The 72,089-nt window shown below is 42.3% G+C and overlaps 2 protein-coding genes and 1 pseudogene across 2 annotated transcripts; 1 reads left to right on the forward strand and 2 right to left on the reverse strand.

Annotated features, from left to right (window-relative positions):
- The first annotated feature begins 7,124 nt into the window (after window positions 1-7,124).
- Window positions 7,125-8,587, forward strand: LOC135554951 (noggin-3-like). Its single transcript, XM_064987336.1, has one exon. The coding sequence runs from the start codon at window positions 7,579-7,581 to the stop codon at window positions 8,242-8,244; it is 666 nt and encodes a 221-aa protein (XP_064843408.1). The 5' UTR covers window positions 7,125-7,578; the 3' UTR covers window positions 8,245-8,587.
- Window positions 8,588-34,270: 25,683 nt separating this feature from the next.
- Window positions 34,271-40,872, reverse strand: LOC135555390 (chromobox protein homolog 2-like). The gene is given in 6 exon segments (XM_064987767.1): window positions 34,271-37,635; window positions 37,637-38,125; window positions 38,222-38,291; window positions 39,073-39,138; window positions 40,440-40,483; window positions 40,571-40,872. Coding segments are annotated over 6 exon segments (1,689 nt in total). The 5' UTR covers window positions 40,643-40,872; the 3' UTR covers window positions 34,271-36,687.
- Window positions 40,873-43,227: 2,355 nt separating this feature from the next.
- LOC135555226 (ectonucleotide pyrophosphatase/phosphodiesterase family member 7-like) lies at window positions 43,228-48,412 on the reverse strand (annotated as a pseudogene).
- Between the last annotated feature and the right edge of the window lie 23,677 nt (window positions 48,413-72,089).

Below are 72,089 nucleotides of genomic sequence, written 5' to 3' on the forward strand. Positions count from 1 at the left end.
GCTGGCTCAACGCCCGCAGTCCAACCCTCCTGGCTCGGCAGGTGAAAGAGGTCTGCTGTGTGCAGAGCTGACAGCCCCTCGCAATGCATAGAAACACTTGCTTCATTACCAAACGCCCCCCAGTGAAAGAGGGAGAGGTAGAGAAAGAGAGTTGCTGTACTAAACATGACTTTGAGAAGAGGAGAGAAAAAACTGTGTGCATCACTCATCTGCTCATGAGTCAATGAACACTGATGATGTCACAGGGAGCAGTGCAAGCCTCACACAAACTATACTGTATTACCGATTTTCGTTTAAACGACCTTATTTATTTGCACAAAGAAAATCAAGAGCTGATTATTTTTTCCATGTTGTGAACTGAAAAGTACCTCCCACAGAGAGAGAACAACCTTATTTCACAAACAAAACACTTAAAATACTTATTTAGTACAGAAATAGACATTGGACAATTACAGCTCATATTTTCTTACTACCTAGCGCCTCTCATGATATATTCAAAATGGAAATATGAAGCCTGGTATGGATCTTTTCAATTATACTCAGACATGTTTCAGCTTTGATGATCAACAGATTATCTGCTATAGCTATAAAGGACTTGTATATATTTTTATTTAACTAGGCAAGTCAGAACAAATTCTTATTTACAATGACGGCCTAGGAACAGTGGTTTAACTGCCTTGTTCAGGGGCAGAACCACAGATTTTTACCTTGTCAGCTCAGGAGTTTGATCTAGCAACCTTTCGGTTACTGGCCCAACGCTCTAACCACTAGGCTACCTGCCCCCCTGTAAGCTATCAGGGAGTGAATACATCCATGAAATGAATCCTAGCACTGCTGAAAAAGCACCACTATAAAGCAAAGAGAGGGATTCATTAATGTAAGGTCATCTTGATTTATGATGTGTGAATTTGGTGCTGAGAGTCTGAGACCAAGGGGGTGGGTGGCAAACACAGCACCCTGTGTTATAGGTTGAGACACCGGGATCCCCCTCGGCTGGCTCCCCATCCTGTCTCCAACTCTCCCAGCCTGTTAGTTCATAGAGGAGGCTCCGGCCCAGCCACTGCAGCTTTGTCCTGATGAACCGTGTAAATCCACCTTGATTACTACATTGGGATCACCACGCTGGCTTTGGCGGTGCTGAAAATCCGTCTTTGACGTGTGCTAAACATCCTGGTAGCCGCAGTGGATGCCCACCGTCTCTCTGTGCTGTTGTTCACGCTCCATTTCTGTGACATGGTGGATTGATGAACTGCTGAATCATCAATCAAAAGCCAAAGTATTTATTTTTCATATACTAAAGGGGCTGCTATCTGAGAGCTGACCACTGCCTTCGGGCTGCATCACAGCCCAGTGCACTTGCTGTGTAACTGGCTTGTTAGAACCATCAGTCCTCCTCCGTCTCAGCTGAGGACACTGCTATCCTGGATGACATATGAGTTCATGCTCACCTCCTGAGCTCAATGGAACCTTAAGCCCTCCACCATCCATGACGCTCTGATGTAATATGTTAGTTGTGAGGTACTGAGCTTGCTTTGGATTATAAGTAGGCCTACAATACTGTATTATCATTTTCTCAGGCCCGTGTCTTGGTCAAGGTTGCCAAACCTGAGCATTAGTTTGTTTATTTTATTGACCATTTCTGGAAATAATGACACAATTGCTTTTCATAATTTCTTAACGATTTCATTTACAGGCCCAAACTAACTGTGTAAAAGTACACGATTTGTTTTGAAACCCAAATAGACATTATGTTAAGTCATTTGTTTGAATAGCTAGTAAGGGCGGTTCGGAGATTGAAATAGCCCCGTGTTTATATTCTGGTTAATTACTCTGTTTGGATAAAATGCTATTGTCTATGAAAACTTTATGGGATGAAAAGAAATGAACACACACAACAGCCTCAACTCCACAACCTGTGGGAAAACAAGGCTACCTGTTAATTAAAGAGCCCGTTAAAGGGGAAGTTCACCCATCTGGCCTTATTTTCACTCTTTCTGTGCTTGTAGTTGATATTTTGTTTCTTTACAGTGAAAATTGGTTGTCACATTTTTCTGAGTCATCACTTGGCGTTGATTATAATGCAAAATGCAAATATGTCTAAAGCATATTACAAAACACTCTAAAACACTCGAAACCAACTCATGTTACATCAGAGTCCCATTTGGAATGATGTTTCTGCACTAAAAACATTCCATTGTGCCATAAATCCATATTTGCATGATGCTGTTTATAACAAGAACAAAAATATGGATTTATGGGACAGTGGAAAAAATAGCAAGAATTGAGTGTAGAGATATGATTCAGAATGGGATTGTGATGTAATAGGAGCTGGTGTGGAGTGTTTTAGAGCGTTTTCTAACATGCTTTAGACACATTTTCATGTAGACAATGGCAAGTGATGACTCGGGCAAAATGTGTCTACCAATTTTCTCTGTAATTAAACTAAATATACATATTTTTTAACGGTTCTGTGCCTTCAAAGAACAGTATTGTCCATGTATGGTAATGTATAACGACTACATATCTGGATATTTATGATAATAGATTCACAGAAATAGGATTGACATCTGTATGCTACATAAAACCTGTAGTTGTAAAGATCTGATCGAGACAAATGATTGGTGTTGTAAACTCTAACGGCTTTGCTCGAGCAGTAGAGTGGCCTTGTTTGACGTGAAAGAACACCATCCACAGTAAGGCTTAACATTGTGAAGAAAGATCTCACCTTGCTCTAGTGAAACCTAGCAATTTGTTGAGATAAAGCACATAGTAAGTGTGATTATTGTGATTGTGGGCTCTTGGATCGCAGGAGGAACATGGGAAAAGTGCTAAACAAACTACCAAATTGCACACCACCAGTGTGCCAGAGTAAACAAAATAGCACCCATTTCATGTCTGTGTTTACTCAGCAGCAATGTGGCCTCAATTAGCCTGGAGTGTGAAAATGGGATTGCGCGAGATAAACATTGTGAAAGGTGCTGTGTAGGAAGAGCGCCACGTGAAATGGACTGTTTTCTGAGACAATTTCATTTTATTGAAACCACACACTGTTTCCATCAGTTATGACAACTATCTGTGCCCCCCACCAGTGCCTCCAGAGTAGACTACACAATCCCCCCCCCCCCCACCGGTGGAGTGGGAGTGTCAAGAGATTGTATTGTCTAGTAGTGAGGTGCTCTGACTTCGACCACTTCTGTGTTGAGCATACTGATCATTCTTGCTGTGGGCCCTATTCAAGCAAACACAGGAAACAGTCATCAGTAAAAAAACAAAACACTGATCTAGTACTATCAGAATGCACATTTTGATTCATGTCCTACAAGAATAATACAGTTTACTCTGTGAAACAACAAGAAAATGCTTAAACTTTCTCATTGTACAGAGAATAACAGTTTTTTCTTGTCTTATGCTTTCAGTTCATCTTTGTTTTCAATAGTCAACTGAGGTAAAAGTGTAACTAATAATGCAGTACCTGGAAAACCTATGTCCATTATATTCATAACAAATCTCAATAACTTGATACAGTTGAAGTCAGAAGTTTACATACACTTCGGTTGGAGTCATTAAAACCTGTTTTTCAACCACTCAACACATTTCTTGTTAACAAACTATAGTTTTGGCAAGTCGGTTAGGACATCTACCTTGTGCATGACACAAGTAATTTTTCCAACAATTGTTTCCAGACAGATTATTTCACTTATAGTTCACTGTATCACAATACCAGTGGGTCAGAAGTTTACAAACACTAAGTTGACTGTGCCTTTAAACAGCTTGGAAAATTCCAGAAAATTATGTCTTTAGAAGCTTCTGATAGGCTAATTGACATCATTTGAGTCAATTGGAGGTGTACCTGTGGAAGTATTTCAAGGCCTACCTTCAAACTCAGTGCCTCTTTGCTTGACATCATGGGAAAATCAAAAGAAATCAGCCAAGACCTCAGAACATTTTTTGTAGACCTCCACAAGTCTGGTTCATCCTTGGGAGCAATTTCCAAACGCTTGAAGGTACCATGTTCATCTGTACAAACAATAGTACGCAAGTATAAACACCACGGGACCACGCAGCCGTCATACCGTTCAGGAAGGAGACGCGTTCTGTCTCCAAGAGATGAACGTACTTTGGTGCGAAAAGTGCAAATCAATCTCAGAACAACAGCAAAGGACCTTATGAAGATGCTGGAGGAAACCGGTTCAAAAGTATCTCTATCCACAGTAAAAACGAGTCCTTTATCGACATAACCTGAAAGGCCGCTCAGCAAGGAAGAAGCCACTGCTCCAAAACCACCATAAAAAAGACAGACTATGGTTTGCAACTGCACATAGGGACAAAGATTGTACCTTTTGGAGAAATGTCCTCTGGTCTGATGAAACAAACATATAATTGTTTGGCCATGATGACCATCGTTATGTTTGGAGGAAAAGGGGGAGGCTTGCAAGCCGAAGAACACCATCCCAACCGTGAAGCACGGGGGTGACAGCATCATGTTGTGGGGGTGCTTTGCTGCAGGAGGGACTGGTGCACTTCGCAAAATAGATGGCATCATAAGGATGAAAAATTATGTGGATATATTGAAACAACATATCAAGACATCAGTCAGGAACTTAAAGCTTGGTCACAAATGGGTCTTCCAAATGGACAATGACCCCAATCATACTTCCAAAGTTGTGACAAAATGGCTTAAGGACAACAAAGTCAAGGTATTGGAGTAGCCATCACAAAGCCCTGACCTCAATCCTATAGAACATTTGTGGGCAGAACTGAAAAACGTGTGCGAGCAAGGAGGCCTATAAACCTGATTCAGTTACACCAGCTCTGTCAGGAGGAATGGGCCAAAATTCACCCAACTTATTGTGGGAAACCTGTGGAAGGCTATCCGAAACGTTTGACCCAAGTTAAACTATTTAAAGGCAATGCTACCAAATACTAATTGAGTATATGTAAACTTCTGACCCACTGGGAATGTGATGAAAAAAATAAAAACTGAAATAAATCATTCTCTCTACTATTATTCTGACATTTCACATTCTTAAAATAAAGTGGTGATCCTAACTGACCTAAGACAGGGAATTTTTACTGGGATTAAATGTCAGGAATTGTGAAAAGCTGAGTTTAAATATATTTGGCTAGGTGTATGTAAACTTCCGACTTCAACTGTAGGAGAAAGTAATAATTTAATACAACCACAATAAAAGAAATGACACTGGAAAGTCTAGGTCCATTCTTAATCACTCTTAGTGTGTTTTTAATGGTTTAACTAAGCTGGCCTTCTCTTGGTGCCTATGTTTAAGGACTCCTGATTGTCGCAGCGGTCTAAGGCACTGCATCTCAGTGCTAGAGGTGTCACTACAGACCCTGGTTCAATTCCAAGCTGTATCATGAGTCCTATAGGGTGGCACACAATTGGCCCAGCGTTGTTAGGGTTTGGCCAGGGTAGGCCGTCATTGTAAATAGGAATTTGTCCTTTACTGACTTTCCTAGTTAAAAAAAATAAAAAAATAAGGTGCCTGCCAAGAGAGTGGTCTGGTTTGCCTCACTAAATGAGAAACCAGCAGGAACGGGTACAACGACCTATGCAGAACCTAAAGGTATTCATTTTGAATGCATATCCTTAAGCAAAAGTTGTTATTCCTTTGTACCTTTCAAGGACCAGACCCTGAAAATGATAATTATGTTGGCTGTTTTACTAGCTGAGGAAATTGACTTTGGTTTAGCCTACTTGAATAAAAACTCTTCAATTAAGCAGGCGTCTGTCTAAAGTATTCTGTCTTTTCAAGGTGAATATATAACTATCACAATTTTCCTGTGATAAAACAGTAGGAAGGGATTAGAAGAAACAAAAACAACTCACCATGAAATGAGGGCTGGCAATAAGTCCATAATGAAATGAGAACCATATTGAAATGTCACTTTGCTGGCTCTAATGCAGCTGTATTCTCCAATGAATTTCATGGCATAGATTAAAGTATTCCATAGATGTTACCACGTATCTAGACCATTGAATGTTATAATCATTGTAATATATTGCTTGTAGATGATTATGTATCTATTCATCAGTATTTACCTATTATCGCTGCATCATTTCAACACCGGTATTCAGATACATGGGGATTTGTCACAACAAGTTAAACCTTGTCAATGCCTTATTGCCAATGCCCAAGAATGCCTGAATAGTCCGATCAATTGTTGTTTCAAAAAATAAAAATAAGCGTGACCTTTTCCAGACTCTTCACCATAATTTGACCATAAACTAAATGAGTCGAGCGCAGAAGTGTGTGTGTGAATTAGCTCATTCAAAATGAAACAGAGATGCATTTATCTAAGTGAATGCTTTATGCCTGATGTAGCAGCCAGTCAGTTCTTCCATTAAATTATTTTCAAGGAATGATTCTCCAAGCATTTGAGGGTAGACAGGTTTGCAAATGGTGATACTTTCCATGGCTGCTGCTTAGTGAGAGTTGTTTATTTGGGAGTTATTTTGGCCTAGGTTTATTAAGATGTTCCCTGTGACATGGTTGCACACTGAAATATTGTCCCTGCCAACAAAGAGAACACTCTTCATTATAAAAATAAACAGTTGTTTGTTCAGTCATGTTCTTTATAAGATCTCTCCCTACGTTCTACTTGCTCACAACAATTCCAAATATTTGAAGCATTTTGTGTTGGTATTATTATTATTATTGAGTGTGTGTCATGAGTGTCATTTAAGGATGCTATTATATAGAGTATTTAACATGTTTTTCCTCATGACAAATACTAGCTCTATATCCTGTTGTTTTATAATCTAGTAAGCCTTTTTTTGTAAAATCCTCAGCAGTATTTGTACAGGGTAGCCAGTAGGCTAACCTCTCAAATGAATAGTAGCTGTTGGCCTATTGATAGAAATAGTAGTGGCTATGGCCTAAAAATTCAGTTCTAATTGTTGTTCACCGCTTCTAGCTAATTTCCCCCCTCTGTTATCAATGGAAAATTAGCAGAAGTAGTCAGATAAGCCGACAGAGGGCGATCAGAATCCAAATTGACGGACCCCTCCTCTCCCTAACCCATCCCCGCCTCTTGATTGAGGGAGGTGTCGGGGATCCCCTACAACAAACCCACATTCAGATGTAATTAATATATCCATCACAACCCGTGGAGGATATATCAGAGGGAGCAGGTTACTCTCTCAGCGTCCTGCAAAAGAAAACGAAACACCATGCCGATCCTCAGAGGGGAGGACTTGAAACTGGAATCACGCGTCAAAGCGCACAAGAATGAGAACCGCTGATGCCACTGATGCTGCCACAGAGCCATTTCATATAATATATTGAATTCGTGCGTAAAAGGGAAACACTGCCTATATCTATATTTGTTTTGCGAAAGAGACTATTCATCTTTACCATCTTCAATCAAGTATCGTTTGCTATGGAGTAAGCAGTCTGACTTTTAAGGACACCAACACTCAAGAAGTGAAGTTTGGCTGGATGTAACTCAAGCCGGTGCGCACTCCGCAAGAACCGGGCACAACTGTACGCAGCAAAGTAGACTAGGCCTACCTGTTTACCTGTATCCTCTAATACTGTCTTATAGTGCGTAACGGACATGGATCAATCACAGCATTTTGTAGCAATGTACTTGCTGATGTTGTCCCTCGGACTTATAATAGAAGAAGGGCTATGCCAGCATTATTACCTCCTCCGTCCTATCCCGAGTGACAGTTTACCACTTGTGGAATTAAAAGAGGACCCAGATCCTGTCTTTGACCCAAAAGAGAGGGACCTCAATGAAACCGAACTGAAAAGTGTATTGGGGGACTTTGATAGTCGCTTGATGTCTATTACACCACAGGATAAATACACTGGCAACGATGAGCTTGACGATGTGGACATTCAACAGAAGCCCAGTGGAGTGATGCCGAATGAAATCAAAGCAATGGATTTTGACGTACAGTTTGGCAAGAAGCACAAACCCAATAAAAAACTTAAACGGAGGCTGCAGCAGTGGCTGTGGTCATTCTCATTCTGTCCCGTCATGTATACATGGAACGACCTCGGCAGCAGATTTTGGCCACGTTATGTGAGAGTGGGAAACTGTCAAAGCAAAAGATCATGTTCGGTTCCAGAGGGGATGGTCTGCAAACCAGCAAACTCGACCCATTTTACGATATTGAGATGGCGGTGTATACAGAAGAAAGGGGGCCTCAAATGTACTTGGATACCAGTTCAATACCCGATGATAACCGAATGCAAATGCGCCTGCTCGAACTGAAATAACTGTTTTCAAGTATAAATTATAATGACTTTGTAATTTTGTATGCACTACCGAGTGTAGGAATGTATTTTATGTATATGAGGTGCCATTCAATTATGTAGGTTATTGTAAAAAGTCAGTATTACGTTTAACCAGAGTCTACCGTATTTGTCGAAAGTATTGGTTATACTTGTTGTATTTATATTGAAGATCAATCATAAATATGTTGTTTTCCATTATGGAAACTAATCTATCGACCTCAGATTTCATGTGGATTGTGGATTGGTAGCCTATTTCAACGATTTATCAAGTAAATTAAGAGAACTGCTATTTATTCTTTATATTCATATAATAAAATGTCCCTGAAATAATTAAATCTCTATTTTGTCTTAAAATATATGTATCTCCCCTATACCTATCAACTCAACACACCGTGAACCCTTTGATGGAGTAATGACACCTGTCACAATTAGGGTTTATAGCGTGCGCACTCACTCACTCTGAACCAAACTCTCAGGAGTCTCGCGTAGTTTGCGCAAGTAAGCAGACTCTCAGTAAAGCAGCGTGCACCGGTAATACATGGGTAACCTATGGGCGGCTCTCAGTAGATTACTTACGTACACAGTTATACACTTTCATAGAGCTGGGGCCACGACATACCTGTTAATTATATTTGTTAAAACTTGGGGTTCCCAGGAGTGGATACGGGCTGAGGATTGCCTGAATCATAATTGTTAAGCGTTTGTATTCATGCGTATATGCGCACAATTCACGCACACTATTGGATAAATGGAGGGAGTTTTGTTCTTTTTCTACAATCTTACTTTTTTGTATCATAGCAACTGAAACTAAAATATTCATGAGAACAAGTTTGGTGACCTTGGACAATCTATCAACGTCTCAAATTGAGTTGATATTTTCCCACATTTGTTTTATCAACCAGTGACCAGTCCTATAATTACCCTGCCATAGTAAAACCATCTGTCCTCCATCAAACAGTGATCAGCTTACGAACCCATTAGAAATGTACATGCTGATGAATTAACACCGATTTATTGATCCATAGTTTCAGCAGCTGTTGACAGTTCTCAGAGAGTCATCTCCAACACCCACCTCCTCATTAGAAACACAGCAGGAGTGAGCTCTTGAATGGAGCTGGAATTCCAGAGTAAGCAGAGGCCAATATTCCACCTGAAGTTGAACAAATATAAGTTATTTCTACCATCAAAACAATAGCTAATTAGGGATTGTTTCATTATGCAGACAATGCAGTCTAGCCTACTAGCCTATTCATAGCAATATACAGTATTTAGCTGGTAGACTATTTATATTACACATTAGAACTCAGACTCCACACTGTCGGGGCGATCCATCTCATCACTCATAGGCTTACCAGTGTTCACAGAAGGGGGGTTGCAATCATGAGGCCGCTTTGTCTCTGGCAGTCATCCGCCTGGTTTTCTAGAGAGGTGGAGGGCCAGCACTCTCACTAGAGGAACTGTCATTATTCTCGAGGGGAGGAAGAAGAGGAGGAGCCAGGCCTCTTTCATTGTCGGGCCCGACAGTGAGGTCTCTGTCGGGACTGGAAGGCTGCTTGTGCTAGCTGCTGCCATGGTGTTTCGTCAGTGGAGGATGAGGTGGTTGCTTTGCTGATGTGGTTATCATGGGTAATTTGGCACGAGCTTGTTCAGATAAAGATTTTTTGCATCTTTTTTGTGGACCACTTGGTCTTGCCTTATGTTTATCCATCTCGAACAACGTACTCACTGTCCATCCGAGTCCGACCTGATTCACCTACATTTTTTAAAACTTGATTGCCAATTAGGTGAGGAGGAAGGCGGGCTGCTGCCGGCGCCACTAAAAATAGCCTAATTAGATGCACAACAACTATATTGTCTGTCTGCCTCACCTACTACCATGTAGATTGGACAACACAAACACTTCACTTGCTACATTCGGAAATTTAAAAAGAGGGTTACTGTCAAAATTATTATTAAAAATGTTTTAAAATGTAGACATAGGTGCGCATGGGTCCCCATAGCTTGTGGGGGCAGTGGGGTTTCCTCTACACCAGTGCATATGTTATAGCAATCTGGTGCCCAATGGAACAGTCGATGACATGGCTTGCAACCATTGGTTAATGTGTTCAATGTCTGAGCAGGGGTACGCTACCATAATTTTTACCCAATTTCTGCTGGTCACTGAGGTTTACTTATGAGTGAATATAATCCATAATGTGGATATGCAGTGGCTTTGATTTTTAGGGTTCTCATATCTACACAATTTGGGCTGAATAAACATAGAGACAGAGCTCCAGATGCAGGATCATACACAGTATATCATCAATGAACAATGAAGAATTTGACTGACACTGACCCATTTGACTTTACCATGGAATGTAATCTCATATGGTTATAATGCCTATGACTGTCAAGTCTCAGTTTACAAGCTATGTAAAGTGACCTAATATGTAAACCTATTTCAGGTTTTGTGTGTCATTGTGGGGTATTTAAGTAGACGGCAGGATTACAGCGTCTACTCAGTAACAGTTGGCCTGGAAAAGTTGTTAAATATGAAGCAAAATTAATTTGACTTTTACTCAGAAAGTAGGTATCAAATATACTTATTTGTTCTATTATATTCCAACACTTTATAATTAATATGGATTTAATACTGAAAGGGTCAGTGTAAGACATTGTTGAGCAAGGTACACAGCAACAGAACAAAGCAAACAAATCAAGTCTACATAGCCTTTCAGTCTTTCTATTTTGCTACACATTTACAGATGTAGGATCTTAATGTGAGCCAGTCTCCTACAGTAGGAAAATAATCCTGCAGCAACAGGAAATGTGAATTATTATGTGGATTATAATTAAATAGTATTTTTATAGGGGTTGATACATTTTTTGTAATAGCAAAAATCAAGTCTGAAATTTCTAGGTGGAAATTACAAACTTTTAGAAGCCATTTTAAAACTAAAATACACTACAAGTTTGTATTTCCTGCCTTGCAGGAAATGCTCATGGACAAAAGAGTGATCAAATGAAGATCCTACATCTGTAATGAAAAGTGTAAAATATATATATATTTTTTTAAGACATATTTTTCTCCGAAAATATTTCCTCATTGTGTAATATAGACCATTTCCTTTTACAATGTAATTTCACTTTGATTGACTTGACCAACCACATGACATCACTTTGGGGTAAGATTTTTATATTCAACTGCATATCTTTTTCTTTCCTCTGGTTGTCTTAGAGCTGTAGGAAAGTGCTGACGCTGGTCAGAAGATTTGTGTGTGGAGTAATAAGTGTTGACAGAGCGGTTGGTGCCTGCTAATACCAGCTGCAGACCGGAGGATGCAGGGCAGCTAATGCCCCCTGTCACCATGAGCTGGCTTTTAGTGCTCCCTTCCTTAACACAGCATGCTGTGCCTCAAAAGACCCAGGCTCCATGGCCAGAGATCTCTGAAGTCTGAGATATACAACAATGTAATGCTTGTAGCCACCAGCAATCCATAAACTTAATGATATTTTTAGCTATGGGTTCTTTTTATTGCTTTTCTTTCTTTTTCTTTCCTTAATCAACTTCTTTGTTGTTGTTGCAAGGCTCAGGCAGACACATTTGAGCCAAAACTTGTGGCTGATTAAATTCCCCTAAAGGTTTCAGATAGTTGCCTAATCAAAGCAGCGTCCCCTAGATGCCAACCATAATACAATTATGATTAACAGACTAAGCTCGTTTATGCCTGATGTATAGGAAAACTGGATTGATCATTCATTGAGTGGCTCACTAATTGAGAAAAGATTACACTAACTTCTAAAATGAAGGTTGGCTGGTCCATAAATTATCATTTTGACATCAACATTTCTTATCTTTTTGATAGGTGTATAAGAGCAATAAGGTAAATTATGCTTTTGTTTTATTACTTTTCCAATAGGACTATGCTTTCAGTCAAATCATTTCCTTTTCCAACATGGGATGACATACATTCTTGGTTCAAATTTAAATGATCACTAACTCACAACAAATATATTTAATAATTGACACAAAGTTCAAAGCTTTGTTGATCTACACTTTGACCTTTTTTGAGGACATAAAATGAGTTGTATTGCTTTGATGTACATGCATGGGCAGCATATCATTCTCCTGTAATGAAAAATTCCAAGCCAAGATTCACTTTACATACAATACTATTACACCTATCAGATGAATGATGGAAGTTGGAGATCAGTTGTAAAGACTCAAATGTTGGCGAAGCCTGTGTTCCTTGACATCTTTCAGAACTCTTTGGAAGAAGGTGTTGGAGCTGGCATCAGAGATCATCAAAGGGTTTACACATCTCTGAAATGCTTTGGCCTTGATTCAAAATTACACCCGTTTATTCAACCGTCCATCACCTTCAAAGTAGCAGAGAGAGCTTTTTGAAATAGGATACCTGAAACATATGTTTCAGCTTATAAGAATGAAAGGCATCCATGTACATTTATTTAAACCTGTGGTCGCATGGTGATATGGTGGCAACTACTTTCTTTTGTCATCCATTTGGCCTTATATAATATGTCATAATTATGGAATGCATGTACAAAATGAATAATTCAGAACTTGTCATAGTTGTAAATGTATTATAGTCAGCCTAGGGCTTGGTCTACGTCCCTGACATCATTTAATAATACATTGTAGTCGTATCACTCTCAGCTCAGCGTATACTGTAGTCTATATTGTAGTCATATACTGGTTAAACCACACAGGACGATAAGTTTGTATTAAATACACTACCGTTCAAATGTTTGGGGTCACTTAGAAATGTCAAGATTTTCCATGAAAACATACATGAAATGAGTTGCAAAATGAATAGGAAATATAGTCAAGACGTTGACAAGGTTATAAATAATGATTTTTAATTGAAATAATAATTGTGTCCTTCAAACTTTTCTTTGTCAAAGAATCCTCCATTTGCAGAAATTACAGCCTTTCAGACCTTTGACATTCTAGTCTAGTAATTTGTTGAGGTAATCTGAAGAGATTTCACCTCATGCATCCTGAAGCACCTCCCACAAGTTGGATTGGCTTGATGGGCACTTCTTACGTACCATACGGTCAATCTGCTCCCACAACAGCTCAATAGGGTTGAGATCCAGTGACCGCTGGCCACTCCATTATAGACAGAATACCAGCTGACTGCTTCTTCCCTAAATAGTTATTGCATAGTTTGGAGCTGTGCTTTGGGTCATTATCCTGTTGAAGGAGGAAATTGGCTCCAATTACGTGCCGTCCACAGGGTATGGCATGGTGTTGAAAAATGGAGTGATAGCCTTCCTTCTTCAAGATCCCTTTTACCCTGTACAAATCTCCCACATTACCATCACCAAGGCACCTCCAGACCATCACATTGCCTCCACAATGCTTTGACAGATGGCGTCAAGCACTCCTCCAGCATCTTTTCATATTTTCTGCGTCTCACAAATGTTCTTCATTGTGATCCGAACATCTCAGTGTAGATTTTCTGTCGAAGGAGACTTTTTCGGACCAAAATGTCCACTGTGTTCTTTTGCCCAGCTTAATATCCATGTTTAATGAACAAAAACGTAACACGAATCAAAAACAAAGAACTGTAATGAAGGCCAAATCCCGAAACAACCTATACTTGTTTAAACTAACACAGAGACAGGAACAAGGACACTAAGGACAATCACTCAAACTAAACACTCTAATGAATATGGCTGCTCTAAATATGGTTCCCAATCAGAGACAACGATAATCACTGTTCTGACAGGCAGCCATAGACTAACAGTTTCTAGACATCCCACAAAACCCCAAGACAAAAACACACCAGAATAACCCATGTCACACCCTGGCCTGACCGAATAAATGAAGAATAAACATAATATATTTAAGAGGACAGTTTTATAGCGTGACAATCAGGGCTTAGTTTTCATCTGTCCATAACATTTTTTCCAATCTTCCTCTGTCCAATGTCTGTTTAAAATGATTTGCCCAGCTTAATATTTTATTTTTATTGTCCAATCTGAGGATATGGCTTTTTCTTTGTAACTCTGCCTAGAAGACCAGCATCCCGGAGTTATCATTTCACTGTTGACTTTAAGACTGGTGTTTTGATGTTACTTTTAATGAAGCTGCTTTTCTTTGAGGACTTGTTAGGTGTCTGTTTTCAAACTAGACACTTAATGTATCCTGTTGTCCTCTTGCTCAGTCTGTCAGTGTAGGACAACTCCTGTTTCTATTCTGGTTAGTGCCAGTTTGCACTGTTCTGTGATAGGAGTAGTACACCGTGTTGTACGAGATCTTCAGTTTCTTGGCAATTTTTCACACAGAATAGCCTTAATTTCTCAGAACAAGAATAGACTGATGAGTTTCAGAAGAAAGTACATTGTTTTTTACTTGTACATGCAATTAGTGAATAAAACATTAACACACATTAACTTAAAATGGTCTTTAATTGACTGCAATGGGCATTTGAATTTATGATAAGCTGCATTTTTCAGTGGAATGCTTTGAAAGGCTGACCTGTCCTGTCAAACATTTTATTTTTTCTGTAAAGGATGCCTTTTGGCCTTTGGCCTAGTTCACTGTACGCTCCCACACATCAGATAATTGGAGGCTTTTGAAATATCCTCTCTTGTTGCTTAGCCCTGTCTTGGTCACGGTGTTTGGATGAGACACGTGGACAGGTTGATGTTGATTTTTTAGCATTTTTTCTCTCTGAATGTCTTTGACTTGGTTTTGATGGTTCGTGGGGGTGATGTGGTGGATTTGATATCCCAAGCCCATTAATCCAAACCTCATCTGGTATGCAAGGTCAGCTCTACTTTGATGTGCTGGGAATAGCATAGTCAAGTCTGAGGCGAGAGGGCACTGCTCGTTTACGAAAGATCAGGAACCGTAGCAACCCTGACACATTTTGGCCTTTGTCCATCAACCACTGTGAAGACAAGGTTTGTTAAAGGGCCCCCTAGCCCTCCAGCTATTGAAAACATATACAGCAGCAACATTTCTGTGAACTTATGAATCAAATAGAAATTATTTTCCATTATCACAGTATAATCAGAGGAATGTATGGAGAATGAATGTTTTCCCCAAGGAGCCACTGCTGATTAGTATCAAACCTAAAACGTTCACTTTTGCGGAGCACCAAAGTTACCTCAACACATGCCAAACACATTCATGAAATGTAAACTTCAATTAGTTGTTTGTTTCCCTTCTAAGAATTCCATTCTCCAAATCTTGGTCTGCTGTATTATAAGCATGGGTTTCAGCACACTTTTTATATTCTCCACTGAATCACAACACATTTTTCACAATTTGAGTGATTAATTATAAGGTCATTTTTTGCCTTGGGTGCATTATATTGAAGTTACAATCAACCTCTTGAATACCAAGTGCTCAAATACTCTTTGCATGTTTTCTTTCAGAGAGCCTTGGAAGCAAAAAGGTGCTTAGAAACAACGTGTTTGTTATGTAAAATAAAACACAACAGCCCCCACTTTGCACCCAGCGCAGGAATTCACTGCAATTAACTCTTCAGCGTCGCATGTAAATATGAACGTCTGAGGCTCTGTGGGCAGGCCGGCGCTCACTCACACACAGGGATCCTGGGCCTTTGTTCTCCCGGGCCTTTGGCCAGCCGCCATGCTGCCTCAGTTGGCGGCACCTCGCTATAATTTTCTCACAATGGCTGGCGTGTGAGCCATCCATCATTCCTCTCCTGTGTCTCCCTGTTCCCCCTAACCATCCCCTCCGTGGCACGTCCCGAACCCCACCACATTCAAGTTTACCCACTCCTGTGTGCATGCCAAGTCTCTGCAGAAAGCTATCATTCTGCCAAGGCGCGTTACGAAGCCAACCGTCACTCTCAGGTTAATTTATTGATTTGCCACACTGTTGTATAGTGCATTGAGAGAGGCCTTGCTGACTTTGATCAGATATGAAAGTTGGACTGGATTTTCTTTGAGAATCAGGCAGGTCGGTCTTTGACTTTCAGGACACTGTTCTCATGTGGTTAAGATCAACCAGTCGTTGAAATAGGTCACATTACCTCAGAAAAGGCTTGATTCTCATGAATGATGACAGATAGTTCTGAAAAGAAGTTCATCATTTTATCTAAAGCTTTAATAAGCATACTCCCATTGATCTGTTCAATTGGTATGGCGAACTCATCAAATTTTTATGTACCATTACTTTCGTACCAAGTCAGATTTAAGACCAAATGGGTTTCTGGTTCAGTGAAAGAGAAGCCTGTGGGCTTCCTGCTTGACCAATGGACAGTGTTCAAGGTTTGCACTAATCCAATAGAAAATCTGCATGGCTTCCACTGTTGTCATACCAATCAGGGTCCTGTTTGTTACCTATTTCCAATTTGTAAGTCATTGTGACACTCGGGGCTTATTCATGCGTATAGAACTGCAAGATTATAAATCAGTGTGCATTGACTTAGCTGACATCATTATAAATGTCACTGCTGTCCTGGACTGAACTCTTTTAGAGTTCATTAACAATGGAGGGAGTTTGTCAGTCATGCCACTCATTTATATCCCATGTCAAGTTATAGATTCATGAGGGTTTCCGTGTATGATTAGATCATTGCACAAACAATTTGTCTGGTTTGCTTTAGCATAATAATAATGTTGTTAACAGTATCAAGAGCTCATTCAGGGCAGTAGACCAACTTCTGAAAGAGAAAAGTGAGAATACTTTGAAAAAAGGTGTTCTTTATTATCACAGTTATCGTTGCAGTAAATGCTTGAACAGGGGGAGAAGTAGAAGGCTTATAAAAAGAGAGGAGCAAGAGAAGCAGGAGCAGACGAGGGAGGGCTTTAGATTTATCACCCAGGCCTGGAGTGGAATGAAGCACCCCTCTCTCCGAACAGTGGGTTTTCACTTCAATCTAATTCAGTGTGAAGTGTTTAAGACAGCAGCGTGGCTTTGTGAGGTGGATGTGAAACCCAGGCAGGCTTTTCCCCATTAAGATGGAACAGTCCCAGTGTTCTGATCTATAGCTTCTCAGATTCAGCCCAGTAGTTTGTGCTATAGTTGAAAGTCGGTACTAGACTCAATGGTATTTCACTGGAAAATGGAATGTAAGATATCTTCTAATCAGTTGTACAATATGATAGAAGGATTGTTTTATTGTCGACTTCTATCCAGATGCATCTTTAGTCAGTCAGGGTGTTGTCCTGGTCAGGTCATCAGAAAGAAGTTAGGATTTCAGGATTTATCATGATTTCTGCATCATTAATGAGGCAATCTTACTCACTGCTCTTTCTTACTTCTCTGAAGTGCTCATTATTTTAATGCATATATGCCATCTAGTGGCCTACATCTAGTGGCATATATCAAAGCAGATGGTATTCCCACAGCTCCTCATCTCAGAATGCTCCTCATTTAAACCTGACATTCTGTATTTCAATGTGCATCCTTGAAACGTTCCTCTCCAATCATTCCCCTCTTAACTTTCTTCGCCAAATCATAAATTTTAACTTTCATACTCACACGTATCATTCTTTTTTACACATTACAAAGTTTTATTTTAAAATAACTACCCTTTTACCCATTGGCAACAGTAGATAATTGTGCAACAGTTCCACTTTTATAGGTGTATCGAAAGTTAGGATTTGGCGCTACGTTAAGGCACATTTTTTAAGAGACATGTTAAAATGCTTTAGTAGGCTATCACAACTGTGGGCCACATGACCAAGACTATAGTGTATTGAGGAAGTCATGTCATGTAGCAAAAACTAGTACTGAGTATAATGTGCCCTCATTTTAGTGAGTGATCTGTTTCTCTCTGATGGTAGACAGTGCAAAACCCTGTTAGCTCATTCCATCAGCCTCCCTAGTGAGGGCTCAGTGGGGCACATTAATTTAATGTTTCCAAGAGGCACACCTCACACTCCCCAACAATGTCTGCTTACTGGCCCAATCAACAGGACAGGATGTGTGTGTGTGTGGCAGTCATAGATCCCCTGCATGGCGTCGGAGACTTTCATTAGTCTGTCTTTAGTGTTGTGTTTGCTCCCAGGTTTAGGAACTCCAGACTGAGTGGCTTGTTTGGGGAGAGCTGAATGAGGTGAATCTCACACTATCAGGTCAGTATGCCGAGCGTATTTGTAGATTTACACCGGCCTCTTTATTAAGCTGGAATGTTAACTTTGAAGCCCAGTGTGTGTGTGTGTGTGCGTGTGCGTGCGTGCGTGCCTGTCTGTCCTGTCTGTCTGTCTGTCTGTCTGTCTGTCTGTCCCTCCCTCGTGCGTGCATGCGTGCACATTCCGGAGGGAAAATGATGAGCTGCATGAAAATGATTACACTGCAATATCAGCACTTCCTCCAGCCTCCTAGCTGCCTGCCTACCCACTGCCAAGACATGGATTGCTCTAACAAGTCTGTTAGAATGACAGCATGAGGCCAAATAAACTAATCAGGACCACAGATAAGGAGATAAAAATAGATAAAGGTTGTAAAACGCCAGTGTCTCCCCTCAGTGTGAGTTGATATCCAATTAGAACTGTGGATCTGGTAGAGAGCGTGCCAGTGATATTCTCATGATCCTTGCATAAGAAAAATGAGTGATAATGAGAATCAGTTGACTTGTGCCAGCAACACCATCCAAGCTGTCCAGAGTTTTCACACAGGACATCATCAAGCAGAGAATGTTTTCCCACTGGAAGGCAGGAGTAAACCCAGGGGGTAATAAAAGTGGGACAGCCCATGTCAGTCCTGTAAACGCAATCTGCAAAGTGTTAATTACAACCTGGCGCCTCTGTGAAGCTGTGTGTTCTCAGGTCCGCTGAGTCGTCACGTCCTGATCTCCTTTCCTAAACAACTTTGCACAAGCAATGGAAACAAAATTTTCTCCCTTTGGGGTTCGTGTTTGATCGACCAGCTTGAAGCAAATGTCAGAAGTTGTTTGTATTACCTTTCCTCCTCTAAAGTAATCCACACCATGATTGCTACACACAAGTCATCAAGATTGCCCTGAGACTGTAGCCTAGATGGACTAATGTCATAGGCCCCCCCCAAAAAATATAAATGCAAAGCCATTTTATTTCAGCTGTGTAAGAAAGCTGTTACTGTGGTCTGTTACTGATGAATTTTACACCTCCTGCCATCAGCTCAGGCTTCGACTCCATCAGAGCATGCTAAACAGTGTTCATGTGCTCATTAGGGCTTTGGTGGAATAATTTCCCTCTCTTTGGTCAAAGCGGCCACTGTTACTCCCCCCATAACAGTAACTCTTCCGCCTCTGTCTATTGAATTGTGACCGGAACATTATGTGGATAACTCTGGGAGACACTCCCCTTCCTCTGTTCTCCCTCCTGCACTGGAAAACAGACATCAGTGGGCCCTCCTTTTGATTTTGTTATTTTATAATGGCCTCCAAAGGTTGATGGATGGTTCCTCTACAGGTCTCCCTAAGGAGCGAGCCCTCTATCTACACATGAATCTACCGCTGTGAGACAGACACGCTTGTTTAGCCAGCACAAAGCCCAGTAAGCTGTTGTCTCTGAGAACAAGCTGGCCGTCTCTAGAGCCACTGGAGGCTGCGATGGCTGGAGCCAGAGTAATGACCTGTGAAATTCACCGATAGAGATGTCCTGTTGCACACAGGTCTGCCGGCACCAGCCCTTGTTCTTGGCGTGCCACTGATTTATCGGAGCGGGCCTCTCCCGGTGCCAGTGGGTTTGTGAGTTTTTATGTGCATTGGCCAAGGGATCCTCTTTTCAATGTTTTTTTCATGAACACATTTTGTACACAGGCTGCCCATGCAAGAAAGGTTTGGCAAAATCACTTGTTGCCCAGGATGAGAGTTCTTAACAAATATCAAGACAGAGTGAAATGTCCAGTCAAAAATCTCTTCAGTCCCTGTTATTGACAATGCTTCAACAAGACAGGTCTGGGTCTTCCTGGTATTTTTTTTAGCGGTATGAAACATGGTGAAAACATGGCATGTTATAAGGTTGCAGTGCAATATGCTGTGTTCTCAACTAATATCATATAAGTACCTGTTTGATGCAGTATGTAGACTTTAATGCCCTGACAGTCTATCAACGGTTGCTCTCCCTCTTAACCGAATTAGACTGGGACCTAAGAGTCAGAGATTTTCAGTTATACTTATACAAATGATGGGCAGATCTGAAAGACGAACACTACCCTGGCACCTTCTGTTTGCTTTCTGTATTTAATTAGATACAGCTGGACTAACCCTAACTCAGTTTGACAGTAGAGGGAGATCCCTGCCTGTGGGTGGTAGCAGCTCATGACCAACAAGGTCTTCCCTGTCATAACACAGTGGATTGTATGGACTGATTTCACTTCTTACATGGGCAGCCTGTGTACAAAATGTGGGACCAACCTGTTTGTCTGACTGTCTGCATATTCATATCATATCTTGTCTATTTATCTTGTCTATCAACCAGTCGATGTGTACATCCACCTTAATGGCTCTCTATTCATGTATCAATACATGATATCAGATAGCTGGGGAGTTGTCACAGCTGCCAGCTTGTTGCATTTTGTGGCTGTAGAATCCCAGTTTCAGGACAAGTCCTACTCTATACACTCTTAGAAAAAAGGGTTCCAGTAGGGTTCTTCAGCTGTCCCCATAGGATAACCTTTTTGGTTCCAATTAGAACCTTTTTGGTTCCAGTTAGAACTATTTTGGTTCCATGTAGAACCCTCTGGGGAAAGGGTTCTACATGGAACCCAATAGGGTTCTAATTGGAACCAAAAGGGGTTCTTCAAAGGGCTACCCTATGGGGACAGCCAAAGAACCCTTTAGGTACTAGATAGCACCTTTTTTCTAAGAGTGTACAGGTAGCTGACGCAGCAGTTGAAGAAGTGTTTATGGAACCAAGATGACATCAGATACTGAGACTAATCAATATGTTTTCTCTCTGCTTGCTTGCCCTTCAGGTGTCCATGAATGCAGGGGGGGTGGGTCATCTGGTGTAATAAAGTAAGCCTGGAGGAAAATGTGACAGATGTGGAGGCCTGTGCCAGTTAGAACAGCGAGAGTTGGACTGTCAGACATGTCGACTCCGGCGCAGTGATGGATGGCGAGTGAGGTAAGACGGATGACATCGTCTGTCTGAGGCCGTGTTGTCATAGTGGAGGACTGCCGCTTGTCTTGCCTCTCAATATCAGAGGGCAAACTGACGTTTGTTTACACTGCTTCAGCAGAGTGATTTAGAAACAGACCATAGGAGATGTGGGTGAAAAAGGTAGGCTTTGCTGGAGGGTTGTATCAGATTTCTAAACAGTCCTTTGAAATCGAGTCCCAACCATCGTTAAAGTTGGAGAGCAGTTTAAACACAACCAGCCCCTGGTTGTAATCCGAAAGTTTAGGGGAAACAAAACAAAAATACAAACATTATTGCCGACTATTTCATTACATTATTAGAATACTCTGTGTAAATGTATAAAATAGACAATGTGATCTAGTAGAGATAGCTGATCGCAGCTTTCTTCAACTAGTGTCACTGGAACAATAACCTGTAGTGGAAAAAAGTCCTCTTGAGACAAACCTGCCGTGGAGTCTCCAAAACAACACCAATTTGGGCAGAGTGTTATTGCCATGTAAGATGGATTGGAGTCTGGCTGCTTTTGCCGGGAGTTTGGGGGGGGGGGAGGGTAGGCTCCACATTTCCAGACCGGCCTGAAGTCAGGGGGGGGGGGGGGGATTACACTGTGTCACACTGTTCATACTGTTTATGCATACCAGGCCACTGTGAGTGCCTCTGTCGCTAAAGTGTTTACATTAATTTATTTTGGGAAAATTCCACAGTATCGGGATGGGGATCTCTATAAATTAAGGAATCTAGCACTTTGTAATGATAACTTCTGTCAGTTAGTCATTCTTTGTGACAGTGTTTTAAGAGTGTCTAAATATATGGGTGGTGAGAGAAAGGGGTGTCTTGTGTGTTGAAAGGTGGTAGGGATTGGGGGACTAGCTGAGGGCTGGAGGCATGTGAGATCGCCCAATGAGCAGTCTCCTTTTATTACATACAATGCTTAAAGGCCCAGTGCAGTCAAATATATGATTTTCTTGTGTTTTACATATATTTCCTCCACTCTTCTGGAAGTCTTTCCACTAGATGTTGGAACATTGCTGCGGGAACTTGCTTCCATTCAGCCACAAGAGCATTAGTGAGGTCGGGCACTGATCAAATCAAATCAAATTTATTTATATAGCCCTTCGTACATCAGCTGATATCTCAAAGTGCTGTACAGAAACCTAGCCTAAAACCCCAAACAGCAAGCAATGCAGGTGTAGAAGCACGGTGGCTAGGAAAACCTCCCTAGACAGGCCAAAACCTAAGAAGAAACCTAGAGAGGAACCAGGCTATGTGGGGTGGCCAGTCCTCTTCTGGCTGTGCCGGGTGGAGATTATAACAGAACATGGCCAAGATGTTCAAATGTTCATAAATGACCAGCATGGTCGAATAATAATAAAGCAGAACAGTTGAAACTGGAGCAGCAGCACGGCCAGGTGGACTGGGGACAGCAAGGAGTCATCATGTCAGGTAGTCCTGGGGCATGGTCCTAGGGCTCAGGTCCTCCGAGAGAGAGAAAGAAAGAGAGAAAGAGAGAATTAGAGAAAGCACACTTAAATTCACACAGGACACCCAATAAGACAGGAGAAGTACTCCAGATATAACAAACTGACCCTTGCCCCCTGACACATAAACTACTGCAGCATAAATACTGGAGGCTGAGACAGGAGGGGTCAGGAGACACTGTGGCCCCATACGAGGACACCCCCGGACAGGGCCAAACAGGAAGGATATAACCCCACCCACTTTGCCAAAGCACAGCCCCCACACCACTAGAGGGATATCTTCAACCACCAACTTACCATCCTGAGACAAGGCTGAGTATAGCCCACAAAGATCTCCGCCATGGCACAACCCAAGGGGGGGTGCCAACTCAGACAGGATGACCACATCAGTGAATCAACCCACTCAGGTGACGCACACCTTCCAGGGACGGCATGAGAGGGCCCCAGTAAGCCAGTGACTCAGCCCCTGTAATAGGGTTAGAGGCAGAGAATCCCAGTGGAAAGAGGGGAACCGGCCAGGCAGAGACAGCAAGAGCGGTTCGTTGCTCCAGAGCCTTTCCGTTCACCTTCCCACTCCTGGGCCAGACTACACTCAATCATATGAGCCACGGAAGAGATGAGTCTTCAGTAAAGACTTAAAGGTTGAGACCGAGTTTGCGTCTCTGACATGGGTAGGCAGACCGTTCCATAAAAATGGAGCTCTATAGGAGAGAGCCCTGCCTCCAGCTGTTTGCTTAGAAATTCTAGGGACAATTAGGAGGCCTGCGTCTTGTGACCGTAGCGTATGTGTAGGTATGTACGGCAGGACCAAATCAGAGAGATAGGTAGGAGCAAGCCCATGTAATGCTTTGTAGGTTCGCAGTAAAACCTTGAAATCAGCCCTTGCTTTGACATGAAGCCAGTGTAGGGAGGCTAGCACTGGAGTGATATGATAATTTTTTTTGGTTCTAGTCAAGATTCTAGCAGCCGTATTTAGCACTAACTGAAGTTTATTTAGTGCTTTATCCGGGTAGCCGGAAAGTAGAGCATTGCAGTAGTCTAACCTAGAAGTGACAAAAGCATGGATTAATTTTTCTGCATCATTTTTGGACAGAAAGTTTCTGATTTTTGCAATGTTATGTAGATGGAAAAAAGCTGTCCTTGAAACAGTCTTGATATGTTCTTCAAAAGAGAGATCAGGGTCCAGTGTAACGCCGAGGTCCTTCACAGTTTTATTTGAGACGACTGTACAACCATTAAGATTAATTGTCAGATTCAACAGAAGATCTCTTTGTTTCTTGGGACCTAGAACAAGCATCTCTGTTTTGTCCGAGTTTAAAAGTAGAAAGTTTGCAGCCATCCACTTCCTTATGTCTGAAACACATGCTTCTAGCAAGGGAAATTTTGGGGCTTCACCATGTTTCATTGAAATGTACAGCTGTGTGTCATCCGCATAGCAGTGAAAGTTAACATTATGTTTTCGAATGACATCCCCAAAAGGTAAAATATATAGTGAAAACAATAGTGGTCCTAAAACGGAACCTTGAGGAACACCGAAATTTACAGTTGATTTGTTAGAGGACAAACCATTCACAGAGACAAACTGATATCTTTCCGACAGATAAGATCTAAACCAGGCCAGAACTTGTCCGTGTAGACCAATTTGGGTTTCCAATCTCTCCAAAAGAATGTGGTGATCGATGGGATCAAAAGCAGCACTAAGGTCTAGGAGCACGAGGACAGATGCAGAGCCTCGGGGTCCGATGCCATTAAAATGTCCTTTACCACCTTCACAAGTGCAGTCTCAGTGCAATGATGGGGTCGAAAACCAGACTGAAGCATTTTGTATACATTGTTTGTCTTCAGGAAGGCACTGATGTTGGACGATTAGGCCTGGCTCGCAGTCGGCATTCCAATTCATCCTGAAGGTGTTCGATGGGGTTGAGGTCAGGGCTCTGTGAAGGTCAGTCACGTTCTTCCACACCGATCTCGACAAACCGTTTCTGTATGGACCTCACTTTGTACACGGGGGCATTGTCATGCTAAAACCGGAAAGGGCCTTCCCCAAACTGTTGCCATAAAGTTGGAAGAACAGAATCGTCTAGAATGTCATTGTATGCTGTAGCGTTAAGATCTCCCTTCACTGGAACTAAGAAGCCTAACCCGAACCATGAAAAACAGCCCCAGACCAATATTCCTCCTCCACCAAACTTTACTGTTTGCACTATGCATTCGGGCAGGTAACAATCTCCTGGCATCCGCCAAACCCAGATTTGTCCGTTCGACTGCCAGTTGATGAAGTGTCATCACTCCAGAGAACGCGTTTCCACTGCTCCAGAGTCCAATGGCGGTGAGCTTTACACCACTCCAGCCGACTCTTGGCATTGCGCATGGTGATCTTAGGCTTGTGTGCTGTTGTTCTGCCATGGAAACCCATTTCATGAAGTTCCAGACGAACAGTTCTTGTGCTGACATTGCTTCCAGAGGCAGTTTGGAACTTGGTAGTGAGTTTTGCAACCGAGGACAGATGATTTTTATGTACTACGCACTTCAGCACTCGGTGGTCACGTTCTGTGAGCTTGTGTGGCCTACCACTTCACAATAACAGCACGTACAGTTAACCGGGGCAGCTCTAGCAGGGCAGAAATTATGAACTGACTTGTTGGCAAGATGGCATCCTATGACGGTGCCACGATGAATGTCACTGAGCTCTTCAGTAAGGCCAGTCTACTGGCAATGTTTTTCCATGGAGATTTTATACACCTGTCAGCAACTGGTGTGGCTGAAATAGCCAAATCCACAAATTTGAACAGTTGTCCACATACGTTTATACAGTGCCTTGCGAAAGTATTCGGCCCCCTTGAACTTTTCGACCTTTTGCCACATTTCAGGCTTCAAACATAAAGATATAAAACTGTATTTTTTTGTGAAGAATCAACAACAAGTGGGACACAATCATGAAGTGGATGACATTTATTGGATATTTCAAACTTTTTTAACAAATCAAAAACTGAAAAATTGGGCGTGCAAAATTATTCAGCCCCTTTACTTTCAGTGCAGCAAACTCTCTCCAGAAGTTCAGTGAGGATCTCTGAATGATCCAATGTTGACCTAAATGACTAATGGTGATAAATACAATCCACCTGTGTGTAATCAAGTCTCTGTATAATTGCACCTGCACTGTGATAGTCTCAGAGGTCCGTTAAAAGCGCAGAGAGCATCATGAAGAACAAGGAACACACCAGGCAGGTCCGAGATACTGTTGTGAAGAAGTTTAAAGCCGGATTTGGATACAAAAATATTTCCCAAGCTTTAAACATCCCAAGGAGCACTGTGCAAGCAATAATATTGAAATGGAAGGAGTATCAGACCACTGCAAATCTACCAAGACCTGGCCGTCCCTCTAAACTTTCAGCTCATACAAGGAGAAGACTGATCAGAGATGCAGCCAAGAGGCCCATGATCACTCTGGATAAACTGCAGAGATCTACAGCTGAGGTGGGAGACTCTGTCCATAGGTCAACAATCAGTCGTATATTGCACAAATCTGGCCTTTATGGAAGAGTGGCAAGAAGAAAGCCATTTCTTAAAGATATCACCAAACATGTGGAAGAAGGTGCTCTGGTCAGATGAAACCAAAATTGAACTTTTTGGCAACAATGCAAAACGTTATGTTTGGTGTAAAAGCAACACAGCTCATCACCCTGACCACACATCCCCACTGTCAAACATGGTGGTGGCAGCATCATGGTTTGGGCCTGCTTTTCTTCAGCAGGGACAGGGAAGATGGTTAAAATTGATGGGAAGATGGATGGAGCCAAATACAGGACCATTCTGGAAGAAAACCTGATGGAGTCTGCAAAAGACCTGAGACTGGGACGGAGATTTGTCTTCCAACAAGACAATGATCCAAAACATAAAGCAAAATCTACAATGGAATGGTTCAGAAATAAACATATCCAGGTGTTAGAATGGCCAAGTCAAAGTCCAGACCTGAATCCAATCGAGAATCTGTGGAAAGAACTGAAAACTGCTGTTCACAAATGCTCTCCATCCAACCTCACTGAGCTCGAGCTGTTTTGCAAGGAGGAATGTGAAAAAATTTCAGTCTCTCGATGTGCAAAACTGATAGAGACATACCCCAAGCGACTTACAGCTGTAATCGCAGCAAAAGGTGGCGCTACAAAGTATTAACTTAAGGGGGCTGAATAATTTTGCACGCCCAATTTTTCAGCTTTTGTTTTGTTAAAAAAGTTTTAAATATCCAATAAATGGCGTTCCACTTCATGATTGTGTCCCACTTGTTGTTGATTCTTCACAAAAAAATACAGTTTTATATCTTTATGTTTGAAGCCTGAAATGTGGCAAAAGGTCGAAAAGTTCAAGGTGGCCGAATACTTTCGCAAGGCACTGTATATATAGTGTATAGTATTGTGAATATTATGATAATGCCCTTTTAGTGTAAGAGCTGTTGGAAAAGACCACCTGAAATGTCAGCCTGTTTTGGTGGGATGGAGGTTTGGACTGCCTGGTGTCATCACCAAGTGGTAAATTATTTAATAGACCAATAAGAAAGAGAGTTTCAAACCTAAATTACAGCTAGTTTTCAGTTGTCCCCTCCCTACTCAGACCACTACCAGAATGTCCTAGCAACATTCTTGCTTGAGAAATTGCTCTTTGCTAGGAAGCTAGTTTTTTTTTTTTGAAAAATGTAATTGAAAACAATCACAGTAAGTTACTTAATTGTTACCCAGAAATGATATAATATTGCAGTGGACCTTTAACATGGACCTTTTGACTAACGCACAAAGTCATCATAACGCACTCATAATAGATTTAAGCACAATGGGTTGGGAATATTTTTATAGATTTAGACACTAGTTTTAAAAGTGCTGCCAAACAAAACTATGAAGTATAGGGTGTAATCTTCTTGGCTAGGGAGGGCCAAAATAACAATCCCTACATTAGCCAGTCATACACTTGTATGCATGCATAGCAATGAGCACTGTATGTTACACCCTGAGCCCAATAGTCAAAGGGAACTGACCAGCATTGACCTTCGTAAGACTTAAAACCAAGTCATCTTTATGTAGCCACCATGATGTATGAGCCATGAAGCCGATGTGACTCCTGAAATACTGACTTATGTCACTGTGTTGTGTGAAAGGCCACTCTCCAGGAAGACACCTCCGTCTGACCTCCCCATCCATATCTGTAGTGGAACAGAGAACACAGAACACTTTGTTTATCAGTCACGGCTACAGGTCACATGCCACCTACTGGTCAAGTGTGACACTGTCCACTCAGGGTTAATAGACCTCGGCAGCCAGGAGACTGGGGTGACACTCCACTGGAGATGTGTAACATAACGTTACACTCCTGGCTTCATGGTAAAGGAGCTAATACTGCCTCAAGTGTCTGCTCCTCCCGAGAGAGTGACCCAGGGCCTTCAGTTTGAATTGAATTAGATAAGCCAATGGGACATGGCAAAATCCAAAATATGATATTTTAGTTTTGGGGCGGTGTTTTGCTTACATGTATGCTCATGAAATGATTCTGGCATACAAACAAGTTGTAGGAGAGCTTGTAAAGTTAAAACTGAATAAACAATGCCTTTTGTCTTTTGACATTTATGATTAAAGTCATTGGCTAGTGATTTTGAAGATGTTTTTTTCTTGTAGCATTTAGATGCAATCAGACAGTTTGATCATTTCTGGCCAAACACTAACTTGGTTTACTTCATCCTTTATACAATCAATAGCTGTATCAGGTTCTTTGTGATCTCAGTTGGGAATAAAGAGTTGTCTCAGTCCTGGCAACTGGAGAGGTAGTGGAGTCTGGTGTTTGGAAACTGTCAGAAATGTCTAAGTTAGAATCAATCCTGTCTTTGATAGGGAGCCAGTGCTATTGTAGGTGTGATATGGGTCCAGGATTGGGGATTTGGCTCAGATCTGAGCTGGAGCTCTGGGCTGAACCAACTTAAGTGTGTGCAGGGATCTGGAACTAATGACACATAATAGTGGCAACAGTTAGTTCTGTCAGCTTGTCACAAAGGTGTGTATCCGTTTTCCTTCATCAGGTTGGGTAAGGGGCTAACTCTGGCAATCGAAAAAGGATACCATCTTTATGTTCTTGATGTGACACTCAGATGAGAGAGTGGGGTCAAAGGTAACACCAAGGTTTCAGGCCTGGGGCCAGGGAGAGACCGTGACACCCTTAATCATGTTGAAATCACCCAGCTTTTCCAGCACACACTTTTTACCAGTGGTAGAAAAAGGTAATTGAGGTAATATGTCATACTTGAGTAAAAGTAAAGACACATTAATAGAAAATGACTCAAGTAGAATTGAAAGTCAACCAGTAAAATACCACTTCAGTAAAAGTCTAAAAGTATTTGGTTTTAAATATACTTAAGTATCAAAAGTAACTGTAATTGCTCAAATATACTTATGGATCAAAAGTATAAATAATTTCAAATTCCTTATATTAAGGAAACCAGAACACACTAAAGCATCTGTGTTTAGTGAGTCCGCCAGATCAGATGCAGTAGGGATAACCAGGGATTTTCTCTTTAAGTGCTTGAATTGGACCATTTTCCTGTTTTAAGCATTCAAAATGTAACAAGTACTTTTGGGTGTCAGGGAAAATAAATGGAGTAGAAAGTACATTATTTGTTTTTGGAATGTAGTGAATGAAGCAAATGTTGTCAAAAATATAAATAGTAAAGTAGATACCCCTAAAAACTACTTAAGTAGTACTTTAAAGTATTGGGTGGGCAGAGGACATAGAGATGCGATATCAACATACAGTACCAGTCAAATGTTTGGACACACCTACTCATTCAATGGGTTTTCTTTATTTTTACTATTTTCTACATTGTAGAATAATAGTGAAAACAACAAAACTATGAAATAAAACATATGGAATCATGTAGTAAGCAAAAAAGTGTTAAACAAATCAAATATATATTAGATTTAAGATTCTTTAAAGTCGCTACCCTTTGCCTTGATGACAGCTTTGCACACTCTTGGCATTCTCTCAACCAGCTTCACCTGGAATGCTTTTCCAACCGTCTTGAAGGAGTTCCCACATTTGCTGAGCACTTGTTTGCTGCTTTTCCTTCACTCTGCTGTCCATCTCATCACAAACCATCTTAATTGGGTTGAGGTCTGGTGATTGTAAAGGCCAGGTCATCTATTGCATCTCTCCATCACTCTTCTTCTTGGTCAAATAGCCCTTACACAGCCTTGAGGTGTGTTGGGTCATTGCCCTGTTGAAAAACAAATGATAGTCCCACTAAGCACAAACCAGATGGGATGGCGTATCGCTGCAGAATGCTGTGGTAGCCATGCTGGTTAAGTGTGCCTTGAATTCTAAATAAATCAAATCAAATGTTATTTGTCACATGCGCCGAATACAACAGGTAGACCTTACAGTGAAATGCTTACTTACAAGCCCTTAACTACTTGGCGCACCCATCCCGTTAGTGGGATCATTTTCTTCAACATCCGCTGAATTGCAGAGCGCCAAATTCAAATTAAATTACAAAAAATATTTCATTTTCATGAAATCACAAGTGCAATATAGTAAAACACAGCTTAGCTTGTTTATCCACCTGGCATGGCAGATAAAAAAAAAAGGGAAAAAAAGAAGCTTTACAGCAAAAGCTATCCAAGCGTTTATGTTAGGACATCCCTCTCAGCAGACAAAACATTACAAACAGCTAGCAGCAAAGTAGATTGGTCAGAAAAGCAATAAAATGAATCGCTTACCTTTGATGATCTTTGGATGTTTGCACTCGCGAGACTCCCAGTTACACAATAAATGTTCCTTTTTGTTCCATAAAGATTATTTGTATATCCAAAATACCTCCATTTGGTTGGCACGTTTTGTTCAGAAATCGACAGGCTCGAGCGGTCACGACGGGGCAGACGAAAATTCCAAATAGTATCTGTAAAGTTTGTAGAAACATGTCAAACGTTTTTTTTTATAATCAATCCTAAGGTTGTTTTTACAATAAATAATCGATAATATTTCAACCGGACTTTACCTTTTTCAATAGGAGAGAGAGAGAAAATGTCTGCTCCAAACTGTTGCGCATGCAAAACTCTGCTGGCACCCAGCCATCCACTGACGCGCTGTGATCATTCTCGCTCATTTTTCTGAATAAAAGCCTGAAACTATGTCTAAAGACTGTTCACACCATGTGGAAGCCATAGGGAAAGGAATCTGGTTGATATCCCTTTAAATGGAGAGAAGGCATGCAAATGGAACAGGGAGATTTGTTTCTCTTAGGCACTTCCTTGTTGGATTTTCCTCAGGTTTTTGCCTGCAATATCAGTTATTTTATACTCACAGACAATATTTTGACAGTTTTGAAGTGATTTCTATCCTAATCGGACAATTATATGCATATTCTAGATTCTGGGCCTGAGAAATAGGCAGTTTCATTTGGGTACGTTTTTCATCCAAACCTCAAAATACTGCCCCCTACAATCAACAGGTTTATCAACTTTGCAGTTTTAAGAAAATACAAAAACAAATAAAAGTAGGAGATAAGAATAACAAATAATTGAAAAGCAGCAGTAAATAACAATAGCGGGGCTAAGTACAGGGGGTACTGGTACAGAGTCAATGTGCGGGGGCACCGGTGTTGAGGTAATTGAGGTAATATGTACATGTAGGTAGAGTTATTAAAGTGAATATGCATAGATCACCAGCAAAGCACCCCCACACCATCACACCTCATCCTCCATGCTTCCCGGTGGGAACTACACATGAAGAGATCATCTACTCTGCATCTCACAAAGACACGGCGGTTGGATCCAAAAATCTCAAATGTGGACTCATCAGACCGGCAGTCTAATGACCATTGCTCATATTTCTTGGACCAAGCAAGTCTCTTCTTATTGTTGGTGTCCTTTAGTAGTGGTTTCTTTGCAGCAATTTGACCATGAAGGCCGGATTCATGCAGTCTCCTCTGAACAGTTGATGTTGAGACGTGTCTGTTAGTTGAACTCTGTGAGGCATTTATTTGGGCAGGAATTTCTAAGGCTGGTAACTCTAATGAACTTATCCTCTGCAGCAGAGGTAACTCTGGGTCTTCCTTTCCCGTGGCAGTCCTCATGAGAGCCAGTTTCATCATAGCGCTTTCAAAGTTCTTTAAATGTTCCACATTGACTGAACTTCATGTCTTAAAGTAATGATGGGCTGTTGTTTCTCTTTGCTTATTTGAGCTGTTTTTGCCATAATATGGACTTAGTCTTTTACTAAATAAGGCTATCTTCTGTCTTCCACCCCTACCTTGTCACAACACAACTGATTGGCTCAAACGCATTAAGAAGGAAAGATATTCCACAAATTAACTTTTAACAAGGCACACAAGTTAATTGAAATGCATTCCAGGTGACTACCTCATGAAGCTGGTTGAGAGAATACCAAGAGTGTGCAAAGCTGTCATCAAGGCAAAGGGTGACTACTCTTCAAAGGGGGAGACACTCTATACCCAAACTGTTACAGACCTATATCTATCCTACCCTGCCTTTCTAAGGTCTTCAAAAGCCAAATTAACAAACAGATCACCGACCATTTCGAATCCCACCGTACCTTCTCCGCTATGCAATCTGGCTTCCAAGCTGGTCATGAGTGCACCTCAGCCATTCTCAAGGTCCTAAACAATATCATATCCGCCAGCGATATAAGACAATACTGTGCAGCCCTATTCATCGACCTGGCCAAGGCTTTCGACTCTGTCAATCACCACATTCTTATCGGCAGATTCAACAGCCTTGGTTTCTCAAATGACTGCCTCGCCTGGTTCACCAACTACTTCTCAGACAGAGTTCAGTGTGTCAAATCGGAGGACCTGTTGTCCGGACCTCTGGCAGTCTCTATGGGGTACCACAGGGTTCAATTTGCGGGCCGACTCTTTTCTCTGTATACATCAATGATGTCGCTCTTGTTGCTGGTGATTCTCTGATACACCTCTACACAGACGACACCATTCTGTATAATTCTGGTCCTTCTTTGGACACTGTGTTAACAAACCTCCAGACGAGCTTCAATGCCATACAACTCGCCTTCCGTGGCCTCCAACTGCTCTTAAATAAAAGTAGAACTAAATGCATGCTCTTCAACCAATCGCTGCCCGCACCTGCCCGCCTGTCTAGCATCACTACTGTGGATGGTTCTGACAACTACAAATACCTAGGTGTCTGGTTAGACTGTAAACTCTCCTTCTAGACTCACATTAAGCATCTCCAATCCAAAATTACATCTAGAATCAGCTTCCTATTTCGCAACAAAGCATCCTTCACTCATGCTGCAAAACATACCCTCGTAAAAACTGACTATCCTACCGATCACTGACTTTGGTGATGTCACCAGTGTCACCGAAGAATCTCAAGTATAAAATATATTTTGATTTGTTTAACACTTTTTGTGTTACTACATGATTCCATGTGTGTTATTTCATAGTTTTGATGTCTTCACTATTATTCTACAGTGTAGAAAATTTAAAAAAAAATAAAAACCCTGGAATGTGTAGATGATTCCAAACTTTTAACTGGTACTGTAGATATGTGTTATTACAGTGGAAGTCAAAACCAAAGCCAAGGAGGATGTGACCAGGGTGAGCAGGCACAGAGGCGGAGGGGGCTGTAGATTAGAACACACTGTAGAATGAAGGGAAATTATATATTTCCAATTGGATCAATTAGGAGCTAAACCAGATAGTGATTTGATCTGTCAGAGTGAAAAATGTGAGTATGTGCTTTTCAAATGGAACAGCAAGTCTCACAACCCCGTGAGTGCGACCCCTCTTTACATTGGTGAACCCATCCATCTGTTACACCTACAGGGGGAGAAACATTGTATGCCATTCTGAATGGGCCGTGTTTGAAATGCAACAGCAGCATCTAGTGACTGAATGAATAACTACATTATATTCAGGGGGCTCCTGCAAAGAGTATTTTTGTAACACACACTCGCACGTACACGTACCTAATAATTTAATTCAGACTCCTATTGGCTATTTAAATTCAGCAGAATTTTTTATACTAAGGCAAATTCTTGTGATTATTGTGACTTTGCCATTGTAATTGTGTGTAAATTTGTATAGTCAAATTAATCTATGATCGTATGCTATCCATTTGTTTGTATGCTGTTCTTTGTATGACATTTTAATATTTGATTATTAACCAATGATATTAGGCCACTCCTGGCCATGATTACAGACACCTGTGTCCTTTGACACTATATAAACGAGTCATCACGCAGGGTTTGTGATTATACACTGATGAAGACAGCTTGGCTGTCGAAACGTTGGTATTAAATTTTTGCATCTGAGCTCCAAGAGTGTGCGGCTCTCTTTTATTTTTATTTTCATACTAAGGCAAATTAACAGAAAATGTATGCCTTGGGTTGGCTTTATGCGTTGAGGGTAAAGGGGCACCCCAACATGATCAGTGAAAACAGAAATGATTACCAGACTTATTAAGAAAGTACTATTTATTAAAAGTTCATATCACAACATGCACAATACAAAGATTGGTGACATTGTCCTATCCTGAAGACCTTGTTTAAATAAATAGTTTGAAGAATTACAGCCTTCAGTTGAAATGGTTAGTATATCAAAAGAAGATTACAAATGTGTAAAGATCACAGCCCAACAATTGTCTTTTCTTGTATGCATTCACTCCCTCGCGTCACAGTTTGAGAAATGGAGCGAGGAAAACATAAAACCTCTGTTACAGGAGTCCGTAGCCTCGCTCCAGCTAATGTCAAACGTGAGATACAACTGGATTGCTTTGATAATTGTAAGTACCCCATCCTCCCATAAATTGTCAAATGTCATTAACATTTAAGAAACCATGTGGATGAGGGTCATTTCTCACCTATCAAGGCACAATGCCTTGTCTTCCTTCAAGGCTTCTGATTAATCATGTCAGTAATGTTTGCATATGAACATATTTGAGAGAAAATTTTCCAAATCCAGGGTCCAGATAGCCTCAAATAGTGTTTATGGCATATAGAAACCATCAAGATAAACAGCTGAATACAAGCACTTAAAACAACCTAAGTGGTTTCTGGTCCTAGTCTAGTCAATTTGACCATAAATCTGTAAGTATTGTAAATCTAGTTGAATAACAACATGTCTGGACAATGCCTAGCTACTCTGATCTGTATGAGATCAAATCACACTCAAATGTTGTGTCTCTAGAATTCTCACTAAAAATATATCTTGTATTTGTTTAAACAATACACTACCACATAGATTACATCATGACACAACTGCACATTCAAACACGGTGCATCTGAGTGGCAAGATTTAAACAAGTAGAGAGCAATGATTACCACCTCTTGTGTATAATTAACAGATGCACTAGAATAACCATCCTTCTCTGCAAACCTGACACGTTAGCTCTCTTTGGGGTAACGCCTTTGTTGATTCATTTTAGTAAAACATTTAAAGCATGGTCTGCAGAGTATGATTAGAGTGGGGAGTTCAGTTGAAGGGGTGTAGCTAAACTCCTCTCTAGGGAGCAGAAAGACAGTAGACCATGTGGTTTCTTTTCAGTTACATCAGATAAACACATTTTTCTTCTGTGGGTAGCAGAGCCTAACTCCTGATCCCATGCAGGCGAGTAAAATGAGATTGTGGTGTGTGTGTATGCACACTGCATGTAACAAAGGAAAATATCTAGCATTTCATCAGCCTACACTTTGAACACCAGCTGCTAAATACTCAATCCTGGTGTTTTTTTGTGGTCAAGGAAAAACAATATCAGGCAGTTAGTTCATTGTTGGGTTTCCTTTGCCTCCACCCTTCCTACAGTAGTGAAATCCCTTGCCCTCAGCACTCATAAAGGCACAAAGAGGCACCTCACGGGGAACTCTGGCTGGGTTAGGGAGGAGTCACATCAGGTGTGCTGTCCATCATCCTGCCATATCTATACCAGACAATTATTCACTGGGCTCGTCCATAATAATCACCAGTTTGACAGGAGTACACCCGCCAGTGAATGCTCTAGTGGGGTTATGGGGGCACAGACCTGAAGGGAGAGGAGTAACCTCGGCCAGTAACCGGTCTTATCTGAGCACTAGGGAGAACAGAGATAGTGTATCTTCTTCTCTCGTACTCCAGCCTGGGTGGAATACTTCACTGATAAGACTGACTGCACTGAGGAATTAAATGTATTTTCAACTGATGAGAACTTGGTCCTCAACGCAACACCGGGTTTGCCTTGCAAACTTCTTTGTTAATGTTATAGCTTCAAGAGCTCTTCCAGTAATTACAACATTTTCAAATTGGAAAATGTTGCCTAAGAAAATGTTGCTAGTATTTGTCCTTTCATTGGAATTACACACTTCATATAAGACTACAGTGCTTTACACTAATGTGAATTGGCAAATTGATTGTAATGGTCATGACATCTTATACTCAAGGGAGAAACAAAACAGTACTTCCAAGTTTGCCGTTCCAGAAGAACTTCACAAGAATATCAAATACAAAATGAGAGCTGGATTAAACTAGAGGTAGCTACATTACAATGACATCCCTAAGAGTTGCATTACTATTTTGTAATCAAACAAGCTACCAATCTAGTTTACACCTGGCCCTGAATAGTTCCCTTAAGACAAAGCTTTCCTCCAGTTGATTAGCTTGTTTTGATGCATATGTACAATATATCAAAAGTACATTGTTTTACTAACAGAGCAAAGCAAAAGAGTAAGACTGCAGATTTCAGATTAAAACACTGTAGAGAAGTGGAAACTTTGCATCACTGCAGTAAACCTATGTGCATTAACACTGCTCTAACTTATCTACTTCATTCAATACCCCACTTAAGGCCTCTGCTGTCTACTTTGCAGCCCCTTTGCTAGGCAGCTCAATTTCCGGTGTTGAGTCAATAATTATGTATGTTGAAGAAGCCCACACTGGTTGGGGACTCCTTGACTGTGACAGTGACAAGATTGGCAGTGACGTCAGTAACAAACACATGCTCGATCAGGCTGTGAGTGGGCTTCCAGTCCTGGCCGGTCTGGACTGAGATGGACAAGTCCTGACTGTTACTTGGGTAGGGAGAATCCTGGTCAGAGTCGGAGGTGCTCTCCTCACCGGTGCTCATCTCACTCAGGAGGACCTTGGCCTGCTTGCCACTGTCTTTGGAGGCAGATCTCTCCCGCTTGCCCAGGATGTCTCTGGCCTCTGTGGAGGTGTTCTGGACAATGCTCTTCTCAACCCTCCCTTGTGCCCTTGTTGTAGTCAGCCTCTCAGGCCTCTCTGCTGTGAAACCCACTTCACTGGTCTCCTCAGCTTTGACCTTATCAACTCCAGGATGGTTCTTTCTGGGCAGTTGTCCACCAGGCGTGGCAGGACTCTGTACAGGATTTCTCTCTAGACCATACTGACCAACTGTGTTTTTCCGTGCTGGGTTGGCGGTGCTTCGCAGGTTGGACATTGGCGCGGTGCCATTGCCTGGAGTACCGTTGCCCTGTGTTGATTTGTTCACACTCTGCAGGTTTAGTGCCTGAAGGCTTGCAGCTTGGTTGGCAGGGCCTTTAGGAGTGGAGAAGGGGGAAGCAGGTTTGTTATTGAGTACCTGCTGCAGTGGTGTTTGCCCAGGGGCATCTGGTTTCTTCTGCCCATTGTGGGAACCCAGCTGTGGCTGAAAAGCTCCTTGCAGGTTGCCATTGCTGGTTGAGAGTTTGGAGTTATGCAAATTCAACACTGCTACTCCAGATTTGCTTGCAGTCGTTTTTAAGTCCAAACCTGCTCCACTGTCCACTTCAGAGACCGACAGTTTGAAGTCAGAAGCTTGACTCTTGCTCTGGTTGGATCTCTGGTTGAAAGAGAGAAGCTGAAGTATTTGACCGGCCAGAGCCTTCAGTGTTCATGGAGTTTTTAGTAGTCCCACCCTGGGCCAGGGAACATCTGCCCTGGACACTCAGAGGGCCTCTGCTGTTCAACCCCATGAAGGTGAAGCTGGCTGGGTGAAAGGGTTTCTTGATTCCACCTCGGAGGTCTGCAGGGGAGTCTTTGGCAACTGTCTTTATAATCTTGCGCTGGCCCTTGTTCTGTTGAATGGCCTTCATTTCTGCAGGCAGTGCTTTCCTGCCTCGCTTCTTCCTCTGGGGCTCCGGCTTGGCCACAACAATCTGTGCTTTCTTCTGAGGGACAGGGTGGAGCTCCCGTGTTCTGGGACCTGGCTTTGCCTTTCTATCATTGTTATCATCGTCGTCGTCATCCGATGAGGAGGAAGAGGAAGAAGATGACGATGATGAGCCAGACGAAGATGACGATGATGAAGAACTGCTTGACTTTGACACTTCAGGCACAGTTTCCTGAAATGAGGAAGAGAGAAGTCATATTACATTATATTTATGACATTTTGGTGAAAATACTTTTCAATATTTGTAAAGGTCTTGAGGAAAGCATACCACAACTTTTCGAGGTCTCCCCCTCGGCCTTTTCCCTCTCTTGCAGATCAGAATTTCCTTTTCTTGTTCACTGTAAAAAATAAAATATAGGAAACATTCTTCAGCAATAGTTATGGTAGGAGTAGACCAGGAGTCAAGGATACAGACCGAGCACTGTTGAGTGTTTTGGAAACCATCGGAGGAGAGGGTATTCTATCACTAAACATATACACTGTGATCCAAGACTTGTAGCCTTCTTCTTGACAGAGACATATGGACTGTGTGTTCATGGCGAGACAGAATTTTGACAGAACATCTCGTGAAGTATTGTCTGGTCTTGCAACGCCCAATGCTGGGCAAAAAAAATTAGGGGTTGCAATACAAATCCCCAGATGCTCATCTGAAATCATTAGATACACTTTCACTTTTGGAAATTTGGTTCCTGTTTTTGTTCCACCCCTCATTTCCTGCTGTATATGCGTTTAAATCATTGTTATCCTTCTACAAATGTATGTTTGCAAACATACATTTGAAATGAAATATTTTCCCTGCTTCAGTTTTAAGATTAACTGGCACTTATGACTCATTTTATTTTACAAATGCATTATTTTATCCATTACCAATTCAAAATAATGTATTTTTATATCAAATGTATTTTGAACAGAACGACCATCAAATAAAACTTGAAGGGTTGGGAAAACATAAACTCATATCGATGTGTTTACAGCCTGAAAACACAGATTGTATGCCTATCTGTGGGCTCCACATTGGCTTGAATGGGGCACTATTAACCTGCTGGAGCATTTCAGAGGGCATTGTTTGGTTATAGTGGATAGCTCACTCAGTGAGTTCCTGGGCAAATAGAAACTCACCTCTTGTTAAATGCAGCCAATAATCTTGGGTCAAGGATGTTCGCTTGGGGCTCCCAGCTATTGTGCCTGAAGCAAAAGGAAAATATGTCCATCAAAATATTAAAATCACTTAAAAATGTCCACATTGCAGTACTTCTTGGTAAAAGTTGATGATACAAGTTAGTCAATGCACTGATTGGACCATAGTGTACCACTAATGAAATGTAGGCCTAGTGTAACCTAACCTAGTGACTAGAGACCTACATAACCTATACCTTAGTGACTGTGTAGAGATAAGAGGCCTGGTGTAACCTAACATAGTGATTAGAGAAAGGAGGCCTGGTGTAACCTAGTGTAGAGATAGGAGGCATATGCAAAGAGCTGTGAGTGGGAGGTTAACTACATAGCAAAGGGGGAAGATAAGGAGAGAAGTTTATTTAAAGCCAAGTGTGTAGGATCTGCCACCTTCACAGGAATCAGAGAATTTCAAGAGGGCCAATATTGAGTTAATGTAGAAAAAGATTGCGAATTGGCATGCACATTATAATTTCCACCAGCCACGTCTTACCTGTTTATATCACAACAAGTAAATAACTGACCAAGTCGATGGCGCTGGCAGAATCCGACAGCAATGTGAGAATTTGGGTTAAGAACGGGGTGTGAGTGACAGGCAGAATGCCCATTGATGATGGGATTAATAGCAACAATGAAACAGAAGGGACAAGGGAAAGGGCAACTGTGACAAGGACGCGCTGGCAGCTGGAGCGCCCGAATGGGGGGAAAAGACTGATTTACGAAGACTCTATGTATACTACCGAGTCACGTTAGGCAATAAATAAACACATTATCATATACATTTAAACAACTAATCACAAAAATTAGGCAAGTGTACCAATTGGACACTGTAGTTTGTAGGATGTGTGAGAGACTCGGCATACGTTTCCCAACACAAACTTCTACCAACTCCTGCTTGTAATTTATTTATCAATAAAGATAGATTGATAAACCATTAACTTGAGCTCCAGTAAGCGAGTGTTCAAATATGAGTTTCTATAGCCTAGTTTGTGTGGCCTAATTACTGAGAAAATGTCAAATAGACAAACCAGCAGATATTGAATACGAGAAACCAAAACGATCTGTTTGTTTTGCATAACTAACTAGGTTAATTCCAAACCTTAAAACCAACAACAATAATAATAATAAATAGTAGTAGCAGCAGGAGGCAAGCGTAAAACCATAATTTCTCGTTTTCACGTGTAGCATGTTTTCGAGCAAATGTAGGGAATGTATGAATCCTTTTACAACAACAGTGAAGCAAAAAGCGACACGTTGTTGTTGTTTTCATTGTTTGAGGCTGCACTCGCAGCTGCAGCACCACTTGTACTTACTTGGATGACCATCCCCTCCACTTTACAAGAAACTCTAACTTCCCCTGCGAAAATAGAGAAGGGAAATGTTACTAAACTGTGGGCAGAAAATATTTTGGGATATGAGAAAATTATATTTTACAACATCTAACCTTTCTTAGTCGTTTGTTCAGGATGCATTCAGCGTCGAAAACCTGTTCTCCTACGGCGCTCAATTCCTCCATGTTCGCTGTTGCCTACTCTAGTATTTAATGAAAAGAATGGAAAAGAGGGCGGAAAGAAAACGCATTCTCGAAGCTTGTCCCTTGGCAGATACCGTTCCTGTTAACATCACACCTCGACGTGTGACCAATCAAATCGTTTTCACATAATGTGGTCAAAAATGGTCTTTATATTGACAAGATAATCGAGTGACCGCTCAAGCAATGGAACTACATGTCCTCAAAGATGGAAGGCAGGAGGGAGGAGGCCAGATCAGGTGAGAACATTCTAGCCAATGAAAGGACAGATACGTGTCTGAACAACAATATAAAATCTCATTTTTTTTTGTTACACGTAAAAAATGTCCACGTGCGTCCACATATATCAGATTAACACGAATTTCTAACATAACCATTATGAAACTTATAACAGATCAAATAAGCCTCATGTAACAAATTAGCAATTACATTTTTTTTTTGTTGACCAAATTGGACACTCTCTCATTGACCTCCATGCACCACTGTGGTAGCATGTCATAATACCCATAAAACCTCCAGCGGTCCAACAGGGAAATGGTTCCAATAATCTTTTCACCATTCATTTTTCCCATAGTGGATTTTAGAAACACTTAAAAATCAGGGCTGTACTCCGTGTAGGCTCACCCTGGCGTGACATTTTGATAACCATATAAACCTCTCGGGCAAGGTGACTTTTATAAATATATTCGGCTCCATTTACGCTCAGATTTGAAAATGCTAATTAGCATCATGCACCGCTACATGCAAACTCCTGCACGTCATCTCGAGCTGACACCTTGTCTATCAGAAGTTTAGCCAATTTATTCATTACTACATTTAGCCAACATTAGATAGTTAATCCAGAGATTCTTACCTTTACCCTGATTCGACAGTCTCGTCCAGATCATCATGGCATTTGTAGCCAATTATCATTTCATTTTTGGGGGGTAAATACAGGCGAATATATTGATAAAAGTCACCTTGTCCAAGAGAGATTTACATGGTTATCAAAATGTCACGCCAGGGTAAGCCTACACAAAAACACAGCCCTTATTTTAAGTGTTACTAAAACCCCTATGGGGAAAAATGATTGGACCCATTTCCCTGTTTGACCGCTAGGTTTTATGGGTATAATGACTCATACTGTGGTACTCTATTGAATATTTCCCGGGAAATATGTTACTGGAAGCCTTGTATGAAAAATAAAACATTTGCTTATTTAAAACAGTTGCTTATTTAAAATGGAAGGCCTTTAGTCAGGCCTGTTACTTTATTACTTTATTGTAATTGTATTACTCTTCTGGTAATGTTCACTAGCATAATGATGACCTGTAATGATAGTTTGTCATAATTTACATTATAATTAAAAAAGTTAAAATGGAGATTTATGTAATTTCCTTAGATAATAACTTAGATAATTATCTTGTCACGTGTTGTATTTTCACATTTTTTTAACAATTAGTAATCACCATGTTAAATCCAGTTGATATGTCATCAAATGACAATACATATAAAATATATCCGTAAGGTCATGTCAAGAAATACAGTACTGTGCAAATGTTTTAGGTAGGTGTGAAGAAATGCTGTAAAGTAAGAATGCTTTCAAAAGTAGACATGTTAATAGATAATATTTTTCATATGCAAAGTGAGTGAACAGAAGAAAAATCTACATCAAATCGATATTTGGTGTGACCACCCTTTGGCTTCAAAACAGCATCAATTCTTCTAGGTACACTATGTCTACAAAGTCAGGGATTTTGTAGACATATAGTCAGGTGTATGATTAAACAATTATACCAAACAGGTGCTAATGATCATCAATTCAATATGTAGGTTGAAACAATCATTAACTGAAACAGAAACAGCTGTGTAGGAGGAATACAACTTTGGGAGGAACAGCCATGTTCAGCTAACCAGGTGAGGTTGCTGAAGACAGTTTACTGTTAAAAGTCATACACCATGGCAAGACTGAGCACAGCAACAAGACACAAGGTATTTATACTACATCAGCAAGGTCTCTCCCAGGCAGACAGCTTTTCAGATGCGCTGTCCAAGCTCTTTTGAAGAACACAAAGAAACGGGCAACGTTGAGGACTATAGACGCAGTGGTTGGCCAAGGAAACTTACTGCAGCAGATGAAAGACACATCATGCTTACTTCCCTTCACAATCAGAAGATGTCCAGCAGTGCCATCAGCTCAGAATTGGCAGAAAAGTGGGACCCTAGTGCACCCATCTACTGTCTGGTCAGAAGTGGCCTTCATGGAAGACTAGTAGCCAAAAAGCCATTCCTCTGATGTGGAAACAAGGCCAAGTGACTCAACTATGCACGAAAACACAGGAACTGGGGTGCAGAAAAATGGCAGCAGGTGCTCTGGACAAAATTTGAAATATTTGGCTGTAGCAGAAGGCAGTTTGTTTGCTGGAGAGCGGTACACAAATGAGTGTCTGCAGGCAACAGTGAAGGATGGTGGAGATTTCTTGCAAGTTTGGAACTTCATTTCTGCAAATGGAGTTGGGGATTTGGTCAGAATTAATGGTCTCCTCAATGCTGAGAAGTACAGGCAGATACTTATCCATCATGCAATAGCATCAGGGAGGCATCTGATTGTCCCCAAATCTATTCTGCAGCATGACAACGACCCCAAACACACAGTTCTTAATGGCTTTCGCTATCTTCAGCGTGAAGGAGTTTTGGAAGTGACGGTATGGCCCCCACACAGCCCTGATCTCAACATTGAGTCTGTCTGGGATTACATGAAGCGCGAGAAGCACCTGAGGCTGCCTAAATCCACAGAACTGTGGTTAGTTCTCCAAGACGTTTGGGCCAACCTACCTGCCAAGTTCCTTCAAACTGTCTGCATGTGTACCTAGAAGAATTGATGCTGTTTTGAAGGGAAAGGGTGGTCACACCAAATATTCATTTGATGTAGATTTTTCTTCTGTTCAGTCACTTTGCATTTTGTTAATTGATAAATATAAATTAACATTTCTATTTTTGAAATCATTCTTACTTTACAGCATTTTCACACCTGCCTAAAACTTTGGCACAGTGATAATGTACAGGATATTTTCCCTAAACAAAGGACCTACTCAGACTCTTGAAAGGTATTTCCATTCCTTTATTTATACAGAAACTTATAGGTCCATTCACTCACTGCAGAGTCAGTATCCTGCTGACTACAATCAGCAACAGGACGTGAACAGATTGAGATCAATCTGGAGCTCAGCCAGCATGCAAATCAGTCTCTGTCCCTAATTGACAGCCCATATCTACCCTGACTATCAAGTGTATTAACAGACAGATCACTTGACTTGTCCTTTTTATTTTTTACCCCTGACAGATTGTTTCCACTGCTCGACTTGTTCACTTTGTTTACCTGTCTCTAGGAATTACACCTTAACTATAGAAAGCTTCCAATCAGTCCATTATTGTCTTGAGTTATGGCAGAGGAAGAAACCGTGACAGAAGCTGAGAGACTGACGGAATCCAACATTGGCAGTAAACAAAAGAAATGAAGCATTTAAAGCAAAGTTGTTTGCAACTCTGTACTTGCCAGTGGGCAAATATCCTTTTTGTTTATTTTAATACTGTATGTTTGAGGTATCAGTTGCCCTTTAACCACTAGGAGAGTGAAACATATCTGAGCCTGTATCTATGGTTAGTCAAATTCTACTTTTTTCGCTTATTACATGCTTACACACATTTCTATATATCAGATTGTGCAAGCAAATATTCTTCACATTTTCCAATTCCCATTGATTTGTATACATATTCAGACATGCATACCTTCTATCATTTTTCTCCTTCTTGAATGCATTAAACGACACAACCACTATGAAGACCACAAGAAATCCAGCCACTGCTGCCAATCCAACAAAGATATTTGATTTTATGTCCCGACGGAGGTCTGAAATACGAGACGTAATGCAAATGTAATGTCATTTGATTTGTGTACACAGATGTCAATGACAGACATGAATCAAATTTTTTATTAAATTTTGTAATTTGTGTTTCATATTTGTACATTCTATATACATTGCGTTAGACAATAGATTACTTTGGCTGTGTAATGAAGGAGCAGGTGTAACACACTTTTTGGGTCATGAGCCTGATATAAACTTACCCTCTGTGGCAGAGACCAGCATGTGTTTTGTGGCATCCAGGTGGCCATCATTGGGATCTGGCTTGATGCCCAGTATGTGACACATCAAGGGGTATATGTTCACTGTCTCAAAGGGGCCCACCTCCAGGTTATTTTGGAACGCCGGCCCCACAGCCTTGAAGTTGGGCTTCATGTCCATTTCTTTGTTGTCAAAGCCATGCTCCCCCGCGTTGAACTGCACTGGGAGGAACTGTAGAGACAAAGAGCCAAGTAGAGTCAGGGTGATCAAATCTGTGTGAGTTCATTTAGAGTAGGAGAGGTGAATGATCAGAATGTTGCAATTCATATTGATCATCATAATGGAAAGCCTGAAGTCCAGCTTGTCTTTCTATGATGCACTTTCAACTGGACAGCAGAGGGAGATGTTGACTAACTGAAGGAAAGGGTTGCTTGAGCAACCATTACATCTGCTCAGTGCTTATAAGAACCGAAACGGGAGAATTTCCCTGTTCTCCATTATTAGACACATACTGTTAAAAGGACTGTTAATCAGGTTAAGTGGGAATCCTTTCATAAACTAAGGAGGCCTAAACATCACATAGTTCCTTTGGTCATTCAGGACAACTACTTTGATCATGAAATGGATATTACGATGGATTGTATGAACAGCAAGCGATACAGTTATACGGGCACTTTTTATCTTCACTTTGTTCACAGAAAATACACTGATATATTTAGATACACAGGGAGAAGGTAGGCTAATTACCATAGATATTATGTAACCCTTCTCTGAACATGCATAACATTTGCTTTGATAAAACTGAGAGGAGAATCTTTTGAAATGTCTAAATAAAGGGTCCGTAAACAGGAGATAACACAAGAGGGTCAAATACCCTAAACTTATGTATTTTGATAATTAGACTTTACACTGAAGATCAACTGAACTCTACCACATACCCTTACTGGAACCATAGCCTTCAATGAGTTTATATGCGTTCAGGTGTAATCACTTCCTCTGTTGGGTTACTGTCAGTATAGCATTTGAAGACATTTGTTATTTTGCTATTTCTGTTTTACAGTATGTTGATGTGTAGTGGCCATCTCTTGTATACAAAAATGAGAATCAGTTTTTTTAATGATTTAGTATCTCTCAGTGGAGTGATGTAGCACTTTCAGTGGTAAAGTTGCAGGCAGCAGGGTTAAGCCAAATGTAAATGCTAATGTCGAATTTTGTGGCATGAATATCTTCATGAAGCATTAGAGAGCTCTGCATGCCATCAGCCAAACCTGCATTATCCTGGGAAGGTGGTAATGCACTTGATTAAAATTGTGATGTATTAAGATTAGAGTTGAATTCCTTGTTTCCGGTCTAAAAGATTCCATTTTCTCCATCGCTACAAACCAAATTCACTTGGTAATTCCTTCAATATTTGTAGTCCATTGAAATATGGCATGTTATCAGAAATCACATAATGCATGCAGGGGGATGCATGAGGTTGTGCCAAACTGTACTGTATATTATATAAGTTATTAAATATTCTAGATTAAAGATATACTTTAAGTATATTATTATACAGTATATTAAAGATATACTGTATAGGCTACATGGTTATTTTTAAACCAGCTTCTTTGCTCATACTTTGTTCACTGAGGCCAATACTCTAATCAGTAATTCACACTAAAGCATGGAATTGGAAAGTCTACAACAATATGCATGTTTAGTCTCATAAAAGTAAAAGTATGCCTTCATTTCACTTTTTGTGTTCCTGAAATTGGTTCTGTACGTGACAGAATCCCTTTAAAAAAACGTCTTAATTTGTTTAAGCGAACTACTATTACTAAATACTATAGAGACATGCTATGAACCCACCCCGTTAATGACATATCCAGGGTCAGAGAAGAGAATGATGGGGAGGATGCAGTTGTTATTAGCAAAGTAAAGGCGCTTGGGCATGTCCTCCTTCTTGAAGACATGAAGGTGAGGGTGCGCCCCCTTCAGGGCGTTGTAGACCTTATCCAGCATGCCTTCATGGGAAGCAGCATCCCAGAGGGCCCAAAGTCCACCAGGTGAAAGGCTATGTCTCTGAAGGAGAATCCGGGGATCCTGGAAAGGGTGATCTCCTTCACCAAGCCGTTGCGGTACACACTGCTCATCCCATGGTCAGCGGTGATGATGATGTTGAGACTATCGGCAAGTCCGTTTTGTTCAGCCAAGCTGCGGATGTAGCCCACTGTTCTGTCCACCTGCTTGACCATCTCCCTCCGCTCAGGGGAATCAGGCCCGTATTTGTGGCCTGTGCCATCAGGCTCCCCAAAATACAGTGACACAAAGTCCAGGTCCATCTCACTGAAGCAGGTGCCCATCACCTTCTCTACGTTCTCTTGCCATTTTGTCTCGTTTTTGTAGTCATAAAACCGTGGTTCCACTTGCTTCACTGTCTGCATCTCTCCCTGGTAGGTGGATTGCGTGCCAGGAAAGTGAAGAGAGCCAGCCCTCAGGCCCTGAATAGACAAAATGGGGATGAAGAGAGGTGTCACGCGCACACACACACACCGTCTTACACACACACAGTCTTACAAACACACACAGACACACACAGTCTTACATACAACACTCACACACACCGTACATGCATATATGCACAGACATTTAAATTGCTACCCAGACTATTTGCATTGACATAACATTTGATTTGATTTGTATTAATGTAAAGAAAATGCAGGAATGATTTAAGATGAAGGTGCTTCTTAAATCATTCTGACCTGTCTCTGGGCTGTGATCCAGATGGGTAGAGTGCCGTTGTCCCACCACTCATTCTTAAACTGGGTAACATAGTAAGGCAGTTTCTCACTGATGGTGATGTTGAACCACATGTTGTGGATCACCCCATGGTTTTCAATGTAGCGCCCTGAAAAGAGTCACTGTCAATCTCTCAATATTCAGTCTGCCACATTCACATGACAAATTCTATCAACTTTATAGCCTGTGAGTGCCATGGCGCTTCTTGGACAAGGTCTTATGACCAACACTGGAGATTAAAGGAATTTAATTTCAAGGAAGTTAAAGTTCTTTTAAACTGTCACTGATGATTCAAAAGTTAAAAATGAGAATTTCTGTCAAGGAAAATAGAAATTCCTCCTTCAGCCTTCCCAACATAATCATCTTACTCAACTCTGAGAGCTGCTGGATCCTGGGACATTGAATTACAGTTCATTCCTTTTTTCCAGTCACATTCACAATTCTTATAAACTAAACTGGGAATGACTTGTGATCCAATAATTGGAGAGAAAAAAGGACCACCATGACATGAACATGAACCTCTACAGAATCACTGCTCTCTTGGAGCCTGTAGAAAAGGGTTGTGCCTGGGTATCGATCTACAGAAGGTACCTGTTAGGAGGGTGAAATGTGTGGGACTGGTGATGGTGAGGTAAGGTGGGGTCACATATATGGCCTTGACCCCGTCTTTGGCCAATGTGTCCAGATTCAGCCTATCCACATCGTGGTCGTAGTCCCACCTGAAGCAATCAAAGCTGATGAGCAGTACTTTATGCTGGCCTTTGGTGCTGTATCTATCCAGCGGTACACCTGAAGAGGACGCGGCCAACAGGAGGCAGAGACTCACTGTCCACAACATAGTGGGTACGACACAGAGCTGAGACTGTCACTTTACTCCAATCCTTGGGTATGCAGGCTGTTGCTATACACCCACTCCAGCACCTCACGGTTAAAGCCCCTCTCCTTCCCATTACACCTGAGCACATTTCCCTTCCCTGTGCCAGCAGCATGTGATCAAAGTTTCATCTTATCTGATCATATAGTATCTAGTTGATTAGATGGATGTTTGCTCAGCACATTTATGCATGGTGCTTGATTATGCTGTTATGTACTGTGTAATTACCATCCAATGTTTTTTCCTGTGCTTGTATATGAACTCTTTTATTGTGATTGCAAGATATTAAATCAGTTCCAGAATGTTGTCAACAAGACTGTCCGCTTGGCTGTTTTGTTCATGTATTTTGTCTGCCCGTCTGTCTGTCCGTTTGTCCATCCGTCTTTCTGAGTTTCTAGTGAATAATTGACAAAGGGGAATGACACGTATGGATTTCACCTTGAGTGTGGATGGTACATGATCGATCTGACGCCTAGAAAATTGAGAAGAAAATGAGAGGATGTACCTCTTCATCAGTGAACTCCAGTCTCTAGGGAAACCGTAACCTGGTAGTATTTACTATTTAGTTTAGTATTTTATTAGCATCCCCGTTAGCTACTGCTAAAGCAGGGGCTACACTTCCTGGAGTCCAAACAAAACATAAAACATGACATAATACATAACCTAAATAGACAAGAACAGCACAAGGACAGAACTATCCTAATCTAATAGCAACCTTGCATCCTGATTTCCTAATCTCACAGAACCAGGGTGTATACTAAGTAGTTGGTTTGAGGAGTTAGCCAGGTAACTTTCTATGGCAATGAATGCTTCAGAACTAACCTTCTCTGGGGAGGCTAATGCTGCGTTTAGATGGTACGAGGTAGACAGCAAACCAGATGTCATTGTTTTCAATGAGAGCACGACGGTATGCGTTGCTATGATGATTTCACTAAACAGGCAGTTAGAAAACAACGCTACGGCAGACTGCTAAAGTCTGAACTTTGGCGGCAAGTCCCGTCTACCATGACGACTGACGGCATTCACCGCCAGGCTCAGCAGTATTTACCATCATGCTCTCATTGAAAACAATGACATTTGTTTTGCCGTCTTCCATGGAACTCAGTTTATCCTGACTGAAGTGTCTGAGTCGCTAGTTGAGGACCAATGAAATCAGATTGCCACCCTCTTGCAAACATTGCGTAATCGTTTCCTAAATTTGAGGATGACGACCGATTCAATATTTTATTTTTCAACAAAAAAAAGTGTTCAAAAATAGTTATATTCAGGCCTCCTGGGTGGCGCAGTGGTTAGGGGTGCTGTACTGCAGTGCCAGCTGTGCCATCAGAGACTCTGGGTTCGCGCCCAGGCTATGTCGTAACCGGCTGCGACCGGGAGGTCTGTGGGGCGAAGCACAATTGGCCTAGCATTAGGGAGGGGTTGGCCAGCAGGGATACCCTTGTCTCATCACGCACAAGCAACTCCTGTGGCGGGCTGGGCACATTGGTGCGGCTGGCTTCCAGTTTGGATGCGTGCTGTGTTAAGAAGCAGTGCGGCTTGGTTGGGTTGTGTATCGGATGACCTTCAACCTTCATCTCTCTTGAGCCTGTACGGGAGTTGTAGTGATGAGACAAAATAGTAGCTACTAAACAATTGGGGAGAAAACGAGGTAAAATTCAACAACAAAAAAAGTTATATAAAAATACTTATGACATTACATATTTATTAAGGACAGGATGCATTTAAAAGTTCACACGCAGTAAAACCTTTGTATGACGTTGTACAATCATTTTATCGATAGAAGTGGGGGAAAAGATGCTGTTTGCGTTGATATGCACACCAAAGCACATCAAATCAAATGTTATTGGTCACATACACATATTTAGCGGATGTTATTGCGGGTGTAGCGAAATGCTTGTGTTCCTAGCTCCAACAGTGCAGTAGTATCTAATAGTTCACAACAATACACACACATCTAAAAGTCAAAAAATAGAATTAAGAAATATATAAATATTAGGACGAGCAATGTCGGAGTGGCATTGACTAAAATACAGTAGAATAGAATACAGTATATACATATGAGATGAGTAAAACAGTATGTAAACATTATTAAAGTGACTAGTGGTCCATTATTAAAGTGACCAGTGATTCCACGTCTATGTATGTAGGGCAGCAGCCTCTTAGGTGCAGGGTTGAATAACCGGATGGTAGCCGGCTTCTGATTGCCGTTTAGCAGTCTGATGGCCATTTAACAGTCTGATAGAAACTGTTTTTCAGTCTCTCGGTCCAAGCTTTGATGCACCCGTACTGACCTCGCCTTCTGGATGGTAGCGGGGTTAACAGGCCATAGCTCGGGTTGTTGATGTCCTTGATAATCTTTTTGGGCTTCCTGTGACATCGGGTGCTGAAGGTGTCCTGGAGGGCAGGCAGTGTGCCCCCGGTGATGCGCTAGGCAGACCGCACCACCCTCTGGAGAACCCTGCGGTTACGGTCGGTGCAGTTGCCGTATTCGGTGGTGATATTGCCCGACAGTATGCTCTCAGTTGTGTATCTGTAAAAGTTTGTGAGGGTCTTAGGGGCCAAGACAAATTTCTTCAGCCTCCTGAGGTTGAACAGGCGCTGTTGCACCTTCTTCACCACACTGTCTGTGTGGGTGGACCATTTCAGATTGTCAGTGATGTGTACGCCGAGGAACTTGAAGCTTTTCACCTTCTCCACTGCTGTCCTGTCGATATGGACAGGGGAATGCTCCCTCTGCTGTTTCCTGAAGTCCACGATCATCTCCTTTGTTTTGTTGACATTGAGGGAGAGGTTATTTTCCTGGCACCACTCCGCCAGGGCCCTCACCTCCTCCCTGTAGGCTGTCTCGTCATTGTTGGTAATCAAGCCTACCACTATTGTGTCCTCTGCAAACTTGATGATTGAGTTGGAGGCGTGCATGGCCACGCAGTTATGGGTGAACAGGGAGTACTGGAGAGGGCTGAGTACACACCCTTGTGGGGCCCCTGTGTTGAGGATCAGCAAAGTGGAGGTGTTGTGTCCTACATTCACCTCCTGGCGGCCGCCCGTCAGGAAGTCCAGGACCCAGTTGCACTGGGTGGGGTTCAGGCCCAGGACCCCAAGCTTAATGATGAGCTTGGAGGGCACTATGGTGTTGAAGGCTGAGCTATAGTCAATGAACAGCATTCTTACACTCACTGTATTCCTCTTGTCCAGATGGGATAGGGCAGTGCGCAGTGCGATGGCGATTGCATCATCTGTGGATCTGTTGGGGAGGTATGCAAACTGAAGTGGGTCTAAGGGGTCAGGTAAGCACTTCATGATGACAAAAGTGAGTGCTATGTGGCAATAGTCATTTAGTTCAGTTACCTTTGCTTTTTTGGGTACAGGAGCAATGGTGGACATTTTGAAGCAAGTGGTGACAGCAGATTGGGATAGTGAGAGATTGAGTATGTCAGAAGACGGCATTAACGATAGGTGATTAAAGAAAGACGGCACTTCTAACAGCCTATTTCACATCATAACCTGCTGAATTTGCAAGATCACTTCATAATCATTTCAGAAAATAACATGTGCCACTGACTGATTTTTCAGGATTATCTCAATGAAGAGTTCGACTAGCCATGTGTGGCTGCTGCAGGCTGCAACGAGACATGCATGCGCAGTTACAAGCCTGCTAGAGTTAGCGGCATGCAGATATCTACCGTTGTAGTACGGATGAAGCCTGAGCTGGAATGTGAAGAGATCTGAAGCTAGTTCATTTCAGAAAAGCCTGGGTACATCTAGCTATGTACGTAGTATACCCCTTAGTTGTTCTGTAAACATCAGAGAGAATCCCACAACATCAGGAACCATCCGTGTTCTTGGTTCTTCCATTTGCATAGGCTGGACATGTGATTCATAGATGCTACTGAATGCAAGGAAAACACATGGAAATGGAAATGCAATAATCACAAAAGTCGTTAGCTCCTGCTCAGTTCACCTGGCGTGAACAGAGCCACATATCATATCGTATGGAGTAGCATTGAAAGTATTTCTTCCACTACGTTCCCCTAACATAGACATATTCCTTTTAATAACTCACTCCTCAATGTGTTTTTAGCATCGGGCTAGTGCTAAATATCCTTTTAGATTTGGAATTTGCCACCATGACCATGGACTAACAAACAACCAACAAAACAAAACTATTGGCTGTGGCATCTGTCTTTCTAGCGCTTTACTTCAAATCATTTACCCTTCCAGACACTGTACTGTATATCACTCACTGGTTTATGATGCTACTTTATCAATGTCCATCAAATTCCTTGACAAGCTAGCCCTTCAAATGGGTTCTTTCTTTTGTCCTTGGCGGGAGTTCAAGGGAAGTATCTAATCTTCACGGAGATAAGGGATAGCATTCTTCAGCTCTCATTTACCTCATTCATATTCAGTAGCTGTTTCATATTAACTCCATCCCTAGTCCAACGTCAGCAAGATTTGGAGGAGCATTTAGGACTGTTGAGACCAAGGGATACTCTCAGTTCTCTGCCATGAGAACTTTATCAAAAAACACACACACTAAACTTCAGGGGCAGGGAAACTTTAGACTTTATATGACCCTCACAATTCTGTTTATAATTTCCACAGGGAATCTCTATTTTTCTATCTTTTGGAAAAGTTAATTATTTGTCTTTTGCACTCCCTGCTGCCCATATAATACTATTTCACCACATAGAGATTACAACTAAGGATACAATCACACTAAACAATACAGTGAAACTCTCTAAAATTGTATGGATCTTATTTTCAGTCTGTCCACCCATTTGGTAGTTGGAGCTCTCGGTCTTCCACGAGAGATACAGTACACATTACATGTTATTGATTGAAACATTCCATTAGATCAAATGTGGTATTCCTTGTCATGAACCGACTTTGTTCAGTCTTTAACTGAACCATTTCCCCCAGGTTTCATTTCCAAGTACTCATCGATAAGGCTTAAATGACTAGCATGCTGTTTGTTTGAGCATGCACTGTTTGGTGGCTGATAATCATGGGGTCAAGTACAGGCCAATGTTCAGAGAGCCCACTCTCTGTGTTTTGAATTGTAAGTAAACAGACATTTGATGCATGAATAGCCCTCTATCAGGTTGCACACAAATAAGCATTTAGCTCAGTATCCACTGTGCCAGACCGACGGCCACTACTATAATTGTGTTTATGGTTAATTCTGTTGAGATTGCATGTCACATTCATATAGCTCATGCTGATACAGTGTCAAATGTGGTTTCTGTATTCTAAACAATAGATTCATCACGTGTATGTTTTTGCATCTTGGATATTATTATGGTTTGGAGCAGGGGAGGTAGTGATGTTGAATGTCGGCTTTTTGCCCACTAATATAGCTTCAGTTAGTTCTCATACATATTTCTCCCTGCCGGCATTGCTCAGCAATAGAGCCAGCATAGCAGACCCCCTCCCTGCCTCTCCTCCCTCTCCCTTGTCGATGTTTGGCACTATCTGATGGGGTGTGATCCACAGTGGCCAGGCCCGCAGCAGCTGACAGCCTCTCTTGGTGTTGTCATGTCAAGGGGAGGCTTTGTTAAAATGGAGAGAAAAAATCTCCAGAGGAGCCCCCACTGAAACAGGAAAATGGCAGAGGTGGTAAAGAGAGGGGACACTTTCACACCTGTCAAACACCCTGGCCATAGCAGAGGGACGCTGTTGTTGCTCAGATGTTGGGAGGCCTTACACTCGGGTGCCTACAGTAACAGTACAGACTCACCATGGCCAGTTAACTGCCAAAGACAGCACGTTGCTCAGGTTCAGGAGGATGCTCGCACTCGAGGACGAGTCGCTCGGCTTTGATTTAATGTTTCATGCACGTTACACGTCCCACTCTGTCCGGGCTCTCGGCTGCTATTACTGTATTACTGTAATGTTACCATTGTAACGTTTGAAAGTGTCAGCACTTCATCAATCTGAATATATGCCCAAACTACAAGGCTATGACCTTCACTGTATGATTATGCCATTGCATTGCATTAGCTGTTTGCTTGTTGTCAGTGCTTCATGACACTGATTTGATAACAACGAGATGAACATTTAAGGAAGGCCACATTCTGTTTGCCCTGAGCAGCGTTGTGCAGACCAGCAGTATATTGAGTTAGGATGGAACGATTCATCTGAGGACTGATGACCATTTCTTGGATAAAGATGTATTGTGGATGCATTTCTACTCATTGTGCTGGTAGTGTTTCACATTAGATTTTTTCATTATTCTCTAAATGTCATTCTTTGAACTGTATATCTGCCATTGTCTGTACTTTGTGTTGCTACAGTAGGGCAAAAAAGTATTTAGTCAGCCACCAATTGTGCAAGTTCTCCCACTTAATTACAGGCCTCTCTCATCTTTTTATGTGGGAGAACTTGCACAATTGGTGGCTGACTAAATACTTTTTTGCCCCACTGTATATGGGATATTATTAGCTGGTTATTTGTCCGTAGTGAATTAGCTTTGGGGAAGAATACACTTACACTTTTTATGGTTACTACATCAAATCAAATCAAATTTTATTTGTCACATACACATGGTTAGCAGATGTTAATGCGAGTGTAGCTAAATGCTTGTGCTTCTAGTTCCGATCATGCAGTAATATCTAACAAGTAATCTAACCTAACAATTTTCATACACACAAGTGTAAAGGAATGAATAAGAATATGTACATAAAAATATAGATTACGGCATAGGCAAAATGCAGTAGATGGTATAGAGTACAGTATATGAGATGAGTAATGTAGGGTATGTAAAAATTATATAAAGTGGCATTGTTTAAAGTGGTTAGTGATACATTTATTACATTGATTTTTCATTATTAAAGTGGCTAGAGATGAGTCAGTATGTTGGCAGCAGCCACTCAATGTTAGTGATGGCTGTTTAACAGTCTGATGGCCTTGAGATAGAAGCTGTTTTTCAGTCTCTCGGTCCCCGCTTTGATGCACCTGTACTGACCTCGCCTTCTGGATGATAGCGGGGTGAACAGGCAGTGGTTGTTGTGGTTGTTGTCCTTGATGATCTTTATAGCCTTCCTATGACATCGGGTGGTGTAGGTGTCCTGGAGGGCAGGTAGTTTGCCTCCGGTGATGCATTGTGCAGACCTCACTACCCTCTGTAGAGCCTTACGGTTGTGGGCGGAACAGTTGCCGTACCAGGCGGTGATACAGCCCGACAGGATGCTCTGATTGTGCATCTGTAAAAGTTTATGAGTGTTTTTGGTGACAAGCCGAATTTCTTCAGCCTCCTGAGGTTGAAGAGGCGCTACTGCACCTTTTCCACCACGCTGTCTGTGTGGGTGGACCATTTCAGTTTGTCCGTGATGTGTACGCCTAGGAACTTAAAACTTTCCACCCTCTCCACTACTGTCCCGTCGATGTGGATAGGGGGCTGCTCCCTCTGCTGTTTCCTGAAGTCTACAATCATCTCCTTTGTTTTGTTGACATTGAGTGTGAGGTTATTTTCCTGACACCACACTCTGAGGGCCCTCACCTCCTCCCTGTAGGCCGTCTCGTCGTTGTTGGTAGTCAAGCCTACCACTGTAGTGTCATCTGCAAACTTGATGATTGAGCTGGAGGCGTGCATGGCCACGCAGTCATGGGTGAACATGGAGTACAGGAGAGGGCTGAGAACGCACCCTTGTGGGGCCCCAGTGTTGAAGATCAGCGGGGTGAAGATGTTGTTACCTACCCTCACTACCTGGGGGCAGCCCGTCAGGAAGTCCAAGACCCAGTTGCACAGGGCGGGTTGAGACCCAGGGTCGCGAGCTTAATGACGAGTTTGGAGGGTACTATGGTGTTAAATGCTGAGCTATAGTCGATGAACAGCATTCTTACATAGGTATTCCTCTTGTCCAGATGGGTTAGGGCAGTGTGCAGTGTGATTGCGATTGCGTCGTCTTTGGACCTATTGGTGCGGTAAGCAAATTGGAGTGGGTCTAGGGTGTCAGTTAAGGTGGAGGTGATATGGTCCTTGACTAGTCTCTCAAAGAACGTCATGATGACGGAAGTGAGTGCTACGGGGTGATAGTCATTTAGCTCAGTTACCTTCGCTTTCTTGGGAACAGGAACAATGGTGGCCCTCTTGAAGCATGTGGGAACAGCAGACTGGGATAAGGATTGATTGAATATGTCCGTAAACACACCAGCCAGCTGGTCTGCGCATGCTGTGAGGACACATCTGGGGATGCCGTCTAGGCCGGCAGCCTTGCGAGGGTTAACATGTTTAAATGTTTTACTCACGTTGGCTGCAGTGAAGGAGAGCCTGCAGATTTTGGTAGCGGGCCGTGTCAGTGGCAATGTGTGGTCCTCAAAGCGAGCAAAGAAGTTGTTTAGTTTGTCTGAGAGCAAGACATTGTGGTCCGCGACAGGGCTGGTTTTCCTTTTGTAGTCCATGATTGACTGTAGACACTGCCACATACTTCTCGTGTCTGAGCCGTTGAATTGCGACTCTACTTTGTCTCTATACTGACGCTTAGCTTGTTTGATTGCCTTGCGGCGGGAATAGCTACACTGTTTGTATTTGGTCATGTTTCCGGTCACCTTGCCCTGATTAAAAGCAGTGGTTTGCGCTTTCAGTTTTGCGCGAATGCTGCCATCAATTCACGGTTTCTGGTTGGGGAATGTTTTAATGGACGCTGTGGGTACAACATCACCAATGCACTTGCTAATAAACTCACTCACCAAATCAGCGTATTCATCAATGTTTATTGTCCGATGCTATGCGGAACATATCTCAGTCCACATGATCGAAGCAATCTTGAAGCGTGGAATCCGATTGTTCGGACCAGTGTTGAACAGACCTGAATAGGGGCGCTTCCTGTTTTAGTTTCTGTCGATAGGCTGGGAGCAACAAAATGGAGTCGTGGTCAGATTTTCCAAAAGGAGGTCGGGGAGGGCTTTATATGCGTCGCGGAAGTTAGAATAACAATGATCCAGGGTTTTGCCAGCCCGGGTTGCACATTCGATATGCTGATACATTTTAGGGTGCCTTGTTTTCAGATTAGCCTTGTTAAAATCCCCAGCTACAATAAATGCAGCCTTAGGATATGTGGTTTCCAGTTTACATAGAGTCAAATAAAGTTCTTTCATCGCCGTCGATGTGTCTGATTGGGGCGGGATATACACGACTGTGATTATGATCGAAGATAATTCTCTTGGTAGATAATGCGGTCGGCATTTGATTGTAAGGAATTTTAGGTCAGGTGAAAAAAAGGACTTGAGGTCCTGTATGTTGTTATGATCACACAACGTCTCGTTAATCATAAGGCATACACCCCCGCCATTCTTCTTACCAGAGAGATGTTTGTTTCTGTCGGCAAGATGCGAGAAGAAGCCGGGTTGCTGTTCTGACTCTGATGACGTGTCCCGAGTGAGTCATGTTTCCATGAAACAAAGAACATTACAATCTCTGATGTCTCTCTGGAAGGCAATCCTAGCTCGGAACAAGTGGGGTGGCAGGCCGTCTACGGAGCCTGACCAGAATACCGCTCCATCTGCCCCTTCTGCGGCGCCGTTGTTTTGGGTCGCCGGCTGGGATCCGATCCATTGTCCTGGGTGGTGGACCAAACAGAGGATCCGCTTCGGGAAAGTCGTAATGGTCGTAATGTTGGTGAGTTGACGTTGCTCTTATATCCAATAGTTCCTCCCGATTGTATGTAATAAAACCTAAGATTTCCTGGGGTAACAATGTAAGAAATAACACATAAAACAAAATACTGCGTAGTTTCCTAGGAACGCGAAGTGAGGCGACCATCTCTGTCGGCGGTGGAATTATTCCGTATGTGTTATTTCATAGTTTGGATGTCTTTGCTATTATTCTACAATGTAGAAAATAGTCAAAATAAAGAAAAACCCTCGAATGAGTAAGTTTTCTAAAGCTTTTGACCGGTAGTGTATGTGTCATATCAGTATGTGTTCTACATGATTAGCTTCTGCCTTGGTGTCACGCCCTGGTCGTATTATATTGTGTTTGTCTTCATTTATTTGGTCAGGCCGGGGTGTGACATGGGTTTATTGTGGTGTGTTTTGTCTTGGGGGTGGCTAGCATAGTCTATGGCTGCCTGAGGCGGTTCTCAATCAGAGTCAGGTGATTATCGTTGTCTCTGATTGGGAACCATATTTAGGCAGCCATATTCTTTGAGTATTTCGTGGGTGATTGTTACTGTCTCTGTGTTTGTTGTCACCAGATAGGCTGTATAGGTTTTCACGTTCCGTTTGTTGTTTTTGTATTATTCGTTTTTTTATCGTCATTAAACATGTATCAAGAATACCACGTTGCATTTTGGTCCGACTCTCCTTCACCAGACGTTACAGAATCACCCACCACAACGGGACCAAGCGGCGTGGTAACAGGCAACAGCAACAGCAGGAGAAACATAATAAGGATTTCTGGACTTGGGAGGAAATCCTAAATGGAGAAGGACCCTGGGCTCAGCCTGGAGAATATCGCCGCCCCAAAGAAGAACTGGAGGCGGAGAAAGCGCAGAGCGCCGATATGAGGAGGCAGCACGGCGACGCGGTTGGAAGCCCGAGAGTCAGCCCCAAAAATGTATTGTGGGGGGGCTCAGGGAGAGTGTGGCAGAGTCAGGAGTCAGACCTGAGCCAACTCTCCCTGTTTATCGTGAGGAGCCAAGGAGGAGACCGGTGTTGGAGGTGAGTGAAGCAGAGACTGTGAAGAAGTTAATGGGGAAATTGGAGGAGAGAGTAATGAGGGAGTTCCTGTGTTGGTGTTTTAAGCATGGAATTCGCCCGACGGAGTGTGTCGGGGATTTGATGGCACCTGGGTCAGCGCTCCATACTCGTCCTGAGGTGGGTGTTAGTCGGCTGGTTAAGATGGTGCCAGCATCACGCACCAGGCCTCCTGTGCACCTTCCTAGCCTTACACGTCCTGTGCCAGCACTGCTCTCAAGATCTCCAGTACGCCTTCACGGTCTAGCCCATCCTGTGCCACCTTCACACACCAGCCCTCCGGTGGCAGCTCCCCGCACCAGGCTTCCTGTGCGTGTCCTCGGCCCAGTACCACCAGTGCCAGCACCACGCATCAGACCGACAGTGCGCCTCGCCTCTCCAGCGCTGCCGGAGTCTCCCGCCTGTTCAGCGCTGCCGGAGCCTTTCTCCTCTACAGCGCTACCAGAGTCTCCCGCCTGTTCAGCGCAGCCAGAGCCTTCCTCCTCTCCTGCGCTGCTGGAGTCTCCCGCCTGTTTAGCGCAGCCAAGCCTTCCTCCTCTCCTGTGCTGCCGGAGTCTCCCGCCTGTTCAGCGCTGCCAGAGCCTTCCTCCTCTACAGCGCTGCTGGAGTCTCCTGCCTGTTCAGCGCAGCCAGAGCTGCCAGCCTGCATGGAGCAGCCAGAGCTGCTAGTCTGTATGGAGCAGCCAGAGCTGCCAGTCTGCATGGAGCAGCCAGAGCTGCCAGTCTGCATGGAGCAGCCAGAGCTGTCAGTCTGCATGGAGCAGCCAGAGATGCCAGTCTGCATGGAGCAGCACGAGCTGTCAGTCTGCAAGGAGCTGCCAGTCTGTAAGGAGCTGCCAGTCTGCAAGGAGCCGCCAGAGCTGCCAGTCTGCAAGAAGCCGCCAGAGCTGTCAGTCTACATGGAGCAGCCAGAGCCGCCAGTCAGCATGGAGCAGCCAGAGCCGCCAGTCAGCATGGAGCAGCCAGATCCGTCAGCCAGTCTGCTCAGGATCCACCAGTCAGCCTGACTCTTCCAGATCTGCCAGTCAACCAGACTCTTCCAGATCCGCCAGTCAGCCAGACTCTTCCAGATCCGCCAGTCAGCCAGACTCTTCCAGATCCGCCAGTCAGCCAGGATCTACCAGAACCGCCAGCCAGCCAGGATCTGCCGGATCCAACTACCTGCCTGAGCTTCCTCTCAGTGCTGGGCTTCCTCTCAGTGCTGGGCTTCCTCTCAGTCCCGAGCTTTCCCTCAGTCCCGAGCTGCCCCTCAGTCCCGAGCTGCCCCTCAGTCCCGAGCTGCCCCTCAGTCCCGAGCTGCCCCTCAGTCCAGTGGGTTTCTGGGTGAGGACTACTAGGCCATGGTCGGCGGCGAGGGTGGACTATCCTAGGACGCGAGGAGGAAGGACTAAGACAATAATAGAGTGGGGTCCACGTCCCGCGCTGGAGCCGCCACCATGGACAGACGCCCACCCGGACCCTCCCTATTGTTTTGATGTGCGTCCGGGAGTCCGCACCTTAAGGGGGGGGGGTTCTGTCACACCCTGGTCGTATTATATTGTGTTTGTCTTCATTTATTTGGTCAGGCCAGGGGGTGTGACATGGGTTTTTTTGTGGTGTGTTTTGTCTTGGGGGTGTCTAGCATAGTCTATGGCTGCCTGAGGCTGTTCTCAATCAGAGTCAGGTGATTATCGTTGTCTCTGATTGGGAACCATATTTAGGCAGCCATATTCTTTGAGTATTTCGTGGGTGATTGTTCCTGTCTCTGTGTTTGTTGTCACCAGAGAGGCTGTATAGGTTTTCACGTTCCATTTGTTGTTTTTGTATTATTCGTTTTTTCATCGTCATTAAACATGTATCAAGAATACCACGCTGCATTTTGGTCCAACTCTCCTTCACCAGACGAAAGCCGTAACACTTGGATGCTTAAGTAACAGGCCTGATGTAAGAGTGAGGTGTATGTGAGCTAGAAACTGAGGTGAGGCGAGGCATTTGGAGGCAGCAGCCAGGGTTGGCTTGCAGCTCCATTCCAGCGTGTGGGCCCATTCAGGCTCTCCCGCCTGTAACAGGTTGACGTGATAAACTCTCCAGCAACAGCAGCAGCAGCAGCTCTAGTCAAATGTGGCATGGTACCCCCCCCCCCCCCCCCCCCCTGTGCTCCTCTATTCTCGGCCTGGTGGCTCTCTGTGGCACTGGGTGGCTCCAGCACTCTGGGTTTACACCTTCACAAGGAAGTAATTGATTTCTTTAATTTGTTTCAAGAGAAGCCGTTGTCAGCCGACCAGGCAGCCATTTTTCAAGCCACTTTAATTAAATGCCAGGTCTTTAGGTGTGATATGAAATTCGTTTGGCTCCTCTGATCTTCTACTCCACAGACAATTCATTAACATTTCTTATGTGCCTTTATGTTTTACACAAAGCTTCAAAAGGGAGCTCAACTGTGACATTTTGGTTTCTGTACCATATATTTAATCATTTCTTTACGTGCATTTAGACTGCAACGATAAAGTGTGTCTGTTCCACATGAGATAAAGCAGTCTCTGTAGAGTCTCAGTCTGAACAGGAATTCAGAGAAAGGATTACCTGAAATATCCATCCAGGAACACTTCAAGTTGTATATCATTGTTTTAGTATTATTGTAGAAGGTATTAAAATATGCCTTATTAAGCTGTAGTACAACTTTGACCATGGTATTATATGTGTGACCACTGCTAATTCCTGGCTTTATTGACCTAGATAAAATGCTCATACTCATAGAAGATAACTTGTCTTGCTGCATTTAGCGGTTCAAACCATTCTAAATGATTACAAGCTGGTTTATAGTTCATAGTTCTGTTTCATTTCCCCCAAAAGTGTTTTGTGTTTCTCTAAGCCTGTACTGAATATTACATTTATCTGTTGAGTGATGCTATATGAGACAGGACAGCTGACGATAATTATCTGGTAACCGGGAGATACTCTATTCTCGCCCACAGAACAGGGTTGAATACACACCTCCATCCCCATAACATCCTCCTGCCTGCCCGCCTGCCTGCCACCCCACTCGTTCTGACTCAGAGCTCCTCCATAATGCTCCTCTCCACAGATCCTCTCGCAATGGCGCTCTCTCCCTCTCATGGAGATTCACAGCAGCTGCCTCCTCCTGCCTGCCTGCCTCCCACCGCCCATCCACACTGCACTCCCCAGCTTCAAAGAGGAGGAAACATGCTGAGACTCATAAAACAAAAGGGGAAGCTGCTCCAGGATACCCCATTACCTCTCTGTAAGAGTTCTGGGTGAAACATTCCTTCAAATATAGTTTTTTTTATACAAACGAGTGCAACTTGTGAAACAAGTGCAACTTGTGAAATAAGCAAGGCCAGGATTTCACAAGGGATTTTTGGAAAAAGGTTTTGAGCATGACATAGCAGAGGACTCGTCGTAAACGGTACATTAAAAGGAGTCCCAGATCAATTTCCCCAGCCAAATGCTGCATTACAGGAGTCATTTTGACAAAGTAGCCGTGTGATTATTTTGTATTTCCATTTGAAAGCAATTAGCTAGTGGCTGGGTCTTTCCCTTGAGTTTCTGTGGCTGAATGTAAGGAATGACTCAAGATAATTGCTGTGAAATGAACAGTGCGCGAAGTGAAGGGAAGCAGCAAAACGTCAGGGTTCCCTCTCCACGGAAACGCCCTCTGCCTTTGTCGGTGCACCAGAAAATTAGGCAGCAAGCGATAACAGAGCTTGAATGAGTAAACGCCGGGGCCGAGTGATATTTACTCCATTCCAGGCTATTACAGAAATTGAGTGTTTCCCTGGGTCTCACGCTGTGCCGCCAGAGTGGCTGAGTACAGGAGGAGGAGGTTTGACACACATGGCAGCGCTGCAGCCTCCGCTGCCATGAGGGAAAAGCAAGTTGAACAGCAAAACAACAACGTTTGTATAACAGCACGCACTCCATCCAAACACATGAAGTAGCTTAACTTAGCCACAGTTTGGCACTATGTCCGTTCACTGAACCCTGAAAGGACACAAAGTAGTTTGAAGAAATGGGAAGGGACTGACCTGGTGTTTTCCCCTTGTCTAATGTATCTTAGCCGGAAGCTGCCTCCTCAGCCCCTGCACTAATTACTGGCTTGCTCAGAGGCAGCTGTCCCTTGGTATGCCTTTCATGCCTCTCTTAATTATGTCGGCCAGGAAAGAATGTGATTGTTATTGTCATTACTCTCGTTAGTAATTAAGCATCTATTGACTCCATCCAACATTCAGTCGGTTTCATTAGGCCTGAGGTCTAGAGATATGGATTAGTCTCTCCCAGCGTCACACGGCCAGGCAGGCAGACATAGCCGTGGAGCACCACCACACAGCACCACAGAGCACCACACAGCACAGCCTTCCACTAGGTGGATGAGGTGTACAGACGAGGAAGAAGAGGAGGAGGAAGAGGAGTTGAACTGTGGCTTTTCTGCCCCCTGTGACAGGGACAACCTTCAGCCCGCACTCAGCATGGAGGTGGTGAATGAGGGGAGTCTCTCTCGCCTTCACGCGGTGTCTCCGTCAGTGACGCTGCAGCAGTGACTGGCTCTCCCGGAGGTGGCATGGCAGCCACGGAGATTACTGAGGCAGGAATGTCAAGAATCTGCTAAATCCTCAACCAGAGGTGGATGTGGGTTGACCGACAGGAGAGAAGGATGAGCGGTGGCGTTGGGGAGAAAAATATGACTTGAAACACCAGGGATTCCCTCCCATAGGGAAAGTGGCAGAAGAGGGTAGAATAATAGCCTCTGGGATGGTGGTTCAATAATCGTCCAGGAGTGACAACGAGCCAAAAGCAATTCCTAACTGAGAACTAATCCCCACTTTTTGCGGGGCGAGGAGAGAGGGAGATAAGCTTGGAGGTTAATGCAGAGGCAGCTCTCCTCTGTCCTCCTCGGTGACAGCCCCTGACAGGCAGACCCTAGCAGCACGGCTTGTTTATGTTAATGTAGGCGGCCAAGCAAGCTCCCACGCTGTGCTCCACCAATAGAGACGTCAGAGGCTCGTCAGAGTGGCACGGCAACCTCTCACTGGGGCACCCAGAAACCCTGCCTCCACAGACGGGGACAGGGCTCTACCAGTCAACCAGTGTACTTGATATGAACAACAGCCACAGTTTGCTTTCGAAAGCGCCATGCTCAACTGTCATGCCCTTTCTTTTCATGAAACTCAGAAACAATGAAAATACAGTTTGAAAGTACGGTATGCTCAGTATCCCGATGTGTATTTCTCAAAACATTCTGTACAGTTAGAGAAATTATGCTCTTATTTTCGTCCCAGTTTATGAAACAGGAACACATATAGTGTTTCACACATTCTACTGTAAGTTTATTGTTAGATAACATACGGTATCTTTAACGATGATGGGATGATTCACGAAGACCCTCCTGCCAGTTTGTAATTCATCAATAACAACAATATGACTGCCTGTCCTCTGTATGTTCTTATCTCCATGTTCATCTGGTTGATACTCTGGGCTATCTTCCTCATCATCAGCCCTGTCTCTAACTGATGAATGGGTCTGCCTCTCTGACCTGGAGTCCCCTTGTTTGTGTCAGAGTGATGTAGGGGCTGACCTGTGGATGTGGCGCCCAGATTAGGCGGGAGCCAGGTGGGGACGTGGAAACAGATGAGGGGTCAGAGGCGTGTGAGAGATGCTTCTCTTTTGGGTCTCCTTCACCCCGCCACGTAAACCTGCGCCAGCCTTTCATTCTAATCTGATGATAATGATATTTGCTCAGACGACCTCTGCGTGCACAGTGTAATTACCCCTCCAGGTCTCTATGATCTCGTCTATTGGAAATCGATGGGCCATAAGAGGACCCCATCAGAGCTTATTATTATCACTGCTTGGTTTTCGTTACAACACGATCAGATTTAATATGTTGTGTAGTTTTTTACGTCATGTTCTTTTCATCAGCTGGGGTGGTTAAGCAGGTGTCTGGCCACTGTCAGAACAACATCCCCCAGAAACCTCAGCATGATTCAACGCTTTGTTGCTTACCCTTCACTTCACACTGAAGCCATTACCACAGACTGTCATCTAAGTATAATCCCTTCCCTTAATGACACCTTGCTCTTAGTGGCACATAGCAGTTCAACCTCTGTCCATGCGTTCGAGGACTCTCTTCCATTAGATACTCATCCATGGTCAAGAACCCTTAGAATCAGTTTCTTCTCCCTGTTGATTGAGACACTCCAGTAGGGCCTCGGCCCAATAATTGTCTGAACCTAGCTCCTACAGACCGTTTTCTGCGGCTGCCAAGGGCATACGTATGGCCCACTGATCTGGAGCGTATTGACATTATTTCTGCTTTATGAGATCCAAACTTGTTATTTCAGGAGTCACAAATGTCTTTGCAGTGACCTTCCGTCTCTTCCACCTTCCCTATCTGTTAGTGTCAGTGTTGTCAAGGAGATAAGAGGATCACCGGTGAGATTCCATCAATGGGGAAAATGGGCACTGCTGAGATTTATTATTGGAACAATGGGGATGACCATGTCTATGCAATTAAACTGTCATTCTGGACTTACATCTGGTATCAGGTCCATAGAATATGTCCTTGAAGTTTACCTTTAGTTTAAGCATTGCTTTTGGTGGGTTGTATGTTTTGAGTCATACTACGGGCTCACCAGCTTTCCATGAATTTCCTTCTATTGTAAAAGGTCTGGCTCAGTCAACAACTTGGTGTTGTCATGTTTTTATGAGTGAAATGAACCTTATAATACAGCTATCAACATTTATTGTGTACGAGTGTTCCAGGGATTCCAGAATGCCTGAGACTTTAAAAACCCATCCGTGAGTGTTCAGCAGGGTCACTGACCCCTGAGCTGTGGGGATAGTGTCTGGGGTAACAGTTTCTGGTCGGTAGAGGTCACAAGTCAGAGTTCGAAAGAACAAACATGGAGGCAGAAATATGAAGAAGGATTACATTTAAGGAGAGGGGCCAAAGGAGGAAGGTGAGAGGATTGGATGTGGTCCGTTGGCAACATTGAATTGAGTGTGAAAAGTATTTTTGCTGAGGACAGAAAAGGTGACAAAAAGGAGAGGTGGAAGTGATCGATCTGTTTGTGCAGAGGACTGCAGAGACACAACAGTGGGAGCCATGAATGAAATAGACTCAAGAGGATAGGAGTGCACAAACAATGTGGATGGGGAAAGGAGAGGCACAATTAATGAGGAAAGGTTAACCAAGACATGGGAGATGAGATACGACTCTGTACCGGTACCCCCTGTATATAGCCCCGCTATAGGGATGTTCTTAAAACTGCATTGTTGGTTAAGTGCTTGTAAGTAAGCATTTCACTGCAAGGTCGACCTACACCTGTTGTATTCAGCGCATGTGACAAATACAATTGTATTTGATTTGAGACTAGAGGACCGAGGCTGCAAATTACATGGCTATACTGACAGAAAAGATAGGATACGGATATCTACTGTAGACATACAGTATGTCTGTCACATGACGTTGGCACAAATCGAGTAGACGGAGGAAGGAGACTAGTGATGAAGAATAAAGCAAAGTGAACAAAGGCATAGGGAATAAGTGGCTGCGAATCGAATTCCAGACAGGGGTTGGTGGACAAGGGACAGATGAGACAAATACATTTTTAGATTTTGGTCACAAATTCTCTGAAACGACTAGAAGGGAAATGCCATCTCCCAATGAGTATTTCATTCTGCCAAGGCTTTGTGGAGTGCCGGTGACTTAAAGTGATGAGTGAAGTGAGAATGAAAAAGAAAGAGAATAAACAGTTCCAATATGCAGCTTTGTACCCAAGGACACGGAAAACACTTCCATCCTGCTCCATCATTTCTGAGGGATCTGATGCCATTGTGCCCACTGTCACATCCTACCCTACGAGGACACATCACCATACAGCAAATAGGCCTCAAATGCAATCTGTGGTAATGCCACACCCAATGGTTGATCACCAAACTATAATTAGGACCGTGCTTACCAGAGAAACAAAACTTTTAATGGTGCTTTTAATTGTTCCATGGTAAGGAAAATATACTGAACACAAATATAAATGCAGCATGCAACAATTTCAGAGATTTTACTGAGTTACAGTCCACAGAAGGAAATAAGTCAATTGAAATAATTGTACTAGGCCCAAATCTATGGATTTCACATGACTGGGGCCACCCACTGGGGAGACAGGCCCAGTCAATCAGGGTTTTCCCCACAAAAGGGCCTTATTAAAGACGGAAATACTCTTTGCCCCCCCCCCCGGGCTGGCGTGATTACATGCGGTCTGCGGTAGTGGGGCCGGTTGGACGTACTGACAAATTCTCTAAAACAAAAATTGAAGGTGGCTAATAGTAGCGAAATTAACATGAAATTCTCTTGCAACAGCTCTGTTGGACATTCCTGTAGTCAGCATGCCAATTGCACGCTCCCTCAAAACTTGCGTCATCCGTGGTAAAACTGCATATTTTAGAGTGGCCTTTTATTGTCCACAGCACAAGGTGAACCTGTGTAATGATCTTGCTGTTTAATCAGCTTCTTGATATACCACACCTGTCAGGTGGATGGATTATTTTGGCAATGGAGAAATCCTCACTTACAGGGATGTAAACAGATTTGTGCACAACATTTAAGAGAAATAGGGTTTTGTGTGTGTTTGGAACATTTCTGGGATCTTTTATTTCAGCTCATGAAACATGGGACCAACACTTTATATGTTTAGTTTATATTTTTGTCCAGTATAGATCAATAAAGTATTCTTCATTCTTCTTTATTGACAGCCCTATTACAGAGAGATCTGGTGCAGTATTTGGCTAGCGTATTGGTGAATGGGAGTTTGTGTGAATGCAGTACAACCATCTCTGTTGTGGTTCAAGGGCTAATGTCTTGCTTTGTTGAAATAATTTTCAAAGCATTGCTGGCTTGTATACTCATCAGATTGGTAACAGATAATACCTTTCTAAACCGTGTCAGCATTCCCCCAGACAGTGTGAAAGAGTCAGAGGGCCAGTTGGCAGATTGAGTATATTTTCTGTTATTTTAACACCTACTGTGTGTAAAAGCAGTTGTATTCAGACCAACACTTCCATTCAATCATTTTCAGATAAAGGAGAACAACACTGTGGGTTCACCCAAAGAGACAGAACCTGTACTGTATACTAGAGGTAAAACATTACTATGTATTAGAGATAGAACTCATGCGACTCCTAATCTTTTCACCTCTCGATTAAAAGCTGCCGTTGAGGCTGTTTGAGAGCCATATTAAAAGAAGATCATATTAAAGCTTTAAAAACCTACAGTCAACAGTGACATAGCTTTCCCATAATCATTCCCCATTGGGATAGACTGGAACAATAAAGAACAATAACTATTTAAATGACAGCTCCCTATGGGCAGCTCTTTAGATCCATCTAACAGAGAATAACATTGAAGCTAACCTTGAATCTCTGCTGTGAAAAGTAGCATTTCATCTCAATTTTTTTTTAAAGGACTTATGGTTTTTGCACTTGGGGGATGGGTATTGGACGGTCAAGATCTGATGTATTTTGCACTAAGCTCCATACAGCACCTATAACAATGTAAGTGAGAGGTTGTTTAGAGTCCTTCATGTCTCTTTTTTCAATGGTGGATGGTCTGTATAGCTTTACCAGGCATAGAGTAGAGGCTGCTGAGTGGTTCATTACCTATTCCTAAAGCCTCTACTGAGGTGAAATGCAATGAGCAATAATTATTGGAGATCTTGGAATGCTTGAATGGACTGATGATATTATATCACTAAAACAAAGTTTTTGAAGAGCACACAACTTTCCTATACATTTTTTGAAATAAATCCTGCTTACAGTAATTGCTTTTTACCTCTTTCAGAACCAGTTTTATTAGCCAATAAATAATAGCTAATGACTGATTGAACAGTCCTTGTTCTTGGGAGAAAATCTGGTAGGAATAATAACTCTGAAATACCTAATTTATTTTTTACTATTCTTGATGGCTTTCTGTGAAATACAGTTGCCTAGAGAGAGGATCCATATATATATATGTCTTTCTCAGTTGTGACTGGCTAAATGATTTCTTGAAGCGGCTGTAGACTGGTCATTTCATTTTGGCACCTAATAACAGTCAGGTCACAGTGTGCCCTGACTGATCCTCTTTGATATGATCCTCGCACTTGCCCAAGCCCTCTTTCACAGGTGTCAATCATTACCTAGCTAGCACATTTGGTTCATTGGAAGTTGGGAACATATGTTTTTGGTTTCACATTGGTCGTGGGAACAGAATAATATGTTTCCTGACCCATAAAATGTAACGTTTTTTTAAAGTGAAGTAAAAATGTTGCCTGTTCTGGAAACCTTTATTTGTAGGTTGCAGGGAGGTTTTGAGAACGTTTTACTCTGGTTCCTTGTAAGTTTTCCCGGGTGGTTTTTATTCATGCTTTTTTATTTTTGGAAATTTTAGGCTATTTGAAGGTAATTAAATAACATTTTGATAATGTTTTCTGAACGTTACTAAAGTTCTCTTGTGATTTTTATTGAACGTTTTCTTAACACTATATGCAAAGGTTATTTTGATGTTTTTGAATAACTTAATACGTTCACTGAATGTTTCAATGAGACTTTATTAACACTGCTATCTTATTTTGGGTTTAACGTTTTTGAACTCCAAGCACAGATACAGTAGGAAACATGAACATACATTTGCTTTAGGCATTAGTCATGCAAATGATAATTGTTCTATTTATTGTGACACAGCATCAGCATCTTCAGAAAGTATTCACACCCCTCAACTTTTTCCATATTGTGTTGTGTTACAAAGTGGGATTGTTTTTTTTTTGTTAATGATCTGCACAGAACACTCAATGAAAAGTGGAAGAAAAATGTGAACATTTGTAAACAATTTATGAAAAATAAAACACCAATATATCTTGATTATATGAGTATTCAACCCCCTGAGTCAATACATGTTAGAATCACTTTTCTCAGCGATTACAGCTGTGAGTATTTCTGGGTAAGTCGCTAGGAGCTTTGCACACCTGGATTGTTCAATATTTGGTAAGCAACTCTAGTGTATATTTGGCCTTGTGTATTAGGTTATTGTCCTGCTGAAAGGTGAATTAATCATCCAGTGTCTGGTGGAAGTAGACTGAACCAGGTTTTCCTCTAGAATTTTGCCTGTGCTTAGCTCCATTCCATTTATTTTTTATCCTGAAAAACTTCCAAGTCCTTAACGATTACAAACACCCATAACATGATGGAGCCACAACTATACTTGAAAATATGGAGAATGGTACTCAGTAATGTATTGGATTTGCCCCAAACATAACACTGTATTCAGGACAATAATTGAATTGCTTTGCCCTATTTTTGGCAGTATTACTTTAGTGCCTTGTTGCAAACAGGATGCATGTTTTTGAATATTTTGTATTCTATACAGGTTTTCCTCTTTTCAGTCCGTCAGTTCGGTTCGTATTGTGGAGTAACTACACTGTTGTTGATCCATCCTCAGTTTTCTCTTATCACAGGCATTGTGATTTTAAAGTCACCATTGGCCTCATGGTGAAATCCCTGAGCGGTGTCCTTTCTCTCCAGCAACTGAGTTAGGAAGGACGTCTGTATCTTTGTAGTGACTGGGTGTATTGATACACCATCCAAAGTGTAATTAATGCTAAAAAGCATATTGAATGTTTCCTTATTTTATTTTTACCCATCTACCAATAGGTATCCTTTGCGAGGCATTGGAAAACCTCCCTGGTCTTTGTGGTTGAATCTGTGTTTAAAATTCACTGCTTGATTGAGGGACCTTACAGATAATTGTGTGTGTGGGGTACAGAGATGAGGTGATCATTCAAAGATACTAGTATTGCACACAGTGAGTCCGTGCAACTTATTATGTGACTTGTTAAGCACATTTTTTACTCCTGCACTTATTTAGGCTTGCCATAACAAAGGAGTTAAATACTTACCGACTCAAGACATTTCAGCTTTTCATTTTTAATTAATCTGTAACCTTTCGAAAAACATAATTCCACTTTGACATTATGGGGTATTGTGTGTACGCCAGCAAAAAAATTATCTAGATTTAATTCATTTTAAATTCAGGCTTTAACCTGGTTAACAAGACAATGTGAAAAGAGTCAAGGGGTGTGAATACTTTCTGAAGGCACTGTGTGATCTTCTGTTCTATATCCCTGGAATTAGTCTAATGCGTCACCAGAATGAGGTGCCATGTTTTTTTACGCATTCAAACAGACCCTATTTCAAAGGAAACAAGCACTTATTAAGATCAAGTCTGGCCATTTAGTGGGCACGGCCAACACACATGAACACACTTATCAAGATAGTGGATGGGAAGAGTTTGGTTGACTCTGAATGCATTAATAACCTTTTCTTTTGTATTTTATGGAACGTTTTTTTAATGTTCTGAGAACGGAATGTATTTGTATATGCTATTAAATAACATTCTTAAAACATTCTCATGAAAATGTTACGAAAGTTTTCTTGTGGTTTTAATGGAAGATTTTTAGAGCTAATTGATTTAATGTGTAGAATTATCATTTTTTGAACATTTCCAGAATTTTGCCAACAACTGACATACAAGAGAACCATACATTCTCTGAGCGTTCTGAGAACATCGCTCAAGTAACACAATTTTTGAGAACGTTCCCAGAATGTTGTAAAAATATTACATTAAAAAGAACCACATGGGAACTTGTGTGGAATGTTCTGTGGAAGTACTGAAATTCCTACAGAAGAAAGTTGTTTCTGAACGTTCTCTGAACTATTTGGCTATGTATTACTATCCAGAGCCCTTCAACATTACTGCAATAAAAGTCTGTGCCGGCAGCTAACTTGACTGACATACACTATATATACAAAAGTATGTGGACACCCCTTCAAATTTGTGATTTTGGCTATTTCAGCCACACCCGTTGCTGACCGGTGTATAAAATGGACCACACAGCGATGCAATCTCCATAGACAAACATTGGCAGTAGAATGGCCTTATTGAAGAGCT

Source organism: Oncorhynchus masou, chromosome 15, assembly GCF_036934945.1.
Source record: "Oncorhynchus masou masou isolate Uvic2021 chromosome 15, UVic_Omas_1.1, whole genome shotgun sequence".
Taxonomy (NCBI): Eukaryota; Metazoa; Chordata; class Actinopteri; order Salmoniformes; family Salmonidae; genus Oncorhynchus; species Oncorhynchus masou.

Bases quoted from the DNA above. Each gene is read 5' to 3' on its own strand.
- LOC135554951 (XM_064987336.1), top strand. From the start codon at position 7,579: ATGGATCAATCACAGCATTTTGTAGCAATGTACTTGCTGATGTTGTCC.